Here is a 72,089-nt window from a genome sequence, read left to right on the forward strand (position 1 = left end):
ACGATTTTTTTCCGAAAGAATTAATTTTGATATGTTGAGATGTTTCATTTGCCAAACTATCTATTGCCCAAATATTTGGGGCAAAACTGTTCCCACTGTAGTGGTGCACTTTGTTTTTTTTTCAAAAAGTTTTTTAGGCAATTTTTGTTTTAATTATTGACAAAAATCATTTCAGATCAAAGTTCAAATAACGGAAATCCAATTTACATGAAATTGAACTCCAGTTAACTCGACAAATTTGCGTTTCAGAATGAGCTCAAGGTTTTCAGGGCTTGGGCAATGTTCTTTTTCTTAATTTGAACTGACTTCTTGTCGTTCGCCTGGACTTTTTGTTCTTCCTGTTATCTCATGGCTTAATCGGACTACTTTCAAATATCGAATTCGCTGGTTAAGTTGATACAGGTGCAACGGACCCCGTTTTCAGTTCATATCTAAAAGCCCTTAAACTCGGTATATATTTGTCTTAAAGACATCAGCGAACTTTTGAACTATGAGCATTTTATATACTTCTGTCGACTGGTAGCTTAGTCTCAAAAACAACCGCTCAATTGATCTTCCATGTGAATAAAAATTTCCGATAACGATTTTAATTTCATTTAGTGGTTTTTCGGCTTACGTACTACTACAACGAGTTTCTTAAATACGTCATTCTTGCATGTTTGATTTTCATTTTATTTGCATTTACGACAGGTCCAATTGATTATCACATTAACGACAGGTCCAATTGACGTCTAAAGATTGCGCATTTAAACTTATATATCGCTTTTGGTTAATATCTATTGGTTTTGGCGGCTGCAAAAACATTCTGTTTCAATATTTTTAGAAAATTCATTTTTACTTGTTTGCTATTCTTTTTGTGACTCCAAAAACTTTTTGATACTAAAAGGATTGAAGGACTTTACCACGCCCTTTGTAGAATTCCTAAATAAAACTTCATAGTACTTTACTCAACTACCAAACATTTTAAGTCAAAATACATTAAATTGCCTCTCTAATTTGTGTCATATCTTTAAATTCTAAAGAATGCCATTACCAATTTAGTTGAGTCACCAAAATAACTATTCATCAACCAATATATGTAAACAAGATTGCAGATGGCGTGAACATCTCGCCGGTGTTCACTCCAGAACCAAACCTAACGAGCATTTACCAAATTTGAAAAGAACGCTTAGAAATTGCCACTAAGACTTATTGAGTTATTGCAGAACTTGGAGAGTGTACTTGACTCAACCTTCCATACTACCAGGGTTAAACCACCTTGCAAAGCTTTCTACGAGAAGGCAATTCTTCCCTCAGAAACGTTTCAATTAATTTTCTCCTAGAAGTGGCGCCAGGTATTACTCCAAAGAACCAGATATCTTGATGTTAGCGGTTATCACTGTTTTCGCCTCTCAGTCAACACTATATTGCGGCTCCGACCTATACTAGCCTATTTCTTGTTTTATTGACCAATATTATTAAGTTTTTTAATCTTAGACGTTCCTGATCAAAAATGGTGACAAAAATTATTCTGAGCGCAGTTTGCTCAAGGCTGCCAGAAGCAGAGTTCTGAAAACTGCTATCACTATCGTTTAGAACTCCGAAAGAGAGTTTCATTTCCACTTCCCACAAAAGTCTTCATGAATTTAAAAATTGTCCATTTCCAACTTAACTCGATTTATGCCTGAAAGATTTAATTTTGATATATTGAGATGTTTCGTTTGCCAAACTATCTATTGCGCAAAGATTTGACGCGAAACTGCGCCTACTGTATTGGTGCACTTTTTTTTCAAAGGTTTTTTTGCAATTTTTTGCAATAATTATTGACAAAATTCATTTCACATCAAGGTACAAATGTCGGAAGTCCAACTTACCTTAAATTGAGCTCCAGTTAACATGACACATTTGCGTTTCAGAATGAGCTCATGGTTTTCAAGGCTAGAACAATGTTTTTTTAAAAAAATTTTTAACGGACTTATTGTTTTTGCCCGGACTTTTTGTTCTTCCTGTTATCTCATGGCTTAATCGGACTATTTGTGAAAATCCAATTGGCTTGATAAGTCGATACAAGTGCAACGGACCCCGTTTCTAGTTCATACCTAAAAGCCCTTAAACTCTGTATATACTTTTGGCAATTTTTTGTTTTTATTAAGGACGAAAATCATTTAAGATCAAGGTTCAAACAACGGAAATCCAATTTACTTGAAATTGAACTCCAGTTAACATTACACATTTCCTTTTCAGATTGAGCTCATTGTTTTCAAGGCTTGAACAATGTTTTTTTAAATTTTGAACTGACTTCTTTTCTTTTGCCTGGACTTTTTGTTCTTCCTGTTATCTCATGGCTTAATCTGACTACTTTCAAAAATCCAATTGGCTTGTTAAGTCGATACAAGTTCAACGGACCTCGTTTTCAGTTCATATCTAAAAGCCCTTAAACTCTGTATATAATTGTCTTGCAAAACATCAGCGAACTTTTTAGAACTATGGACTTTTTATATACTTCTGTCGACTGGTAGTTTATTCTAAAAAAAGACAGCTCAATTGTTCTTTCAAGTGAATAAAATTTCCGATAATAGTTTTTATTTCATTTAGTGGTTTCTCGAATTTCGTACTACGAGTTTCCTAAATATGTCATTTTTGCATGTTTGAATTTCATATTTTTTTGCCCGACAAATTATCATTTCAACGACAGATCGAATTGACGTCTAAAGATTGCGCATTTCAACTGTATAACTTTTTGGCTAATATCTATTGGTTTTGGTGGCTGCAAAAACGTTCTGTCGCAAAACTTTTAGAAAATTCATTTTTTACTTGTTTGTCATTCTTTTTGTGACTCCACAAACCTTTTGATACTAAAAAGAATGAAGGACTTTACCAAGCCCTTTGTAGAATTCCTTAGAGAGACTTCATAGTACTTGACACAACTACCAAACATTTTAAGTTAAAAGACATTACAATGCCTCTCTAATTTTAGTCATATCTTTAAATTCTAAAGAATGCTATTAACAATTAAGTTGAATCACCTGAATAATTTTTCATCAACCAATATACGTAATCAAGATTGCAGATGGCGTGAAGAGCTCGCCGGTGTTCACTCCAGAACCCAACCTATCGAGCATTTCCTAAATTTCAAAAGAACGCTTAGAAATTGTCCCTCAGCTATATTGGTTTATTGCAGACCTTGCAGAGTGTACTTGGCTCAACCGACCATACTACCAAGGTTAAGCTACCTTGCAAAGTTTTCTACGAAAAGGCAGTTCTACCCTCAGAAACGATTCATATAATTTTCTCCTACAAGCGCCGTTTTCGCCTCTCATTCAATACTATACTGCGGCTCCGTCCCAACCTAGCCTATTTATTGATTTATTGACCATTAATGTTGATAACCCACTTGAGTGGGAGGGAGGAAGTATATACTAAGACGGGCTTTTTGGTCAGTTAACTTTCGCCGATCGATGTATTCATCGTAGAGAGTTGTGATTGGTATCATTAAAAATTCCGTCCAGCGCAGAATATAGAATTAAAAACATATTTTTTCACTTTCGTTTTCGTTTTCTACGGGGCTTTGTCGAGGTTTAAATTTTTGAAGCAGACGGATTTCCGTTGTTTTTATATATATTTTCCGTAATTTTAACCAGAATTTTTGTTAATTTTGGTACCTTTTGTTAAAATGCTAACTATAGAGTGGTTTCACCTCTCAAGATGAGTGGATTGCTGTTTGGTTTGAACAAAGTTTTTTGCAAAAATGTGCTAAGTTTTTTGAATTTTAGACGTTCCATATCAAAAATTTAGACAAAAACTTTTCTGTGCGCAGTGTGTTCAAGGCTGCCAGAAGCAGAGACCTGAAAACTGCTATCACTATCTTTTAGAACTCCGAAAAGGGCTTTCTCGTTTTCAATTCCGATAAAAGTCTTCGTGAATTCAAAAATTGTCCATTTTTTGCAAACTTAACTCGATTTTTATCTGAAAGAATTATTTTGATATATTGAGATGTTTCGTTTTACAAACTATCTATTGCGCAAAAATTTGAAGCAAAACTGTTCCCACTGTAGTGGTGCACTTTGTTTTATTTCTAAAAGTTTTTTTGGCAATTTTTTGTTTTAATTACTGACGAAAAACAATTCAGATCAAGGTTCAAATAACGGAAATCCAATATACATAAAATTGAACTCCAGTTCACATGACACATTTGCTTTTCAGAATGAGCTCAAAGTTATCAGGGCTTGAACAAAGTTTTTTTAAAAAAATTTTAACGGACTTATTGTTTTTGCCCGGACTTTTTGTTCTTCCTGTTATCTCATGGCTTAATAGGACTACTTTAGAAAATCCAATTGGCTTGTTAAGTCGATACAAGTGCAGCGAACTATGGACTTTTTATATACTTCTGTCGACTGGTAGCTTAGTCTCAAAAAAGACAACTCAATTGTTCTTTCAAGTGAATAAAAATTTTCGATAATAGTTTTTATTTCAATTAGTGGTTTCTCGGCTTTCGTACTACGAGTTTCTTAAATATGTAATTTTATTATGTTTGAATTTCATTTTTTTGCTCGACAAAATATCAAATTAACGACAGATCAAATTGACGTCTAAAGATTGCGCATTTCAACTTATATATTGTTTTTGGTTAATATCTACTGGTCTTGACGGCTGCAAAAACGTTTTGTCGCAAGTTTTTTTTAGAAAATTCATTTTTTACTTGTTTGTCGTTCTTTTTGTGACTCCGCAAACCTTCTGATATTGAAAAGAATGATGGACTTTACCAAGCCATTCATCCCTATATGAGACTTCATAGTACTTTACTCAATTAACAAACATTTTAAGTTAGAATACATTACAATGCCTCCCTAATTTACGTCATATCTTTAAATTCTCAAGACTGCTATTACTAATTAAGTTGAGTCACCTAAAAAATTATTCATCAACCAATATACGTAAACAACGTTGCTGATGGCGTGAAGAGCTTGCCGGTGTTCACTCCAGAACCCAAGATAACGAGCATTTACCAAATTTGAAAAGAAGGCTAAGAAATTGCCCTTCAGCCATATTGCGTTATTGCAGACCTTGGAGAGTGTAATTGGCTCATTCTTCCATACTACCAAGGTTAACCTACCTTGCAAAGCTTTCTAGGAGAAGGCAATTGTTCCCTCAGAAACGTTTCATTTAATTTTCTCCTATAAGTGCCGCCAGGTGATACTGTAAAGAACCAGATATCTTGATGTTAGCCGTTATCACTGTTTTCGCCTCTCAGTCAACACTATACTGCGGCTCCGTCCTAACCTAGCCTATTTATTGATTTATTGACCATTAATGTTGCGAACCCACTTGAGTGAGAGGGAGGAAGTATATACTAAAATGGGGTGCTTATGGTCAGGCAACTTCCGCCATTCGATGTAATAATTGTAGAGAGTTGTGAATGGTATCATTTAAAATCCCGTCCAGCGTAGAATATAGAAAAAGATTGTTGGAATTTAGTTATCTACGGAGATTTATCGAGGTTTAAAAGTTTGAAGCAGACCGATTTCTGTTGTGTTTATACATATTTTCCGTAACTCTAACCCAAAATTTTGTTAATTTTTCTACCTTTTGCTAAATCGCTAACAATATAGTGGTTATACCTCTCAAGATGAGTGGTTTGCTGAATGGTTTGATCCAAGTTATTTTTTGCAAAAAATGCGCTAAATTTTTTGAATGGCAAATTTTCATCAAAGGTGCCAAATTAATTCTTAGCGCCGTTTGTTGAAGTCTTTCAGAAGTAGAGACCTCAAAACTGCTATCAAAATCTTTTTGAACTCCGAAAAAGAGCTTTCTTGTTTCCACTTCCCACAAAAGTCTTCTTGAATTGAAAAGTTGTCCATTTCCAACTTAACTCGATTTATAACTGAAAGATTTAATTTTGATATATCGAGATATTTCATTTGCCAGACTATCAATTGCGCAAAGATTTGGAGCAAAACTGCTCCTACTTTATTGGTGCACGATATTTTTTTCAAAAGGTTTATTTTGCAATTTTTTGCATTAATTATTGACAAAAATCATTTCACATCAGGGTTCAAATAACGGAAGTTCAACTTACCTTAAAATGAGCTCCAGTTAACATAAAACATTTGCGTTTGAGAATTAGCTAATGGTTTTCAAGGCTTGAACAATGTTTTTTTTCAAGTTTTTATTGATTTCTTGTTTTTTGCCTTGGCTTTGTGTTCTTCCTGTTGTCTCATGGCTTATTCTGATTACTTTAAAAAATCCAATTGGCTTGTTAAGTCGATAAAAGTGCTACGGACCCCGTTTTCAGCTCATATCTAAAAGCCCTTAGACTCTGTATATATTTTTCTTAAGAAAATATCACCAAATTTTTGAACTATGCCTATTTTATATCATACTTGTGTCGAATGCTAGCTTAGTCTCAGTAAAGACAGCGCATTTGTTTTTCCATTTCAAAAAAAAATTTCGATAACGATTTTAAATTCAATTAGTAGTTTCTCGGCTTTTGTACTACGAATTTCTTAAATTTTTGCATGTTTGACGTTCATTTTCTTGTTTGAAAAACTTCTACATTAACTACAGGGCCAATTGACATCTTAGGATTGCGCAATTCAACTGATTCATTGATTTTGTTGAATATCTTTTAGTTTTGACGGCTGCGAAAAAGTTCTGTCGCAAATTTTTAGAAAATTCATTTTTTTACTTGTTTGTCGTTCTTTTTTTGGCTCCATAAACATTCTGATATTAAAAAGAATGAAGGACTTTACCAAGCCATTTGTAGAGTCCCTATATGAGACTTCATAGTACTTTACTCAATTAACAAACATTTTAAGTTAGAATACATTACAATGCCTCTCTAATTTACGTCATATCTTTAAATTCTCAAGACTGCTATTACTAATTAAGTTGAGTCACCTAAAAAATTATTCATCAACCAATATACGTAAACAACGTTGCTGATGGCGTGAAGAACTTGCCGGTGTTCACTCCAGAACCCAAGATAACGAGCATTTACCAAATTTCAAAATAACAACTAGAAATCGTCCCTCAGCTACATTGGATAATTGCAGACGTTGGAGAGCGTACTAGGCTCAACCGTCCATAATACCAGGGTTAACCTACCTTGCAAAGCTTTCTACGAGAAGGCAAATCTACCCTCAGAAAAGTTTTATTTTTTTTCCTGGAAGCACCGCCAGGTAATACTCGAAAGATGCACATGTCTTGATGCCAGCGGTTATCACTATTTTCGCCTCCCAGTCGTCACTGTACTGCATCTCAGTCCTAACCTGGGCTATTTATTGATTGGTTGACCGTTAATGTGGCGACCCCACTTTTGAAGCAGGAACTATATACTAAAATGGGTTTTTCTATTCAGTCATACTTCGCCGATCGATGTATTCATCGTGCAGAGTTGTGAGTGGTATCATTAAAAATTCCGTTTAGCGCAGAAAATAGAATTAAAAAGATTTTTTTTTGATTTTTGGTTTCAAGATTGTTGAACCTTCAACTTTTTTGTTCTTGATTAGTCCTCATCTAAATTAGTCTCATTACCAATGAGTGTCATCAAGTTGCTGCTGCACCATATATTTATATTTCTGTTGGTTTTATCTTTCGAATGATGTCTTTATGGCTGAGGCGATTCGTTTTCTTGGGAACTTTTTTGTATTGTTCAATATCTCATGTTTTTTACAAAGAGGACCCATTGATAATAAAATGATACCCAAGTAAAGACATAAAAATTTTTCAGTTCAGCATACTTTTTATTGTTTTCTAAAATCTCTTAATTTAAATGACTTCAATAAAGTTGTTCCGCAAAGTAGTTTTTTAAATTTTGAGATCTGTCCGAGTTTATTATTTTTTGTAGTTTTCTGACTTAGTATCGCTATTAACGAGACCAATTGCAATTCTAAGAAATTGAAAGATATTCTATTTTTGTTTCCGCTTAATGGTTTATGGTTTTTATTTCTTTTGAAATTACTTTGATTAAAATAATTTTGCTTTTTGATATCTCAGCAATTTTGAATATTTGCAAAATTTTCGAGATGAGACTTTGTTTCCTTGCCATAATAACAGTCTAATGAAGAGGTCTCTTTGGCGTTGAAAAATTGCGCAATTGCACGTACTTAACTTTCTCAGTGAAAGGATAATCGAAATAGGGTCTGTGACTACGTTTTTTTCGCTAAATTATTTGATTCTTTAATCAAGTTTTGACATGATTTGGATAGTGATAGGCTGAATTGCTTCCATTATAGTTTTGAATTACCAGTTTCTAATTGCTTCCTCAATTATACATCAAAAGGTATACATAAACCCTCTTAACGAGTTCAGTTGATACCTAAGGATTTTATTCATTCAACAAATAATGGTTTTCAAAATGGCACTTTGCCCTTTCTGCAGTAATTTTTCAAATTTTTAGGGACTCTCAATGAGGACCGATATCATATCTTCATTTTGTTATTTGTTGCACTTTCGATATTTTTTTGTGTTTTCTTCTAAACATAGACATCAAGTTTTGCGTGAAGTCAATGTTTGTTTGTAGTTGACTTTTACATCTGTCATGTCTCGTAGTCTCATTATTGGCTGGGTTTCACTAACCCTGAAAAGCGGCATTACCACATTCATTCATTGGTTTTTTGAACATTAAGTGAATGGCTGAAAATTTTCTATCATTACCTCATTTGGTAGACAATTAAGTCAAAAATGCAGATGAGTGGGGTCAGAAAATTATGTGCAAACGCACATTACCGAACCTCCTTGTTTACATAAAATGTCGATCAGGAAAGTTTAATTCCTTGTTAGGGAGGCTATAGCTTAGTAATACTTTGATACTACATCAATTTAGGGCTAAGTTACCAATTACACATATAAACCTACGTTAGTTACTTTATAGAGTGCAGTATTCTTTCCAAAGTTTCCTTTAAAAAATCAACGCAACCTTCACGCTCTTTGGAAGCAATCAGTTTTTAGTTGCCCTGATACTAAAATGAACTCTAAATTATAAAAATTAAAAGTTCACATCAAAATTTTTGTAAACACAATTTTTAGTAAAAGTTCACCAAAGATTTCCAAGAACAAAAAAAAATTAATTTTATACAATTTTTGTAACAAAAGTCCTTGCAAGATCCATTCACTGAATGGCGTAAACACGCAATTATGAAAGGTAATCAAAATGGTTTGAAAAACTGGCTAAAAGATAGCCGTATCTATAGTATTATTCTATTCAAGTTATCCTATGTGAAAACTATCCTACGTGAAAAGTGCATTTTTGGAGAAAATTAAAGCTAATTCATTCATAGCTTTGATATCATGAGTTCCTAATTTGGACTGATAAGCTTTATATGGATGAGAAGCTAGATCTACAATTGATTTTTTTGAGTTCAGCATGCTTTTTATTGTTTTCTAAAATCTCTTAATTTAAATGACTTCAATAAAGTTGTTCCGCAAAGTAGTTTTTTAAATTCTGAGATCTGTCCGAGTTTATTATTATTTGTAGTTTTCTGACTTAGTATCACTAATAACGAGACCAATTGCACTTCCAAAAAATTGAAAGATATTCTATTTTTGTTTCCGCTTAATGGTTTATGGTTTTTATTACTTTTGATATTACTTTGATTAAAATAATTTTGCTTTTTGATATCTCAGCAATTTTGAATATCTGCAAAATTTTCGAGATTAAACTTTGTTTCCTTGCCATTATAACAGTCTAATGAAGAGGTCTCTTTGGCGTTGAAAAATTGCGCAATTGCACGTACTTAACTTTCTCAGTGAAAGGATAATCGAAATAGGGGCTGTGACAACGTTTTTTTCGCTAAACTGTTTGATTCTATAATCAAGTTTTGCCTGTTTTGTCGATCTTTTTATATTTCCCTGACATGATTTGGATAGTTATAGGTTTAATTGCTTCCATTATAGTTTTGAATTACCAGTTTCTAATTGGCTCCTCAATTATACCTCAAAAGGTATACATAAACCCTTTTAACGAGTTCAGTTGATACCTAATGATTTTAATCATTCAACAAATAATGGTTTTCAAAATGGCACTTTGCCCTTTCTGCAATAATTTTTCAAATTTTTACGGACTCTCATTGAGGACCGATATCATATCTTCATTTTGTTATTTGTTGCACTTTCGATATTTTTTTGTGTTTTCTTCTAAACATAGACATCAAGTTTTGCGTGAAGTCAATGTTTGTTTGTAGTTGACTTTTACATCTGTCATGTCTCGTAGTCTCATTATTGGCTGGGTTTCACTAACCCTGAAAAGCGGCATTACCACATTCATTCATTGGTTTTTTGAACATTAAGTGAATGGCTGAAAATTTTCTATCATTACCTCATTTGGTAGACAATTAAGTCAAAAATGCAGATGAGTGGGGTCAGAAAATTATGTGCAAACGCACATTACCGAACCTCCTTGTTTACATAAAATGTCGATCAGGAAAGTTTAATTCCTTGTTAGGGAGGCTATAGCTTAGTAATACTTTGATACTACATCAATTTAGGGCTAAGTTACCAATTACACATATAAACCTACGTTAGTTACTTTATAGAGTGCAGTATTCTTTCCAAAGTTTCCTTTAAAAAATCAACGCAACCTTCACGCTCTTTGGAAGCAATCAGTTTTTAGTTGCCCTGATACTAAAATGAACTCTAAATTATAAAAATTAAAAGTTCACATCAAAATTTTTGTAAACACAATTTTTAGTAAAAGTTCACCAAAGATTTCCAAGAACAAAAAAAAATTAATTTTATACAATTTTTGTAACAAAAGTCCTTGCAAGATCCATTCACTGAATGGCGTAAACACGCAATTATGAAAGGTAATCAAAATGGTTTGAAAAACTGGCTAAAAGATAGCCGTATCTATAGTATTATTCTATTCAAGTTATCCTATGTGAAAACTATCCTACGTGAAAAGTGCATTTTTGGAGAAAATTAAAGCTAATTCATTCATAGCTTTGATATCATGAGTTCCTAATTTGGACTGATAAGTTTTATATGGATGAGAAGCCAGATCTACAATTGATACTTTATTTGAATCAATATTTACTTATTCGATCTTTCTCCTTAGTTTAAATTACATCGGCATTATTACCTTCGTAGTTTTAAGCTTAGAGATCACATCTCGGCTGGGAAAAATTCACTGTCGGTATCAATTTGGTTCTTTTATTTCTACAACAAAGCTTAAGTTAAACTTTTGGTTTCTGCAGGTGGTTGAAACTTGACCAGTTCCTACGAGTATCACCGTCCAATCTCTTAAAAACGTCAGAACTCATTGTAATAATAAAATAGAGAACTGCTTTGTAAAACAGTGTCCATTTCGAGTAGCTTTACGCTATCGCGTGAACCTTCTGCAACGTAATGACATCAAACGTTAATGGAAATTTTTTTCACAGAAAAATTAATTACGCCTCTTCACAACTCTAATTTTTTAACAGACACTTGACATTGTTTTCTGTTTCTATGGAGCGCTATTATTGCCTTTTTATAAACTCGTTGCGAGTATTTGATGGAAATGGATGCAAATAATTAACTTAGTCTTTGCACTAACTGCAGTTCTTATTGCACTCTTAACATCAAAAATAAAATTTTGCTTTTCAAATTGCTTTTTAACCTTTTGCTCTTTTCATTTGTGAGCATATTCAGTTCATTAACTGAATGAGCTCTACTACTATTCATCGTAGTCCCATATTACTGCAGATTAACTGAAGAAAATGACTACCTTAAGCTTTAAAATTGATCATCAACTTAGTTTTAAATTTCAGGTTTTATTATCGCTCAAACGACAGATTTTAAGAGGCTTCTGAGAAAGACTTTAAAAAAATTCGACTTACGTGAGTGTAAGGAAAACTTGAACGCATGGAGGGTCTCTATCGTTGTTTTGAATCTGGTAAACTAGATACTGTTGCCTAGAAAACTGCGCCGCTCTCACAATTGGTAGTAAAAGCAAAATTGAACTCAATCTTCCATATGCTGTCAAAAATTAGCTAGTAAATATTTATTTTCACGTTCCGCATTTTCTGTCTATAAAAACCAATCTACCAATTAAATACATCACAATACCTACCCTTCGTTTCATAATGAGTATAAACGTACAAACCAATAAAACTATGCGGATCATTGTTTGCACGTGGGTGTGATTTCCTAGTAAAGCAGTTTCAGAGATTAAACAAAGTCAATTGATGGAAAAAGTTTGTCTACCTCTAGCTGTTTTAATAAGTAGGCAACTTAAAAATCTTTTGATTTTGGCGGTACCTTCCTGATGTTTTGATCGCATCTATTTTTTTTTCTCAAATATGATTCAAAGTCTGAAGTTGTAAAGGACGGCGCATCTTATGAATTAATTGCTTTCAATTTTTGCTAAAAGAGAACATTTCCGACAACGTAATATTCTTATTTACAATACATCTTACGTTTGTAGGCATGTTTTCAAATTTTACATAACAGATGACTTCTCACAATTCAGGTATTAAGGGCCGCAAAGCGAATCGGACCAAATCCCTCAGTCAGTGTGATTTTCGACGTCAAAAATTATTTCTGCTCATTTAAGTTGCCAACTGGATCAAAATTTAAATGCTCATGCCATTCGGAAGTCTATGAAATCAAAATAACGGTTTTAAAAAGGCCAAAACTTTTATGTCTGTTTGCTATTTCCCACCAATTTTCTTTCAAGTCGATCTCCTTTTACAGATAGTCAAAACCCCATCGTCAAGGGGCCAAAATTGTCTTCTCTAGGAAAAGATAACACAGTTTTGTGCAGAATAGTAGCGGTCACGGTACTCAATCTACAAGAACAATACAACCGGCGAGCGCTTGCCTTCGGCAGTAACCAGCTGGAGCTTAGGGATGCTAGCTTTAGGGCGCGTGCATGGAGTCGGGGGGGGGGGGGGCTTTCTATGTTTATCCCATTTTTGATTTTGCTTTTTTGACTTTGAAAGTATCCATCACATTGCGTAATTCAATGCGTGAATTTAATATCCATTCAGTTGAAACAGTGAGTAAGGTACATCAGAAGTCAAGCGTGAAAATCGTGACATATGTAAAACGGAAAGTGTGATCAAAAAGTCAAGCTAGTAATAAAAAAGCAGAGCCCCTAAGAAGGAACTTCTTTAAATGCTGAGATGATGTATTTTGATTGGGAACCTTAGCTTATTGCTGCTTCTATTAGCTGCCCTCAAATACCCTACAATTAAAGTGATACGCACTCACTTGACCTTATCTCTTGAATTATAGCAACGAAAAGTCGATTTCAGAGTGAGGAAGTCATTTTCAGAGTGAGTCATTTTCAGGAAGTCAGAGTGAGTTAAAAATGACGTCACGCACGCGAATCGGTGAAAATTGCATGAACGAATGAAACCAAAGCAGATTTGAAGTGATTGTGACATCATATGGTGCTAATAAAAATCTAACTTACCTCTCATTATCCATTTGAGAAATAAGACAACAGATTGAACTGTAAAAACTCGCAAAACTAAATGATAATTAAAACTCGTAAATTTGATAATATTCCTTAGAAACAACAAATGCCAATGTCATAGAAAATATTAGCTTTGAACTGAAACCATTGATCGAAATAAAACAGACCCTATTAGCAATTAAGGGCTTTTCGTAGTGAGAAAACAAAAAACGAACACTCGCGAAACTCAAACTCAAAAACATTTGTAAGAACAAAAAATTTGAAGTCAAGAAACCCACCAGCCAAGACCTCAACACATTAATTAGATGAATTAAAGCAATGGCAGCCAATGAGAATCTGTATAACTTATTGCTGCTTCTATTAGCTGCTGTTAAATTACCTTCAATTAGAGTGATACACACTCACTTGACCTTATCTCTTTAAAAGAAAAGTCAATTTCAGAGTGAGGAAGTCATTTTTTAGATTGAGAATGATCTATGAATTGGTTGGGAAAACCATTTAGAAAAAAATCGGATCCAAAAAAATGAAAAAAAACAGTAAAAACAAAATTGAAATTGCCGCATGTGAACAAAAACCACTAGCGAGAAAGCAAATTTTTGTTCAAATACCGTTTTCTCACTCTATTTAAAAATTAGAGCGAAAAAAATTCACGCCGCAAAACCACTCGCTTTTTCGCTCCATTTCCTGTTTCGGCGTGACCAAAATCACTACTCCAATTTCACTTAAAAAATCATCAAAATGTGTGAACAGATCTTAAAAAAAAGACAACGCCCCAATACAATTCAAATTCTTTGAATTGTAAAAAACCAAGAGAAGGCTAATAATAGCCTCCGCTATAGCTTTGTGTCTTTTAGCTAACGTCAATCGAAAAATTGCCTGTATCACAAACATACCCGGCAGATTGCCGAAAAATAGCCGCCGTTGATTCCAATAAGCATGATTGGGATTGAAATAACAGAAGATATTGAAAAAAAAAAGATTTTTGTACAAAAACATTTTTTTAAGTACGATTTATTTTGATGGCATTTCGTAGTTGAACATACTTCTGTTTCGTAGAGAGAGGCTACAGGGGCTACTATCAATAACAATAAGCATTAGAGAGAGGTAACTAATACTTACAGGAACGACGTTCAAATAGCGGGCATCTAAAATTGGGCTTTATGGGTTTATCCCGTTTCTATTTCTGACTTCAATTTTTTATATGACTCTGTTCATTTTGAATTGCTTTGCTGAGCAACTGATGTTCAAAATCACTTTTAGCAGAATGAGAGAAGAGAGAAACTAGCCTAGAGAAGTCAAAAAGATTTCACGCAAAATGTTGAAAAGGCGGCAAAATGAGGTAAAGCGAAACATTTTTTTATTCGACGAAGTAAAAAAACATAGCAGGACAAGTCCTGACGTACAATTCAAAGATATTTCATTGACTAAACAGAAAACTAGACCTAGAACGGACTATGAATGGATTGGAAAAACCATTTAGAAAAAAAATCCGATCCAAAAAATCGAAAAAACAGCAAAAATCAAAGTGAAATTGCCGCATGTGAACAAAAAACCACTACCGAGAAACCGAATTTTTGTTCAAACATCATTTTCGCACTCTACTTTAAAATTAGAGCGAAAACAATTCACGCCGCAAAACCACTCGCTTTTTCGCTCCATTTCCTGTTTCGGCGTGACCAAAATCACTACTCCAATTTGACTTCAAAAATCATGAAAATGTGTGAACAGATCTTAAAAAAAGACAGCGCCCCAATATAATTCAAATTCTTTGAATTGTAAAAAACCAAGAGAAGGCTAATAATAGCCTCCGCTATAGCTTTGTGTCTTTTAGCTAACGTCAATCGAAAAATTGCCTGTATCACAAACATACCCGGCAGATTGCCGAAAAATAGCCGCCGTTGATTCCAATAAGCATGATTGGGATTGAAATAACAGAAGATATTGAAAAAAAAAGGATTTTTGTACAAAAACATTTTTTTAAGTACGATTTATTTTGATGGCATTTCGTAGTTGAACATACTTCTGTTTCTTAGAGAGAGGCTACAGTGGCTACTATCAATAACAATAAGCATTAGAGACAGGTAACTAATACTTGTAGGACCGACGTTCAAATAGCGGGCATCTAAAATTGGGCTTTATGGGTTTATCCCGTTTCAATTTCTGACTTTGATTTTTTTATACTGACTCTTCATTTTCAATTGCTTTGCTGAGGATTACAATCAATTCTTGGATTGTAAAAAAATAGGAGCGCTATAATAGCCGGCTGAGAAGATGAGGGCGGCTATTAATAAAAGGAAACAAATAGAAATTTCATTTTTCATCAAAATACTCAATTACAATTATTTAACATTAACACCAACAATGTCTTTAACGCTAGCAATATTTTCAGTCTCAAGTTCTTTCACAATTTCTTCATTAATATTCTTCACACATGTCGGTCCCTGATAGACAAACCCAGTGTAAATCTGGACCAGACTAGCTCCACATTTCATCTTTTCAATCACATCTTTACCCGAGAAAACGCCGCCAACTCCAATGATTGGTACTTTACCGTTGGTCAATTTGAAAACTTCTTTGATCATTTCATTTGAAGTTTGGAGCAAAGGTTGACCACTCAGACCTCCAACTTCTTCTGTTAACTCGGGGGGCGATTTCAAATTTTCCCGTTTCACTGTTGTATTGCAAACAATTAAGCCATGAATTTGAAAGCTAACAGCAGATTGACAAATTTGTTTTAACTCTTCAAAACTCAAATCGGGGGCAATTTTAACCAAAATTGGAGGATCATTTTTTAACTTGGCGCGTTCTGTCGTAACTGATTTGAGCAAAGTGTCAAAATGTTTCTTCGACTGCAAAGATCTCAAGCCTGGAGTATTTGGACTTGAAACGTTGATAACTATATAATCAGCTAAGGGTCCAAGTTCTGAAATTCCAATTTGATAATCTTCTAAAGCATTTGGACTGTTTTTATTGACGCCTAAATTAACCCCGACAATGTGTTTACCAGAAAGTTTTCTGTTCTGAAGTTTCCTTTTAGCGCTGTCGATTCCGCAACTATTGAAACCGTATCTGTTAATCACAGCGTTATCTTCCGTGAGACGAAACACTCTTGGCTTTGGGTTCCCAGCCTGCGGCTTGGGCGTAACGGTTCCAACCTCCACGAACCCAAAACCCAGATTAGCCAGGTTGTCAAAACATTCGGCGTCTTTATCAAAACCAGCGGCCAGGCCCAGGGGCGAATCAAAGTCCAATCCAAATAACTGACATTTCAATAGATTCGCATTCAGTTTTGTGCAACGTGGCAAGATACCATATGAAGCCAATTTAATAGCTAATTCATGACTTCTTTCAGCGTCTAAAAGCCTTGCAGCCGGCATGACAAAATTTGAGTAGAATTTGTGGTTGCCGGAATAGAGAGCAATCCCACAGAAAGTCAACGAGCCTCCAAGCAAAATTCTGAACATAATGCGCCCACGTTTCTCTTTCATGCAAACACCTCAAAAATAAGCATAAAACTAACATTTCAAAAACGTACCTGCAAAAGCACGACGTGTTTTTTTTAATTTGAGACAAACTAACTTTATTTCATTTGCTCGCCTCATATCGATAAACGTTAAAACAAGTAGACTTCATTTTAAAAGAGCTGAAAAATGCTTAATATATTGCATCTAGTAACCTTTTCTCTAGCAAGAACATAAGACGACGAACAAAACCGATTAATATAGCCGGACTTAAATAAAGACGTAGATGTAGCCTTACAGACAGTAACGGCAACATGATTGGCCAGAGATAAATAGAGGGAAACAGCTGAACAAAAACAAATACTCACACTGATATCCAAAAAAACGCCCTTTACACAGATAAATGATCTCTTTTCGACAATGTTGCACAAAATCTCTTGCGCACCCAGAAAGCCGAAAAAGAAAAATTCAGAACACATGCCCGAGCTATTTTTAAATAAAAATGACCGTTACACTTAGTTTCCAGACAAGAAAAATCAACTCACACTGCAAAAAAAAAAATCAGGCTACAAATATCGACACAATGTTTTCCACAATTTTGGCAATGTTCAAAAGTTAGGAAAAGGGATAAAAATTTATTTCGATGGTTCCAAAATTGCACGGAAAAACCTAAGTCTCGGAGAAGCTCCAAAACAAATTTGATACAATTGCACGCTGTTATTTATCGCCAAATTGATAATATAATCCTATCTCCAAATTGATAATATCTGAAGAAAATAAGAAACCAATTTTCAATTGATTCTATAAAAATTAACTTTCAACTTATACATAATTCAACTTGATTTCCTTGCAAAATCATTCCGAAATTTACGCCAAGAAGCAAAATGAAAACTATCAAAACATTTATATGATGATTTTTCAGGAAAAAGGTTGTAAATAATTAAGGGCATTTGGCTGAAAACTTCGGACAAATTGCTATTGAAAAACCAGCAGAATACCAACTCAACAGTCAGCCAAACGACAATAAAAGAAGAAACTAAAAGAATGCTTGCTTGAAACTTCATTCGAGAGCAATTACCTCGTCGAAAAATTGTCACGTCAGTACATACTAAGAGCAAATGCTTTGAAAAATTATAGGACAAATTTGCGTCAAAACAAAGAACGACTGAAACCTTTGCAAGCAATGACAAAAAGCTTCTGATAACCACCATGAATTAAAATGCTAAGCATAAAAATTTGAAAGATTTGTCTAATAAAATGCAAAAAATTCGAGCAAAAATGGCTCAATTTGACTAAACTAATCAAAATAGCGAGCTGCTCTATGCTGTCACTAACATCTGAGTCAAAAGTCGACTGCAACCAGCGCATAAAAGCCATAGAATTATAGAATTGATTTAAAATATCCAAACAGCCAATGTTCACAGAATTTTGTGACATCAGATTGTCAAGGTCATAAAGTTGTGTCAAGTATCAAGTATTAGCTGCCCATTGACGAGATCAATGTAAAAACATAGCCGGCAGATTGCCGGAAAATAGCCGCGATAGACGCTGGTGGCCTTCCATAGAATTGAAACAACTAAAGAAATAAGATAGACAGATTGACCACCAGTCCTTTAATAGACCACTAGACTTTTTGGGTTAGCTTCGAACTGCCATTTTTATGAGACACACAAGCTCTGTAAGGAGAAAGCCCTAAATAGGACTTTTCGAAACTAATATTCAAAATCAAAACTCAAGACATACTCAAGAATTAGGGCATAAACGTTTGGCACTACTTAGATACACACTATTGATCTTTAACTAGTGAATGCTCATAAAACTTAAAGTTCAGAAGCCACGAATTCAATGGTCGCAAGAATCATGAAAAAGTCAAAAGTCGCAAGAATTATAGATGGAGACGAAGAATTAAAAAAAACCATGTCCCCAAAAATACCGCTATCGCTTCGCGGCTATGAATTAAATTGCTAAGCATATAAATTTGAAAACTTTTTCTAATAAAACGCGAAAAAAATTCGAGCAAAAAAGAGTCAATTTGACAAAGTAATAAAAATTGATAGCTGCTCTATTCTGTCACTAACTTCTGAGTCAAAAGTCGACTGAACGCAGCGCATGAAAACACATTCAAAAAGTTATTAATACCGCTCAAAGTGAGGTAAAAAAAACTTTCACCGATAACTTAATATGCCTTGTTCAAATTAATATGCCTTGGACTGAGGAGGTGGGTGGTTGACTGAGGGTATCAAAGTTTCGAGATTAAAAACCGACCTTCACATCAGAATTGTCTCCTCAAAATAGTGGTTAGTGAATTGAATACTTGAAGACTAGTAAGGCTTCAGGCTCAAACAGTGCTGCTCAGCCTGATTAATTACCTCCGGGCTACACGTGTTTATCTCGATTGAGAACAGAAAGTCAAAAGGTTCAGCCGAAAAATTGGACGAGCGAAAAATCGCATAAGACCACAGGACAAATTTAACTACGATAAACTTTGTTTGAGAGCAAATAAAAGACAAGCAGAAAAGCAACACTCATCTTGCAGTCACCAAGAAGCACTAGGGTTACCAACAAATTTCCCTAAGTGCTTAACCTACTGCAATCTACCAAAGTTGAAGAAAAACTAAATTCATATTTTTGTAAAAACACGTCGAACAAAACTCAGCATCACAGAATTTCAAGTTTATCAATCGCATGTCATCATCAAAAATTATGTTCTCGAGCAATCTACATTTAGATAGCGTATTACAAAATCATCTTTCATATTTTCCTCCTCATTGCGCCGCTCCAAGCTGCTTCGTCTCTGCGGAAAGTTCACGAACAGCTGACGCTAACATCTTCGCTTTACCGTAACAAGGATCAGAGCGACCCTTAGCTTGGTGGAACTTGGTTAGTTCACGCTCCAAAGCCGACAACGAACGATCAAATTTTGGGTATTTGCACAACTCTATAGGGTCCAGTTTCATCAGAGACGCTTCAAGGACATATAAGCGTAGTTCGACTCGATTGCACGACTGGAGATTGCAACTCAGCTGTTGCAGGAGGGCCAACACATTGGGAATGCTAATTTTGAAAGTGGGCTTTTCCAAGTTGGAGCCAACGGTTTCACACACGTGTAAGACAAGAGGCACATCGGCTGCCGTCAGAGCAATTTCAAATGCCTTGTCAAAGTTCTGTTTTTTCAATTCTTCCTCAACCATGGGACGCACATCAACGTGATTCTGTTGGGTCCCTGAAACACCGTACTTATGAATTAGGGTACGCGAATACTTACTTCTCAATTACCTTAACAACATATCGGTTAAACAATTCGGGCTGTTTCTTATTCACAGCCATCAAGCCAACAGTATCAACATAGCTGGCAGATTGCCGGAAATTAACCACTGACCACCCTGACGTCCATTAGAAGTGAAACATAAAAAAAGATCTTAGTATTTTTTCAAGGTGTAAGCATGCCCAGCAGATTGCTGGGAAATAGCCGCCGTTGATTCCCATAACCCCAATTAGGATCGAAAAAAAGGAAAAATTGATTGTACAAAAACAGTTTGAAAGTGCAATATTTTTATTCCATTTTGTAGACATACTCCTCTTCCTTATCGAGTGGCTAGTATCAATAACATACCCGGCAGATTGCCGGAAAATAGCCGCCGTTGATTCCAATAAGCATGATTGGGATTGAAAGAAAAGATATTGAAAAAAAAAGATTTTTGTAAAAAAACATTTTTAAGTCCGATTTATTTTGATGGCATTTCTTAGTTGAACATAACGTACTCCTGTCTCTCAGTGAGAGGCTACAGGGGCTACTATCAATACCAATAAGCATAAGAGATAGTAACTAAAACTTATGAAAACAAATTTCAAGTACCGGGCATCTAAAAATGGACTTTATGGGTTTATCCCGTTTCTATTTCTGACTTTGATTTTTTATACTGACTCTCTTGATTTTGAATTGCTTTGCTGAGCAGCTGCTGTTTAAAAGGACTTTGAGAAGAATGACAGAAGAGTGAAACTAGCCTAGAGAAGTCAAAAAGATTTCACGCAAAATGTCGAAAAAGCGGCAAAAAGGTAAAGCGAAAAAAAGTTCGACGAAGTAAAAAAAAACAGGAGCGCTATAATAGCCGGCTGAGAAGATGAGGGCGGCTATTAACAAGGAACACACTTTTATTCGACCAAGTAAAAAAAAAGGTAGCATTATTAGTCCTCAATTACAGTTCAAGAAATGAAACCACTGAAGACAACAATATCACCCTCTTTGAAAAAACAGCCTCCTAAAATCACAACTCAAATTTGACTTCTCATTGACAAGGTAGAAAAAAATGTCAGCAGATCTCAAAAAGACAGAGCACCAATACAATTCAAATTCTTCGAATTCACAATCTTCAGAGTTTGTTGAATGAGTTCTAAACAATATTCAGTTGAAACAGTGAGGTAGGTTTGACGTCAAGCGTGAAAAAGAGCGGGATGCACTGTATTGGCCGCCATATAGTCCAGATTAGGACCTAGTTGGAAATTTACTATTTTGAAGCAGTGATTGGGAAAAGTTTTGGGGAAAAATTGAATGAACAGTGGAGTTAATTTTGAACAAAATTCACCCATACATCGCTAGAAACCTGTATGATAACGATGCAAGCCATCTACCCGCGGTTTAAAAAAACAATGGCTTCTAGATGAACTTTAATCAAAAGCAACTTGAACTATCTTCTTGCGGAAAATGTAAATTCTTCTGCGGAAATGTATGGGGGTTAGTTGAAACTGCCGAAGTGAAAGACAAGCACTGAAATGAGTTGTGAGAGTCGATTTACTAAAGAGACCAATAAGACTTGTGCATTTCTACAACGCTTCATTTTTTGCCCAAGGAGACTTTATTTTGGCGCAAGTTTTTTTACAGATCAGAACAGGGTTAAAATCTCCAGCAAAGGGATTACTCGAGTTTCTGAAATGAATTAAAAATTCTCAAAAGCAATAAAATTGAGTTCGGACGAGTAATCATTTATTGGTATAATATGCACAGTTGGATGCAAATTATTAAATGTCCGAACTAATAATTCTAACAGGAACAGCAATTTCTCCCAAGAAAAAGAGTGGAATGCACTGCATTGACCGGCATAAAGTCCGGCATAAAATTTGACCGGCATAAAGTCCGGCATAAAATTTACGATTCTGAAGCAGTGATTGTGAACATAACCGATTAAACGTCGGAAGAATTGCTCTTGAACGACTAGTGGAAGCTCTAATCAATTGCAGCCTGCTTCAGTGGGGGGGGGGGGCTAAATGGGACTAAGACGTTCTATAGTGGGCTTCAAATAACCACATTAGTTGTTAACATATACCACTATTAAGATTTAAAATAACAAATGACACCAGTTTCGGCGCACTTGTCATTTGACTTTTAGTATTAAATTGCCGCCAATTGAGTTCAGCTGCTTGAAATTGTGATTGAGAGGGAATTTTATATCACGCGAAATGCAAAAAGTCAAGGGCGTAAAAGTCACTCGAAAAGTCAAAATTGTCGAGCGAAAATTCTGCATAAAAAAGACACACACGTTTACAATAATTGCTATGAACTACGTTCAAGAGCAATTAAAAACGATTTTTTTTTTTAGAAAACTTGAGTGAAGAGTGGCGGTAATTTTGAATAAAATTAATCCATACGTCGCTAGAAACCTGTATGAAAACGATGCAAGCCACCTGCTAGCCGTTTAAAAAAACTAACGGCCTCTAGAAGAACTTTAATCAAAAGCAACTTCGACTATCTTTTAGCGGAAGAATGTTAATACTTCTGCGAAATGTATGGGCGTTAGTTGAAAGAGCCGAAGGAACAGACAAGCAGTGAAATGAGTTGTGAGAGAGTGGATTTTCGGCAGGCGAATAGTACTCTCAATTAGGAGTTATAGTAGTGGTTAGTAGTAGTGTTAGTGGTTAAGTACTCACTGCTCTTACCCTCAGGGAGGGGAGTGGCAGCTGCCACCTGTCTCTGCATCATCTTCAGCTGTCCCTGGAGAGTGTTGTGCAACTGTCTGTTGTGCTCAGCCAATACAGTCTGCACCTCTGCCCCTATCTGCTTACCCATCCCACTCACACTCTGCTGCAATTCCACACGCACACCTGCAACACCCACATACATTAGCAATTAATATCAATCACATCCTGTCTTGTTTAACTCTATTTTATATGATTTATAAAACGCAGGTATAGACTAGGTAGAAACGCAGTTTGAGCACTAATGACCAAATCAAAATGCTTATATTATAATGTAATGTACAGAATTAACCATCATTTTGGTTATGAAAATATTTGGTAGACATCAATTTTTTTGCTTTAATTGCACTGTCTGCTTCAATTTTTTTTAAAGTTTAGGCTAAAATGCAGTTATCAGAATGGAATTAAATCCAATTTTATAAGACTGAAAAGAGGAGTTACACAGATTGCAATTGCTTACTATAGTATCACTCAATTTTTCACTTGTTAGTACGATAAGACATCTCTTTTTACATCAAACGATCAGGAAAACTTGAAAACATATATAATTCTCCAAAGAATCACAGTTATTAGTGAACGAAAACTAAAATACAGATTTCAGTGCGAAAAAACAACTCCATATATCAACAATGCAAAAATTACAAATTGTTTACGTTAAATATCTTGGCGTAATATTCAATAACAAGCTGGAGTTCGACTCGATGAAGAGTGAAGAATGGTTTCTGGGGTAAAAGTTTTGTTAAACGCAATTGAATCGCATATTAAACACCAATCAGCACATATTGTTAGGATTACAATATTTATTACAAACTGAAAAAAGGATCACGCCCAATTTAAGTAGAAAATTGACTTCTCAACAAATCTCAAATCAACAAATCTCACTCAACAAATCTCAAATAAAAATCAACATAGCTCGCAGATTGCCAGAAAGTAGCTACGTTAGTTACGAAATTAAGTCAAAATTGAATGAATGAATGAATGAATGAATGAATGAACATAGCCGACAAACTGCCGGAATAGCTGCTAAACACACTTGCGTGCCATAAAAAAAAACAGATAGAAACAGACACAGAAATGAGTTGAAAAAAGGTTATCGCGGCCACCAAAAAGCTAACTCAAAGCTCTAATTCTATCATTGAGAACCGTTTGGGTGCAAAAACTATTAACAACCCAGATGTTAGAACCCCAATCCCCGGCGTAAGGATCAGAAGCATTAACAACTCGGCTACAAGTCCCCTTGTTCAACTTCATCTAACATTCGATTTTGTTTTTGCAACAAACAATAGTTATGAATGCACGCAAAGAGCAAAAATCAAGCTTGAAAAAGTGACCGAAAACATTAACCAGAATTTTCTAGAACAAATGTAAAACCAAAAAGGGAGACAGACGACGAAACAAAAAGCCAAGAGGACCGCAATATAGCTCCGCTCAGATTACAGCTTCGCAGCTATGAAAAGCAGATTTGAAGTGAGCGCGCAGTAAAATCTTTCCGGTAACTTATCAAATCCTAGCGGAGATTTTCAGTTAGGCTGAAAAACCTGAATAATGGCAAAAATGTCAAAAAAATTAGAAAAAATGCAAGTTTTGCAAAAAAAAATGCTAAAATTTGTGGTGTTGAAATCTTGAAAAAACATTCGATTACATTTAGAGGCTATGTAACCTGTTGTCAAACCCTAGAGGAGGTTCCTCGGCTCTTGAGGCTGGAGAAATCTGAAATCTGATAAGAACTTTCAAAAAATGCAAGTTTTAACAAAAAAATTTGTCATATTAAAAAATTGAAAGCTATTCCATGGCAAATAAAATTTTTTCAGTTTATTATTATCAAACCCCTCGGGACATTTTCTGGCACCTGCAGTTGGAAAGACGTGAATAATGAAAAAAGTCAAAATATTAAAAAATTTGAAAATTGCACGTTTTGTCAAAAATTCTAAAAATTGTGATGTTAAAATGTTTAAACAATTCCACTACCACTAGAAACCATCCAGTAACATATTATAAAACACCAGAGGAGGTTCCTTGACTTCTAGGGCTGAAAAACTCAAGAAATGACAAAAACTTTCAAAAAGCTTGAAAAAAATTGTGAAAATTAGTATAAAATTGCGAGTTTTTTTTGGCGATCGGTTGTTCGTCAGTAGCTAGTAGCTACGGGGGGGGGGGGGGGGGGGTTGCACTGCGGGGCTGATGAGGAGGAAGGGGGTGGGCAACAGTGGGGTGGGGGGCCAACAGCGTGGTGGGGGGATGTGGGGTCAATAGTGGGGGGGGGGGGTGGGTCAACAGTAGGGGTGTCTTCAACCTCTAAGAACCGCCCTTCACACCATAAGTATAAGTCTCTAAAACAGTTCGAGCTAACATATAGCTGAAAGGCTCTAAGACCACTTAATACCCGCTGGGCGCTACCTGTTTATCCCGTTTTTGAGGACAAAAGTCAAATGGACTCTAAGCTCCAAAAACTCAAAAATAATAACTTGAAAAAAATGTAAAAACCAGAATCATTTTGCACGTTTAAGTGTACGGTACCAAAACATATAGCTCAAAAATGACACAAAAAATAATTATTTTACTCAAAAGACCTCTATCAACTTTGGCAAAAATCAATCTAAGACTTATCAAACAAAAAATCCAAAAAAATGACAAACTTTTTTTAAAAAATGAACCATTTTGGGCGCAAAAATTCCCAAAAATAAACATTTTTACCTTGAATTTAGGTCATTCCCAGCAGCTGCAAGAATATAAGCACTTGGAGGACTCTAAGGCCCGCCATGTTCCTCTAATGAAACTTATTGGCCACTGGGTGTTACCTGTTGATCTCATTTTGAAAGATACAGAGCACCAATACAATCCATGGATTGTAAAAAAAAGGAACATCGCAGTGCAAATCCTTTTGTTGTTTAATTTTGGGGGTGGGGTAGATAAGGTGGAGAAGGAAGGTCAAGCTCTAAGAACAGCCCTTCACATCATGAATTTAAATCTCCAAAAGTTTCGGTGAATCGCATATTTAGTGTCTAGTAAGCCGAAAGGCTCTAAGAGTAATTAATGCCCTCCTGGCGCTACCTATTTATCCCGTTTTTGAGTAAAAAAGTCAAACAAAAAATCACTCCAGCGAAAAATTGTATAAAAAGGCATCAACTCCGTTTGAGAGCAATTTAAAAAAGACAGCGCGCCATTACAACCCAAATCCTTTGGATCGCAAAACAAGGCAGTGCCCCAATACAGTTCAAATTCATTTAATTGTAAAAACCATGAGAAGACCAATAATAGCTACGCTCAGCTATCGCTATCGGAGCTATTCATACAGCTTTATAAAATGCCAATATAAAACCTTCAACCTTGGTTACAAACTATTAAATGCATATTACCTCTATACCAGATGTTTTCTTATCATTACGTGTAACTGAGGAAATCAGCGATGTTTATGAAATAGCGGTTATTTCACAGCTCAATTGATGCAAGCAATTTTTTGGTAACAAATGCTTGTAAATACTGCCGGACAAAATAAATCTGAGTGAACAAAACTCAGGACTAACTACTTAATTCCGCTTTGACAGTCTCCTTCACAATCCTCTGAATCTCGCCCTGATTGCTACCCATCTGCTTCTGAACCGCATTCACGTGTGAATCCAAGTGCTTCTGGCTATGGTCCGATTGCTGTTTCCCGTGGGCCTCCAATGCTCGCAGGTACTCACTTGTACCTGATTGAAATACGTGACCAACTTGCTTAACACTTTCCTCAATCGCACGGTTGAATCTGAAATGGAAACATAACTGACTACCTTCGGGCGAATTGCTCGCAAACGACTGTCGCTCGGTTGGCTTTGTCAGAAGCTAGCTACGGTTTAGGGAGGCTAGATTTAGCTTTATTGAGGGGGGGGGGGGGTGGTCGAGCGCGCTTAGCTATGGGAGGAACGTTGAGGTGTTTGGGGATTGGGTGTGGGCGGGGACTGGGGGGGGGGGGGGGGGGAGGGCGTCCTGTTAAATAGGTCTTTGAGGACGAAGTCAAAAGCGCCAGACGAAGAGTAGTCAAGCAAAAAAATCGCAAAAGACCGCAAGACTAATATAATTGCTACAAACTTTGCTTGAGAGCAATTAATCAGAACACAATCCAATTCAAGGATTGCAACTATTGTGGTCAAGTGGTACTTATTACAACCAGAACTCAGCACTCAGCAGAAGAAATCAGCTTATGCGACCAGTACGCTTCGTTCACAAGCTCAAATTCCGAACTCTTATTTAATTTTTTGCATCAATTTCTCGCCATTTATTTACTACAATAACAGTCCCCAATCCTTCAAAACTAAACGTAGTTCAACAAAAAATAAATATGAAAGCTAGCAAGAACGTTTCAAATACAAGATAGTACATACTGAGGTGCCAGTTTTTGTTCGAACAGCTCTCGACACTTGTTTGAGACAGCTGTCTCCACACAAGTTGCTGCCTGTTTCCCAATTTGGTCTGAAATCTGCTTACTGCTCACTATCTTCTTCACTTGCTCCTAATACAAAGAACTTCACGTAATCATAATTTGGTAAACAACTGATACAAATAATTTCATAAACAACGACCAGCCAAACATGAAAACATTAATTATCCTTATAATTTTACAAATCATACTAAGTGCTTTCAATTATATAGATTCAAATGTAAATGTTTGACCTTTGGCTATATTTGTGAAATGTGCATATTTGAATTGAGAAAAAAAATAAACATAAACCAACTAACGGCGGACGAGTTGCTCTCGAACGCCTGGCGAGGTAATCAATTGTTTCAAAGACACACGTTAATAATAATTGTTTCGAACGTCGTTGGAGAGCAATTATTAAGCTCATAAAGGTGTGGCAAATAATGATGTTATTATTGGTTATTATATACCTCTCTTAAGACTTTAAAAAATGTTGACATTTTTCATTGCAAGTAAAATGCCGCAAATTGACTACAGCTGCGTTAGATTGTTAATGAGAGCAATTTAGATAACGCTACGAGCACATAGTCAAGGACGTCAAAATCAGTCCAAAACTCCAAAACGTTCTACGAAAATTGCATTAAAAACAGCCTAAAGACTTATTAATATACTTTCAGAAGCCGGAATTTTCAGAAGCCGGAAGTTCAGAAACGAAGACTTCTATCTTTAAAAATAATTGTTAACATAAACCGAAAACGTCGAAAAAATTGCTATCGAACGACCGATTGGGCAATTTAATTCAGAAGAGACTGTAGCCTAGATAATTTTGTACGGTCGCAGAAATTCCGGCCATGAAGGGGCTCAAACTGTGATTCAAGACAATTGAATTACCTTTCATCCTTTCTATACATTTTCGTTTCATTTTATGGTTTCAACTCGCACACTTTTTTGTATTAAACATGTTTTTTTTTCAAAACATTACAGTCATTGGAATACATTACACATATGCTATTGTGATCATGTGCAAACCCTGTTCAATTTAGAGCTATAATTTGCAAATTTACAGGAAACATCATGCAAGAACTGGCTAAACGTTTGTCTTGCAAGAAAACAAGTTTATCTTTTAAGATCTTGTACGATTTTGCAATAAAATCTTGCAAGATAATGCATCATCTAGAACGTCTAGCATGATTCTGACAAAATCTTACAAAAATCTTTTAACACGAGTTTTGAAACTGATTAGGACTAGCATACAATCAGTATTGTTTTTCAACAATTTCTGAATAAGAGCACTTTAGGTCACTCAAAAACTAACAAGCCAAGCACCAAAAAGACAACTGAGTACTGAAATCTAAATAATGTTCCCGATAAATGACCTAACAAAAGTTTGCATAATACGTTTACCAAAATTGCTTTACTTCGTTCGAGAGCAATTAAAATAATTGACAACCGTCTGACGACTGATGAGTGCCGGATTCTATTGCAACCTGCTTCCACCTGGGGGTGAGTGCTAGTTGGTGTAGAAACGGGGCATAAAATTTTATTAAGGGGCTTCTAATGTTATGATGTTACCAGCGATTATAAAGGCGACTAGAAACATTTGAGGTGAGAAAGTAACAAATCTTGGCGAGCTATTCATTTAACTTTAAGTATTAAAATGCCGCCAACTGAGTAGAGCTGCTAAGAACTGTGAAAGAGAGCAATTTAGATCACAAAAAATTCCAGAACTCAAACGTATTAACAGTCTCAAAAGACGGTCACGCAAAAAGTTTGCTTATACTACTGCCAGTAAAAACATAGCTGACAAATTGCCAGAAAATAACCACCCTTGACTTCATTCAGTTGAAACAGTGAATGTGGTAAGTCACGAAAAAAACGTGACTTATTTAAAAAAAAACGCGATCAAAATGTAAACTGAATAGAAAAAACAGCAGGACAAGTCCTGACACAATTCAAAGCATTTTCGCTGACTAAACAAAACAAACTAGACATAGCATCTACGATGGATAAATTGGGGAAACCATTTACAATAAATCAGATTAAAAAATTGCAAAAGCAGCAAAAATTATGTCCAATTCGGCATGTGAACAAAAAACCACTAGCGAGAAAGCGAACTTTTGTTCAAACACCTTATTCTCACTAATTAAAAATTGGAGCACAAAAAATTCACGCCGCGAAATCACTTGCTTTAACGCTCCACTTCCTAATTCGGCGTGACCATAATCATCAATTCAATTTGACTTCAAAAATCACAAATGTATGAACAGATATCGAAAAAAGACAGCGCACCAAAACAATTCAAATTCTTTGAATTGTTAAAGGAGAGCGCCTCATTTGTAGCCGGTGAGGCTGACGGTCGCTATTAAATAGCCGTTAAGACGTCTTAGTTGTATAGGACTATTCTATAGACGTTGAAAATGTTTAGAGTTAGCTTAAGTCACATTAATAATGGTGTTAAAGGTGTTAGAGAGGGAGCTAAGCCAGTTATGATAAAAACTCATTGCATAATTCAGCTAAAACTCAAGCTAAAATATATCTTGGCTCAGCTTTGCACCTATAAAAAAACAACCATTTGAATACCGCTGGAAGGACTCGAAGGGATCAACTTAGTAAACGTCACTTTTGAGCAGTGGGATTGAAAGATTGGGCCAGACGTGAAATTTGTTCTGCTCTCCAGACAAATACACTAGAGGGCCTTCAAATGACGTCATTAGAGATGATTATATAGCACAATACTCTATATAGCACTATAGTAGTGAATTGCCGCCACTTGAGTTCAGCTGCTTAAAATTTTAATGAGGGAAATTTAGATTGCTCAAAACGCGAAAAATGAAGGGCACAAAAGTCACTCGGAAAATCAAAGCAAAACGTTCAAGCAAAAATATTACATACAAAAGACCAACACGTTTACAATAATTGCTTCAAACTTCGTTCGAGAGCAATTAAGAACGATTTGATTACCCAATCAGTTATGTTTGTTTGCTATTTCACTGCGAATTTCTTTCAAGTCGGTCTTCTTTTTCTGACATTCAAAACCCCAGCGTTCGGGGACAATTTTCCCCCAGCGTTTGGGGTTTCTAGGAAAAAATAATCGAAAAACACTATTGAAGCACAATAGTAGCAGTCACCGTACGCAATCTACATTAAAAACAGAGCGAACTAACGTACCGAAATTTAGATCACGCAAAACAAAAAAAAAGTCAAGGGTGTAAAAGTCAATCCAAAAGTCAAAATGGCCGAGAGAAAAATTACCAAGAAAATCCAAGAAAAACAAAATCACCCTGAGAATGAAATAGCAATCGGGCATTAGCGCTCCATACAGCTTCTTGACGTTGGCTGCTTTATTGCTCGTTAGGGGATTCATTGTTGCAACTAATTTGAACTAATTTGAACTCCATCATCTAGTAAGACATAGTGAGTTAAAACAGAAGCCAAAAATCAAGAGGCATAAAACGAACAAAGGAAAAGAAACTTTCAAGGAAAGTTAACCACTACATTTTTCTATTTCAAAGAATGTAGCCGGCAAATTGTCAAAAAATAGCCACAGTCAGCCCTTGATGTCAATGGTTTCTAAATTGGAAAAAACTGAAGATACAGAATGACAGCTCTTTTCTGAAAGAATTCAAATTTAGTGTGCATTTTTCGTTTAGATTACACGAAAAAACTAAACTCCGTTCATAAACTGACGAACATACAGCTTAATGACAGTGCCATTTAAAATTCGATCTAAGTATCTGCTAAGCTTATTTATTAACTTGAATTATTAATTATTATTGTTTGCATTTACGAACTATTCTTAAACAACAGTGCTGAAGAATCAGAATAAACACGTTTTGAGTTTGAATCTAAAGTCAAGTTGAGATATTACTAATTTAAACCCGAAGGGAAACTTATTCAAATATATCTAAATTTCCGTATGAGAAAATTGTAAACACATTAAGTTCGCGTAACAATGCAGTTGCGAAGAAAAAGTTAACCCGGACATATAACCCGGAACTCTCGGAAGATAGTGAACACAACAAAAGACCAAACATAACCGACTAACGTCGGGCGAATTGCTCTCAAACGACCGGCGAGCGGTTGGCTTCGTCAGTAGCTAGCCACGGGGGGGGGGACGCACCGGGGGCTGATGGGGGCAACACTGGGTTGGGGGCAACAGCGCGGTTGGGGTGGAGGCAATAGTGGGGGTGTGGGGTCAACAGGGGGGTGTATCAACCTCTAAGAACCACCCTTCACACCATAAGTATAGGTCTCCAAAACAGTTTGAGCTGAAACAGCTGAAAGGCCCTAAGAGCACTTAATGCCCGCTGGGCGCTACCTGTTTATCACGTTTTTGAGGACGAAAAGTCAAAAGCGTCAGACGAAAAATCGGTCAAGCGAAAAATCGCATTAAAAAAAGACCGACAGGACTAATATAATTGCTACAAACTCGTTTGAGACCAATTAAAAGCAAAATTCGGTAAATAAAAACATTCTATTTCTATCATTACTCATTAATGGTTCCTCAGAACATTCAAGGCTCAACTATTGGTCATAAAAATCAGAATAGCTCTAGATTGAATAAACATATACGGCAGACTGTCGCAAAAAAGCCGCTGATTTCCATAGCCTCAATTGGGATAGCCACGAAGAAAAGAAAAATGATTTTTGTACAAAAACATTTCCAAGGTGCGAAATCTTTCCATTCATTTCGTTTAGACATACTTCTGTTGAGAGGATACTTATTAATGAGAGGATACAGGGGCAAGTATCAATGCCAATAAGCATTAGAGATGGTAGCTAAAACATAAGCATAAAGTTTAGGTAGCGGGCACCTCAAAATGGGCTTTATGGGTTCAACCCTTTTCTATTTTCGATTTCGTTTTTATGTTGCTTTAAGCTCTGATTACTTATTTTAACACGCAATAATGAGCTTAAAGAGTGAATAAAAAAGTAGTCAAAAAAACTATCAGTAGAAAAAAACTGCACTAAGGATGACTGACAGCACTGAAATAATAGCTGCATTTTTCGGTTGAGAACAATTAAACAGACACCAGTAAAAGGCGTCTAAAACTTCGAAATAACAAAACTCAAAAGTGCATCTCAAAGTCCCATAAAAACTTAATGGTTGAAAAGGCTCCAGACGCACAATTACTTACTAGCATGTGTGAAAAAACCTACTTTGGCCAAAAAAACGAGCCTAAAAACTTTTTGAAAACTTCAAAAAACGGCGTTGGAAATGCCTCGTGTAAAAAAAAATTGCTCATGTGACGAACTTTTTTCACAACTACTAATTTCGCTCTTTCGCCCTCAGTAACCCATCTCCAAGACTTAAAAAGTTTCGTTGGCCAGTAATGGTCGGTAAACTCAGAAAAGGACAAAAAAAATATTTAAAAATTTTGGAAACAATGGCAAATTTTAACAAAACCTTGCTAAAATTCAAGATATTAATATCCTAAGAACCATTTCATTGTCTCAGAGACAATCCAGTATCCCTGTTTCACGCCTGAAATAGTTTCACTGGCTCATAAAGATCCATACACTTGGAACATGATAAAAATTTTCCGGAAATTTGAAAATTTTAAATTTTATCCAAAAATTACTAAAACCGGAGTTATAAAAAATATTGAACATTCTATTAACTCTAGAAACTATGCAGCAACCTCTAAGAGCCGCCCATTACAATATAAGTATAAGTCTCCAAAACAGTTTGAGCTGGAAACAGAGCTGAAAGGCTCTAAGACCACTTAATGCCCGCGGGGCGCTACCTGTTTATCCCGTTTTTTGAGGACGAAAAAACAAAAGCGCCAGACGAAAAATCGGCCAAGCGAAAAATCGCATAAAAAAGACAGACAGGACTAATATAATTGCTACAAACTTCGTTCGAGAGCAATTAATCACTGAAAATTGAATAATAGCTGTTTTCTTACTGGACACCAGAGAAGTTTCCTCAGATAGTTGGCCGTCGTGTCATTTTGCGAAAAGTAGAATATTAATCGTACACAAGATTTAAAGACGCGTGGTAGCTTCCCAAACAAGAAATTAGGAAGTCAATAAAAGAGAATTATTGTAGTCAACTCTACATAGCACTGAGATCGATCGATGAAAATTTTACGCATGTAAAAGTATGAATTTGAACATGTCGACCTGATATGCCTCATAAAACTTCGCAAGTTGAGGTAGATCTAAACTACAAGTTGCGGTTCGCCATGTTTGCTGACATCGAGAAACTCAGTTCTGTGTTTTCTTCATTGAGTTTCAATTTGGCTACCGAGAACATTCATTCTACAATTCAGAAAAAATTGAAATTAGTTTGCAAAACCGAATAGGCAAATGCAGTATCATGAGCATAAAAATGATACCTCAAATCCGGTTGTGAAAATTTATCATGTGAAGGCAGAAGATAACAAGAAAGTGGCCCGGAAACTGATCTCTGCGTAAATTCTGTCCACATTTCTGCTCTATTAGAAAAAACTCTATTGATGACAACTTTTTGAGAGCAATTGATCAAATAAAATTTTAGGTCTAATACAGTTGATTCTATTCCTAGACGGTTGGACAGAACAGAACCAATCGTTGAAATTAATTATAACAAAAGCAGATGACAAATGGAGTCCTATGTAAATAACTGACTTAGTGTTGTCTTAAAAAAATAAGATCAAGTGAGAAGAGCTGTTACGATAGAAAAAATTCCTATAGGCATTATGTTATTTACTGAAGAAAAAACGTTTATTATGAAGAAAAAACGCTATTGTTAGTTGCAAAGTTGCAGGACGACAATATATTGATATCTCAAGAAATCAAAATTTTGTAAAAGAGTAGGCAGGCAGTTATTATACATAAGTAAATATATCACCGAAAAAAATCAGGTCATGTTTGTTCTTTGTGGACGGTAATTTACTGGACGTTAATTTCCACAATTTCATTCGCACATCGCAAATGAAGTCCAATGCAAATAACTGACTTATAGTTGTCAAAAAAGTTAAGATCATTTGAGACTCTCAGAAGAGCTGTTACGATAGAAAACAATTAAAATTCAAACATAGTGGCGATAACAACCGTGTGGTAATATTCATTATATGCCCGTAGCTCAGCTGTCTTTTTACCAACAATTAGAAGTTTAGCCGCATTAGTTTTATTGTGTAAACCATAGTTCAAAGAAGCAGACAGTTTCATTACAGATGCTTCCCGCTTCAAAAATCACTCCAAAAAATTGATTTAAAAAAGGACTTCTCCAATACTCCTCTTCGAGTCCTAAAACATAGCCGGCAGATTGCCGGAATAGCTGCCAAAGAATAGACCTGCGTGCCTTATAATAGAGATAGAAACAGATAGAGATCTAAATTGAAAAAAAAAACGACGCCGCTCAAAAAACTAGGTAAAAAACGTTCAGCGATAAATTAAAAGGTTGTTAAAATTCATTCCGCATAAACCTCTTACTAGGGTCCTTTACTGCACAAATGAGTTCCTTTGACCTTAAACAAATTTAAACTAAACTTAAGTTTTAAAGTGCAAAAGTCATTTTATTGAGTGAGGTAAGTCACGTATGATCAAAATCTAATCACGCAAATAACTTAAAAACTTTTGCTAAAGCGAGTGAGAAATGACGTCACGCGCGCAAATGCCGTTAGTGAGAGGAAGAAGTCATTCAGAAAATTTGACCTTTTCAGCTTTGCTGTGTGAACAAATGTAATACGAAAAAAGAACGTCAGACGACGAAACAAAAAACATAGCAGGACAAGTCCTGACGTACAATTCAAAGAATTTTCATTGACTAAACAGAAAAACTAGACTTAGAATGGACTATGAGTGAATTGAGAAAACCATTTTAAAAAAATCAGAACAAAAAAAATAAGAAATAAACAGAAAATCAATGTCAAAATGCCGCTTGTGAACAAAAAAACCACTAGCGAGAAATGAAAATTTAATTCAAACAAAAAACTAGGCCTAGAATGAGCTGTGAATGGATTGGGAAAACCATTAAGAGAAAAACCCGATCCAAAAAATCGAAAAAACAGTAAAAATCAGAGTGAAATTGCCGCATGTGAACAAAAAAACCACTAGCCAGAAAGCGAATTTTTGTTCAAACACCGTTTTCTCACTCTACTTTAAATTTAGAGCGAAAAAATTTCACGCCGCAAAACCACTCGCTTTTTCGCTCCACTTCCTGTTTCGGCGTGACCAAAATCACTACTCCAATTTGACTTCAAAAATCATGAAAATGTGTGAACAGATCTTAAAAAACATAGCCGGCAGATTGCCGGAATAGCTGCGAAAGAATAGACCTGCGTGCCGTATAATAGAGATAGAAACAGATACAGATCTAAATTGAAAATCGACGCCACTCAAAAAGCTAGGTAAAAAACATTCAGCGATAAATTAATAACGCTTGTTACAATTCATTCCACAGAAGCCTCTTATTAGGGACTTTTACTGCACATAAGAGTTCCTTTGACCTTAAACAAATTCAAATTAAACTTGAGTTTTAAAGTGCAAAAGTCATTTTATTGAGTGAGGTAAGTCACGTATGATCAAAATCTAATCACGCAAATAACTTAAAAACTTTTGCTAAAGCGAGTGAGAAATGACGTCACGCACGCAAATGCCGTTAGTGAGAGGAAGAAGTCATTCAGAAAATTTGACCTTTTCAGCTTTGCTGTGTGAACAAATGTAATACAAAAAAAGAACGTCAGACAACGAAACAAAAAACATAGCAGGACAAGTCCAGACGTACAATTCAAAGAATTTTCATTGACTAAACAGAAAACGGACTATGAATGGATTGGTTCAACCATTTAGAAAAAAAACCGATCCAAAAAAACGAAAAAACAGTAAAAATCAAAGTCAAACTGCCGCATGTGAACAAAAAACCACTAGCGAGAAAGCGAATTTTTGTTCAAACACCGTTTTCTCACTCTACTTTAAATTTGGAGCGTAAAAAATTCACGCCGCAAAACCACTCGCTTTTTCGCTCCACTTCCTGTTTCGGCGTGACCAAAATCACTACTCCAATTTGACTTCAAAAATCATGAAAATGTGTGAACAGATCTTAAAAAAAAGACAGCGGCCCAATACAATTCAAATTCTTTGAATTGTAAAAAACCAAGAGCACCGCAATATAGCTTCGCTCAGCTTACAGCTTCGCAGCTATAAAAAGACAGCGCCCCAATACAATTCAAATTCTTTGAATTGTAAAAAAAACAAGAGCACCGCAATATATCTTCGCTCAGCTTACAGCTATAATAAATAATCCGATTCAAAATAATGTGCCAACTGTTCAAGCAGCTTTTTCAAGTATTTAGGAAATAAAACACAGGTTGGCTGGAGGTCGGTAGTTTGAGAATCACTGAATGAAAATTTAATTTTCCCCGAAAATGTCCTGAAAATTCCTTCTAAGATCTCCAGGAAAATAATCAGATATGAGAGCGAAATTAACAATTGGATGAAGAAGGAAACTTTATGCTTCATCGACACCTTGTAAAACAAGACACGACATCATTACAATTCCTCATTGATATCTTGGACATCGATTTAATGACATCGTTTTCTGATAGCTCAATGAAAGACGCCATTTCCGTGACACTTGAAGGAAAAATATTTGCAGTAAAACCAAAGATCACAGCTTTAAGAGCCGAATAAATCTATTAGACAAAAATTATATTTTACTTATTAAACTTAACGAGGTTAGCTGCACAGCCTCTTTTTGGGAGCTTCTCATTGTCGCCTCCTAAAACGTTCTTTGGCATTGAATGCTTTTTCGATAGTTTTGTGGACAATTTTGGCAACAGTTGGCAACTTTCTCTACAGTTGGCAACTTTCTAAGAGCAATTTTCTGTAGTGCTTTACATATGGGTAAACGACATCATTTAGAGGCACATTTTTCGAGGCCAACATTGCATTTTCAAGAGTTTCTTTGATCAAATAATTTCCAAAAGCTTTAATATCGGGAGTTACTAGTATCGACATTCAATTTTTTGAATGGCTTTCCATTCCGAAACTTGGATATTGAGCAACTGAGACCACCATGATCAGATTCCGTAAAATTCTAGAAATTAAGGTGGTCCCTTGGTTGTAATTACATGAACCAATATACAGCCAGATTTCTGGGCAGAAAAATTAACATGCTGCACTAGGCCCCACTCATCAAGAAAAAAACGCTAATTGTAAGTTGCATAGTTGAAGACGACAATACATTGATATCTCCAGAAAATTTTGTCAAAGAGTAGGCAGGCAGTTATTATATTAACATAACCGACTGACGTAGGAAGAATTTCTCTCGAACGGCTAGTGGGAGCTCTAATCAATTGCAGCCTGCTTCATGTGGGGGGGGGGGCTAAATGGGACTCAGAAGTTCAATAGTGGGCTTCAGATAACAACATTAGAGGTTAATGTATACCACTATTGATATTTAAAGTGAAAAATGACTCCAGTTTCGGCGCACTTCTCCTTTGACTTTTAGTATTAAATTGCCGCCAATTGAGTTCAGCTGCTTGAAAGTGTGAATGAGAGAGAATTTTAGATCATGCAAAACGCAGGAATTCAAGGGCGTTAAAAAAGTCGCTCGAAAAGTCAACGATCAAGCAAAAATTTCGCATAAGACACGTTTTCAATAACTGCTTCTTTTCGAGGGCAATTACAAGTTGTTATCATTGAAAAATTCAAATTATGTTTGTTCTTTTTGGGCTATAAATGACAAACATACCCGGCAGATTGCCGGAAAATAGCCGCCGTTGATTCCAATAAGCATGATTGGGATTGAACGAATAGAATATATTGAAAAAAAAAAGATTTTTGTACAAAAATATTTTTTAAGTCCGATTTAATTTGATGGCATTTTGTAGTTGAACATACTTCTGTTTCTTAGAGAGAGGCTACAGGGGCTACTATCAACACCAATAAGCATTAGAGGTGGTAACTAAGACTGATAGGAACGACGTTCAAATAGCGGGCATCTAAAATTGGGCTTTATGGGTTTATCCCGTTTCCATTTCTGACTTCAATTTTTTATACCTACTCTGTTCATTTTGAATTGCTTTGCTTAGCAACTGATGTTCAAATTCACTTTTAGCAGAATGAGAGAAGAGAGAAACTAGCCTAGAGAAGTCAAAAAGATTTCACGCAAAATGTCGAAAAAGCGGCAAAATGGTAAAGCAAAAAAAAGTTTGACGAAGTAAAAAAACATAGCAGGACAAGTCCTGACGTACAATTCGAAGAATTTTCATTGACTAAACAGACAAACTAGACCTAGAATGGACGATGAGTGAATTGAAAAAACCATTTTAAAAAAATCAGATCAAAAAATATTTAAAAAAAAACAGAAAATCAATGTCAAAATGCCGCATGTGAACAAAAAAAACCACTAGCGAGAAATGAAAATTTAATTCAAACAAAAAACTAGGCCTAGAATGAGATGTGAATGGATTTGGAAAACCATTTAGAAAAAAATCCAATCCAAAAAATCGAAAAAAAAAGTAAAAATCAGAGTCAAATTGCCGCATGTGAACAAAAAACCACTACTAGAAACCGAATTTTTGTTCAAACACCATTTTCTCACTCTAGTTTAAAATTAGAGCAAAAAAATGCACGCCGCGAAACCACTCGCTTTTTCGCTCCATTTCCAGTGTCGGCGTGACCAAAATCACTACTGCAATTTGACTTCAAAAATCATGAAAATGTGTGAACAGATCTTAAACAGATCTTAAATAGCTGCGAAAGAATAGACCTGCGTGTCGTATAATAGAGATAGAAACAGATACAGATCTAAATTGAAAAAAAAATCGACGCCGCTCAAAAAACTTGGTAAAAAACATTCAGCGATAAATTAATAACGCTTGTTATAATTCATTCCACAGAAGCCTCTTATTAGGGACCTTTACTGCACATATGAGTTCCTTTGACCTTAAACAAATTCAAATTAAACTTAAGTTTTAAATTGCAAAAGTCATTTTATTGAGTGAGGTAAGTCACGTATGATCAAAATCTAATCACGCAAATTACCTAAAAACTTTCGCTAAAGCGAGTGAGAAATGACGTCACGCGCGCAAATGCCGTTAGTGAGAGGAAGAAGTCATTCAGAAAATTTGACTTTTTCAGCTTTGCTGTGTGAACAAATGTAAAACGAAAAAAGAGCGTCAGACGACGAAACAAAAAAAACCAAGAGCACCGCAATATAGCTTCGCTCAGCTTACAGCTTCGCAGCTATAAAAAAAAAGACAGCGCCCCAATACAATTCAAATTCTTTGAATTGTAAAAAATACGAGCGCAATAATAGCCGGCTATTAATAAGATACTTTATGTCAAATACGACAACAGCGAGAACCTCCACAGACTTCAACTTCTGTTTGTATGTTTTGAAGGTGACTATTTCTGACAAAAAATCAAACAAAGCCAATCAGTCTCTAATCCTTCCTCGTGGAGCACTTAGATAAAATAGTCTGTTGGCCAGCAATTTTTAACAAAAAAATATCAACTCTACTGCTTTTGATCCAGGTTTCCTTCAAAACAACTAGTTGCCAATATAAAGATTCAATCATGGCTAAAACATTGTTCGTTTTGTTCTTAATTGATCGAGCACTATCAGTGTAAATTTTAAAAATAGATAATCAATAGAGGACTCAACAAATAATCACTGATTTTCGCCGAGAATTTAAAGAATCTCTGACCTTAGCGTCTAGCTAAAACTTAGAGAACATTTTCAGGCCAGAATTCAGGCTCTTCAACAATTGCAACGACAAAATTAAAGACGTGGAATGAATTCATACGAGACTCATCCATAGAGACTATTGAATATGTAGAAGACAAACATTTTAAGCCTTGCAAGTGTTCAAGACCAGGCTGTGTGACGGACACACTTATCCTGCCATTACATAGATGCCGCCTTTTGACCAAAGTTTTAACTGCAACAAAGGGTGCCTGCATGTTTTGATTCGTCCCACTTTTGAATTATTTTCGTCTCGTGGTGGCGGTCCTTTCAATTGCTGACGACTTTTCATCTTCTGCCCGACGCTTATTGGAATTTCAATCACTTGCAGTACTTTTTTCCAGCTTCTGACAGCAGGTTCAAAAATTCTCGACATCTTTATCTTTCTCCGCCCCTTATGGTATAATAACGCTCATTGGGGGGGGGGGGGTCTATACATTGTTATTTGACCACTAAGCTGGACGTACGTTAATTTCCACTTTCATTCGCACATCCATCACAGCTAATGTATCATAGCAACTACGCGCTATCTGATATCTTATACCTGATATTAAATAAACAAAGTCGAAACAAAAAGGAGCCAGTAAAAATTATAGAAAACTAATAAATTTCTTCGGATCGTAGAAATGACATGCTCTTAATAGTAGCTCTGGCTTTTTCTAAGCGGCCATTAAAAAAATCATCAACTCACCTTCATAACTGCGTCCGTTGAGGTCAATTTCTGAGACACCATATTATTCATATCGTTGATAATGGGATGTACAACTTTCTTCACCATCGGCACCACTTGCTGTTGTATTTCTAGCTTCACATGTGCTGCAATAGCATCTTTTGTGACTGTTTTTGCTTCTTTTTGGTTCGCTGTTACAGAGGCTGTCAACTTATCCAACCGCTTTTCCAGCTGAGCTTGGTTCTCTTGGATTGTTTTAAGAGCGGTCAAAACTTCTGTCAAATCAATTTGCGGTACCGTCGAATTTTCTTGAGGGGCAGAACCGGTAATATTGATCAATGGCTGAGTATCGCCCGCACTTACCGGGTTAACAACCTGGTTGCTGCTCAATAACGAATTACTTTGAGCACTTTTCTTGCTGGTTTCGGCAGTAGTAGAGGGTCCAACCAAGCCGATCAGAGCCTTCAAAGCATCAGCATCTGCATCGTTTTTGGACTGTTGACGCTCTGAAGGCCGAGGTGTTGTCGACTGGAATAACTTCATCACGCTGTCATTTATTTCCAAGTTATTACTGTTCGGTTGCGGTGTGCTGGGGTCGATACTGGCGCTGTTTGTGAACCCGGGCATCAATGTAGGGCTTCGAGTGACGTTGGTCAAGGAACTGGTTGGATCATCGTCCCAGGAGTCAAAACCAGCATAGTTGAGCGAGCTGTTGGTTGCCGGTGTTTTAGAACTCGCAGCTACGGGTTCTAAAAGCATTAATGAAGTATGCTTGTTTACTTGAACCAATTCTTAAAGAAATTGACATCAGGGGTTACTACAGCGAAACACAATGAGAAATTTAAGCATTGCATTATTATTAAACATGCTACACAAAACTTGCGACAGTTTTTGTTAAAGATTTTAAAACGATGGTTTGTATAGCGTTCGCCTATCCAATAGGAGTTTAACTAGCCGCTAAAATTAATGCATGTTACTCATAGCATTCTATGCCAGGTAGGTCATAGAACTTTCATTTACAACGCAACGAACTTTTATCTGTGACGGCTGGCACAACATGAGGTTTCTCGGGCGCCGCTCCAAAAGAGTTAGGTCCCAGGAGCATGTCAGAATCGTCATTATCATCTTCATCGTCCACGTCATTATCTTCATCCTCCTCAATTTCTACGCACTCGACTTCAAGGTCCAATGTTGTCGGCTCCTCGTCCGTTGCAAGGACAGGAAGTTTAGTCAACTAAACCAAAAAACGGTGATCCTCTTAACAGAAAACTACACTCACGTTCTATTATGCGATCAGAGACAAAACTGCTGTCTGACTCTCACAATTTACAAAGTAAGATACAAAAGATTGAGTAATTGGGAAACTTGCACAAAAAATTAAAAAAAAAATAGCTGACAGATTGCCAGAAAATAGCCGCAATAGCTTCGTAGATCTGCAGTCTCAAAAACAGAAAGACCAAAAAAATTCGTCTTTTCATTCAAGGCTGATATTTCATATTTTGACTAAAAATCTGTAAGATTTTGCTGCCTCTATTAGGTGCTCTCAAATAAAAATCATTTAGAGTGACACATAACCATTTAACCTTATCTCTTTGAATTAAAGTAAATAAAAGCCAATTTCAAAGTGAGGAAGTCACTTTTGAGAGTGAGGTAAGTCAAATGTGACCAGAAACTTAATCACGCGAATGAACAAAAAACTCGCTTCACTAGGAGCGAAAAATGACGTCACGCACGCAATTCAGTTGAAATTGCATGAACGAATGAACAAAAAGCAGATTTGAAGTGGTTGTGACGTCATTTGGTCGTAACAAAAAGCGCGACGACGAAATAAAACATAGCCGAAAGACTTCCGGAACCGACTCGAAGCGTCAGAACTTCACAAACAAAACCGTAACATTAGCTTGGACTAATTTCGCCACGTTTCCGTCAACATGCACATTAATAAATTGATTTGGAAAATCCATATAACGTTGAAAAAATTAAAAAATTTTTTGCATTATAAAATGAAGGGTTCCTATCACAGATCTAAAGGCAGGCATTGCTCATACTGTTTCTCATTCAAGCTGAGATAAACAAAATCAAAAATCAATAACTAAACATAGACGGTTTCATATTAAAAATGAAACAACTTTAACTGGAAACGTTTACAAAAGTAACTAGGTGTTCGTAAAAAAGATCGTTTAAACCCTTTCTAAAAATTTTAAAAAGAAACGACTAAAGCTGAAAAAAGAAAAGTTTTTCAGTTCACACATTACGTAAGAGATTTTAGCTCCAATTGGGAATTAAAGAAATCCATTATTAACCAAAGCAAGCAAATTGAACGATGTTTCCGCCGAACTGACAAAAATCGGTAAAAAGTTGTATATAATTTTATTTCTCAAATAATTTTTCACTGTTTCATGCAAAAGATTTTAACATTCAGAAGTCGATACAAAAATACAAAGCATATAGATTCTTTGAATTCGCATTAAAAGCCGAAATTATGCTGAAAACGACCAAAACGATCAAAATTAAGAAATGTCGCATCTCTTCAGAAACTAATAAAAACTTCTTTTCAGTTCAACTATAGTATCACATCATTTTAGAGTTGTACACCAAAAGTTGATCACAGATGCCCTCCAACAAAGTAAAAAGTTGGCTCTAGAAAAAATAAAGGCCAACGAAGAGTGGTCAAATTTTTAAGCAACAAACATAGCTGGCAGATTGCCAGAAAAAGGCCGCAATAGCTTCGTCGATCTGAAGTTTCAAAAAGACAGCACAAAGAAAGCCCAAAACATAAACATCTTTTTTAATGCTGAGATGTTTCACTTTGATTGAGAATCTGTATTACTTATTGCTGCTTCCATTTGCTGCCCTCAAATCTCCTTTAATTAAAAAGACACGCACTCACTTGAATTTATCTCCTTGAATTAAAGTAAAGAAAAATCAATTTCAGAGTGAGGAAGTCATTTGATTTTTGAGGGTGAGGTAAGTCACATGTGAACAAAAACAGCTCTCTTCATATCACGAATGGACCAACTTTTACTGAAAACGTTTACAAAAGTAACTAGGTGTTGGTGAAAATGATTGTTTGAACTCTTGTGTTACAAAAAATTTTGTAAACAAGAAACGCCCACAGCTGAAAAAGGGAAAGTTTTTCAGTTTAACCGTTACGTCAATGAAATTTTAGTTCTTTTGGGCAATTAAGTGAATCTGTTTAAAACCAAAGTCAGCAATCTGAACGATGTTTCCGCAGACCTGACACAAATCGGTAAAAAGTTTTATATACTTTTATTTCTCAAATAATTTTTTGCTGTTTCATTCAAATGATTTTAACACGCAGAAGTCGGTAAAAAACAAAAACGAATAACGACTATGAACCCGCATTAAATAGCCGGAATTATGCTGAAAACGACCAAAACGTTGAAAATGAAGAAAATGTCACATCTCCAGAAACTAACAAAAATCCTGTTGACGAAATAAAAATCATAGCAGGACAAATCCTGACGTACAATTCAAAGAATTTTCATTGACTAAACAGTAAACTAGACCTAGAACGGACTATGAATGGATTGGGAAAACCATTTAGAAAAAAATCCGATAAAAAAACAAATCAAAGTGAAATAACCGCATGTGAACAAAAACCACTAGCGAGAAAGCGAATTTTTGCTCACAAACACCGTTTTCGCGCCGCTTCCTGTTTCGGCGTGACCAAAATAACTACTCCAATTTGACTTCAAAAATCATGAAAATGTGTGAACAGATCTTAAAAAAAAGACAGTGTCCCAATACAATTCAAATTCTTTGAATTGTAAAAAACAAGCGAAGGTCAATGATAGCCTCAGCTATTGTTTTGAAGCTATTAATACACACTCTAAGTTCAGTAAAAAAGCCGCAATTTGATGAAAAATCGACAAAAATGCTGTATATATGTAGAAAGTGGCTATATATGGGACAACATATCAATATGTTTTCAATGTCAGCATGCGAACTTAAACGGTTTTTATTTGAACCGTTGAAAAATATTTCCAAATTTTCAACAAAATTTTTGAAATTGATTTGATTCATATCGCGGCTATTATATTTTGTCTTCTAGTAATCTTCGAAAATTTTGATGAGAATATTCTAAATTATATTATATTATCGTTTTTCTATTCTGTTGCTATTTTTGTCGCGCAAAAATTTTCCAACTGTGCTTTTTGCTTTTATCGGGGACAATAGTGAAAGAACTTCTAGCGTACACTGGAGCCCAAATACTTGCTACAAATCTATCGCTATGCCGAGTTTTGTAACTATCAATCTCTATACAATTTCTAAAACTGCTGAGCAGTAATCCTACCTTGGATGCCGAATTGAGCTCCTCATTGATCGAGTCGGCATCGCTGAAGGCAGCATCGTTCTCTTCGTCTTCATCCTCCTCCACAGTGGCTCCAGCCATGTTTCCGTTCACAGAAGAATCAACTGTGCCCGATGTTGACTGCTCTTTGGTGGGAACGGGAAGAATCTGCACACAATAACTGTGTAAATACACATATATCGAAGTTATGATGATTAATTATTTTTAGGCTGTGAATTGATAATTACATCTAACAGATTTGTATTAAAACTCATTATATAATTTGAGAAGGGAATTTTAAACCGCATGCAGCTCGTCAAGAGATCACCGAATGTAAATCAACTCGTTTTTACTCCAATTAACAAATCGTCCAGATTTCATTAATTTTATCCTATGGCAAATCACGTTTCCAGAAAAGTGCGAGAACTTCCAATTCGAGACACCCTTGCAATGGTCAGGTGTGGTGACCAACCTGGGGTTTGATAGGTATGGCAGCCGCAAGTCCCTTTGGAGTGAGATGTTTCTGAGGGTTGAACACATCGGACGATACTCTCACCTCTAATTCCTGCATCGTCTTCGTATTGATCGAGGTCATTTTAATCACCACCTAATATACCACAATACATGGAACCTAGAACTCAAAGAATTAACTTGAAAAAATACCGGATTTTCAAAAACAAAATTCTATGTAAATTTTTACGGCAGGTCCTTGTCTCATTTGAAAGCAATCAGAATAATCCGCAGTGAGTGTTTCCTTTAAAAAACCGCATGGCCTCGGCAACTAAAGACGTGAAAAATTTGACAGCGAAAGAGCCGATGAGAGATTTGAGAAGCGTACCTCGTTCAAACTAGCACCTCTTTCATGTTCATCCTCCTCTTCCTCGTCAGTTTGGATCTGCCAGATAGAAAAAGACAATACTGGACTCGACAGCACATACTCAGTGCACACGAAGAAGACCGCATATCCCGATTTGTCTTTATTCTGGTGCTTTTTCAAGGTCAGAATGTACATAATCTCGCGCATGACGTCAGTCAAGACTACATAGCGACCTGTAGGATCCATGGCCGCCTTCAACATCGGCTGAGGATCCCGATCGAAAGTTATCGTCTGGAGTAACTTCCACGTAGAGGCGCACCATAGTTTAATTTCGCGGTTGAAGTCAGCGCCAGTTACAAAGAACCTCCAGAACGATTCCGAAACGTATGGATCTCGATGATTATCGCAAAATAGCAGAGAAGACAACTTGCTGTGTTTGGCATGCGGTTGGAAATTTTGCAGACATTTGCTTGTTGGGGGAGTTTTGTCAAAGAGAAGCTGGAAACACTTCATGCAGCCGTCCTCGGATACAGTGGCTAGGATCTGTGCGTCTGGTGAGACGTCACAGTCAGTGACAACACCTCCGTGGTCTTTGATGCTGATATACGAATCACTAAAATAGAAGGCGTTATTGACATTTATATCTATCCTAATTAAGCCGCAACAGACGAGTCACAGAGTTCTTACATACACATCCCTCACTTCTTTTATGGCCCCCAATTGGCATTTAGATGTTTTCGGTTTGTACCCTTAGTAGTTCTAAATCATTAATACAATGATTCGCCATATACAAGGAGTAAAAAACGGTAGGGATTCTGCAATAAATGAGTTGATATAAAGCACGTCAGTAGGTGATAAAAAGAAGTACGCGCACAGGTGCAAGTTGTCGGAATAGGTCCAAATTTTTCTCAGAGATGCCCTCTTGGTTTTTCGTTTCAAAATATGATTGCTCAGCGACTTAACAGAAACAATGTGTAGTTTTAAATAACGATCAGTATATCTGGTCAAAATATTTTCCTGAAAGTATATGCACATGATGAGCATATAAATGTTATATCCCGAATCAGAGTAGGTTGACTGCATACATGTGAATTATTTTTAAAGATGCCTCGCGGCTCTTGATTCTTAGTTTCAGGTTTTTTTGAGCGATTTCCAATGAAATCTTTACAATTTGCGTTTTCAACCCATAAACCCAAATGTTTTCTAATCAGTCTTTTCGATTAACCAATGCCATTTTACCCAACCTGTCATTTTAGGCAATGCTATTTTACCCAATACCAACTTACCCAATGCTCTTTGATCTTTTAGTTAATTATACGATGTTCGGTTGTGATAGTTTCATATCAAGTTGCAAGAGCCATTTAATTATATAGTCAGCAAAATAGTCGTTCTGGTAATTTTAAAAATAGGGTAAATTAAAGTTGGCATTGGGTATAATGGCATTGGGTACATTGTCCTGACACCGTGTTTTCAAATGAACATAAGATAATCCATAGCAGCTTTTTCTATTCATCATAATAACACCGGAATAAACCTCCTGTCGCCTACCTGATATCCTTGAGATTAAGTTCTCTTTGTTCTTCAAATTTATTTGAAAGCATGTCGAGGTCAAAGACGTTTACAGTCTTGTCACTTGTGACCACAAAAAGGGGAGGTGGTTCCTGCATCTCTTTGTCAGTGTAGTCTCCCTCGCAACTAGGAGGACCCATTGTAGGCTGCCACTTCAACCTACAAAAAAAACCACACTACAATCAACATGACATGGAACAAAACCGAACTAATAATAATCAGGAGGCTCGATGGAATCTGTGCGCGGTAGAGAATGTTCCAATATATCGCTTTCAACCACTAAAATGACAAAAAAAAAACTTCCGAAATGAAAACAACGTAAATGTCAGGTTTTAAAAATTAAATCAAAGCCCCTATATTTTTTCTTAGTATCCAAAAACAATGCATAATATTGCTACAAAAAACTAAGATGTGTCGGTAACGACATTGTTTTGATAGCCACGCAAAAGTGCAAAACAAGAAGTATTAAATAGAAGCCTACTTTAAATGGAAAAACACAATGACTTTTCTCTAATTTCGTGCTTTTGAGTTTGATTTTTTTGATAAAAAACTTAATCATAAAGCTTTTTAATTAATTCAACAGTTTAATTCAAAAATGCCCCCAAAAGAAAGCAATCAAAGACGTTGCAGCATCCTGCCTCTAAGACCCACACAGGTATATCTTCTCAAAGAAAATTTGGAAAACCGTAATTGAATTCAATAGAAAAACTACAACCGCAATTCCGCTGGAAAAGCTTTGAGCTCAAATCAGAAACCACGCAATAAAAAAAGCAATGAAATAACAATATTACAATGCCGAACGATTATCGCATTAGTTATTTATCAACTTAACAATGTAATCACAAAAACAACATAGCCGGCAGATTGCCGGAAAACAGCCGCCGTTGACGCGTTTGCTGCACATCAGGATTGAAACAGAAGAAGAGATAAATTGAACAAATTTTTTTCTGTTTTTTTTTTCAGTGTCAAAAAGTGTTCTAATTTGGCGTGCAGTTTGACTTGCATTTTAAAGCTATACTTAATTCAGCTTCTAAACTGAAAGATAATGAGCTTAACACCAGTGTCAGCTAGCAAAGACTCTAATGAACTTTGATAACCTTATTCTCAATGACTTATTGACCGGGTTTTATCGGTAAATCCCGTCTTCTGATTTCGATTTCTTGACTTTGACAGTATTCACCAAATTGCGTAATTTAACGCGTGAAAGAACTTAAAATGCATTCAGTTGAAAAAGTGAGTGAAGTAAGTCAGAACTCAAACGTGAAAATGGTGACTTATGTAAAACGAAAAACGTGATCAAAATGTAAAGCGAAATAAAAAAAGGAGAGCGCCGAAATAATAGCCGTTGAGAGGCTGACGGCGACCATTAATCATGTAATAATTTTACAGCAACCTAAGTTTAAATTTTGAAACAGATGACAATTTAACGGAATTATCAATATAACATTTTTTCTCAGTTATACTAAATGCACGCAAGCTCCGTCGTTAGAGAGGTGAAATAACAAAACCTAACTTATAACCTGTCAAAACCTGTCTTAACAACAAAACAACAACTTACAGAAATAAACAACTTACATAAATAAATAAAGTGATCAAAAGGTACAGCAAAATAAAAAGAGAACGCCTCAATAAAAGCCGTTGCGATGCTGACGGCGGTTCTTGACAATGTAAAAAATTGACAGCAACCTAACTGTAAATTTTGAAACAGATGATAATTTAACGGAATTATCAACATAACATTTTTTTGTCAGTTATACTAAATGCACGCAAGCTCCAACGTTAGAAAGGTAAAATAACAAAACCTATTTAAACAAAAATAAAGTGCTGTGGACAAAAATCTGTCAAAACCCGTCTAAACAAAAAGTGCTGTGTACTTCGATTAAAATTCTCCCAGCTAAAATTTACTTTAACAATCTACACAGAATAACCAGGCCAGAAAGAAAAAGGAAATGTCAAAAAACTTTGTTCAAAAACTCATTGTCAAAGGAACCCATAGTCAAAAACTTATTGTCAAAGGAACTTATAGTCAAAAATCTAACTCAAGAAACAACTTATATGAACTGCTGAATTCAACCGCTTTATAGCTAACGCTGACACTCCAAAACAATGCAATTTCTCAAAGCATAAACCTAGGACAGCAAACTAATGAACAAACCAACAAAAACTTCACTCCGACAAATTTGCAGTGCATTCAAGAAAATTTACATAAAACATACAAAAGAAATGTTTTAAATTAGATCAACTTCGGCATCTGGAACCAAAATATTCTATTCACCAAGTAAAAAAAATAATCGCATCTTAAGTAAAAACATAGCCGGCAGATTGCCGGAAAATAGCCGCCATTGATGCGCTTGATGCTCATTGGGATTGAAACAGAAAAAAAGAGAAAAATTGACCTAAATTTTTTTTTTCAGTGTCAAAAAGTGTTCTAAATTGGCGTGCAGTTTCAATCGGATTAAAGCTATAACTAAAACTATACTTAATTCAGCTTTAAACTGAAAGCTAATGAGCTTAATACCAATGCTAGCTAGGATACACTGCTGAACTTTGATAACCTAATTCTCAATGACTCAATGACTTGGCTTTATCGGTTTATCCCGTCTCTTGTGATCTTTTGACTATGAAAGTACTCACCAAATTGCGCAATTGAATGCGTGAACGAATTTAAAATCCATTCAGTTGAAACATAGAGTGAAGTACGTCAGAAATCAAACGTGAAAATAGATCAAAAAATACCGAAAAAACATAAAAACATACCCGGCAGATTGCCGGAAAATAGCCGCCGTTGATTCCAATAAGCATGATTGGGATTGAAAGAATAGATATCGAAAAAAAAGATTTTTGTACGAAAACATTTTTTAAGTCCGATTTATTTTGATGGCATTTCGTAGTTGAACTTACTTCTGTTTCTTAGAGAGAGGCTAGAGGGGCTACTATCAATACCAATGAGCATAAGATATGGTAACTAAGACTTATAGGAACGGCGTTCAAACAGCGGGCATCTAAAATTGGGCTTTATGGGTTTATCCCGTTTCTATTTCTGACTTCAGTTTTTTAGATTGACTCTGTTCATTTTGAATTGCTTTGCTGAGCAACTGATGTTTAAATTCACTTTTAGCAGAATGAGAGAAGAGAGAAACTAGCCTTGAGAAGTCAAAAAGATTTCACGCAAAATGCTGAAAAAGCGGCAAAATGGTAAAGCGAAAAAAGTTCGAAGTAAAAAAAAATAGGAGCGCTATAATAGCCGGCTGAGAAGATGAGGGCGGCTATTAAAAACAACCTGCGAGTAAAAATTAGAGTGAAAAATTTCACGCCGCAAAACTACTCGCTTTTTTGCTCCATTTCCTGTTTCGGCGTGACCAAAATCACTACTCCAATTTGACTTCAAAAATCATGAAAATGTGTGAACAGATCTTAAAAAAAGACAGCGCCCCAATACAATTCAAATTCTTTGAATTGTAAAAATGGAGAGCGACTAAATAATAGCGGTTGGTCACTAAGTTATTCAGTGGGCATAGCCTGTCAAAATTACCAGTGTCATTTAAATCATTCACCAAATAGGCAGTACACGTTTTGCGACATGAGGGAGGATCTAAAAGATGTATACTCTACGTAGTGATCCCATGTTTTTGTTTAAAGGCAAATAAAGTGTAACTAACACATTCAGCCCCAATAACAATAAATGAAAAAACTTAAGTCGCTTTAATAAATGACAAAAAGTGCGTCCTGGTGATATGCTTCCTGGTGATAGTTGAAAACAGTACAGTTATTCCTTCAGATATTACATGTAGCACCAGAGAGGACATATTAGGGCAACTCGTCCGTATCAAGTGCCTCTTGTAATGGAAGAGAAATTCTCAAGATTGTTATCTTAGCTACGATCAATTAGCTTTAGAGACTAAAATAATATTTTAGCATAAACAAAAGTATGCTAAACAATATCAAGTCAGATTATACATTAGTATGATCAAAATCATTGTGGTTCTTTTCCAATAAAAAATTAGTCAAACCTAACAAGAACCGAAAATTTGATGTTCATTGGTAATGACTAGGCACGTTCATTATCGCAATTTAAATGAAAAGTCTCCATTCCGCCAGGAAATATTTTATCTAATATATTGTTTTCTTGTCTGATGCATTTTAGGATCAAATTGAATACTTCACAACAATGCAGCTCTCGTGCTATATAAATTTTGTATTTTGAAGCTAACTGCCTCCTGAACAAAATAGCTCGCGTCCTGATTGTGGGCTGAAATAGGACTTGAATGTTTTTACCCTGTATTCAAAGTTTAGTATTTATTTGCCAGCGATTCTTGTTTCACTTTATGCATTGCTTTGACAGAAGTTGTCTTTGCAAAAATTGTGGAGGAAGACATACAGAGTAGCTTAAAAATCAATCAATCCAAGATGTGGGATAATGAAGATGTTTAAATTGCGATAATCCAAGATGTTTAAATTGCGATAATGAACGTGCCTAGTCATTACCAATGAACATCAAATTTTCGGTTCTTGTTAGGTTTGACTAATTTTTTATTGGAAAAGAACCACAATGATTTTGATCATACTAATGTATAATCTGACTTGATATTGTTTAGCAAATTTTTGTTTATGCTAAAATATTATTTTAGTCTCTAAAGCTAATACTGAAGCGACCTCAAATTGTGTTAATGCATTTCTTTCTCTAACATGATTTTACCGCCTTTTGCACGTTGATTTCTTTTCCAAAAAAAGTGGTAATGTTAAAGTTACGCTGACTATGAAAAGTAGTAAAACTGGAAGAATCCCAACAAGAAAGATGATCACAGCCAAGCTGAGGATCGCTCAGTGCGTAAAACTATTGAATCTTGTTTCAGTAAAACACACCAGATGTCTTAGACACAATCGTCAGCCAACCCGAGTGTTTAGTCAATATTGTCCACTCACCCACGTGAGAAGCAACAACGAAAACAATCCTCTAACGCCAAACCACTTCTAGCTCGACATGTCCTCTGTAACGTTCCCTGAGCGCTCTTTACTGAGACACACACATGGAGTACTTTGGCGTTGGTGCACGTCAAGCAGAGACTTTAGCATATTTGGAAGAGGCTGCTCAACGAGTATGTTCCTTCGCTGACCGAACGACCAAAGTTGACATCTCTGACTCAACTTTGGAAGTGGATGACGTTGTCAGGCTGTGGATCTGGTCGCTGGGACGAGTCATATCGACTTTCACCAGCCCCGATAATATTGCTAGGTCATGACTCGGAGTTAAACTCATGCATGTTTACCCCAAACCCTCTGAAAGGTTAGGGTTAGGTTTTTCGGGCCCCGAGGATGTTAATGCAAATCATTAACTTCTTTCCCCACTGTGATTTTAACACATTTTTTGTAAGTTGATTCTTTTCCCATTGCCGGAAAATAGCCCCAGTTGCCGCATTTGATGCACATCGGGATTGAAACATAACGAAAAAAAGATGAAAGAGATAAATTGACCGATTTTTTTCTGTTTTTTTTTCAGTGCCAAAAAGTTTTCTAATTTCGTGCGAGTTTCATTTGGATTCTAAAACTACACTTGATTCAACTTTTAAACTGAAAGCTAATAAGCTTAATATCGATGTCAGCTAGCAAGCAAACAATCTAATGAACTTTGAGAACCTAATTCACAATGACTTAATGACCGGGCTTTATCGGTTTATCCCGTTTCTTTTGATTTTGATCTTTTGACTTTGACAGTATTCACCACATTGCGTAATTGAGTAACTGACTAGAATTTAAAATCCATTCAGTTGAAACAGTAAGTGAAATAAGTCAAAGTCAAACGTGAATCGTAACTTATGTAAAACGAAAAACGTGCTCAAAAAAGTATTTCCACACTAAACAAAAGACCGGACCTATGACTGAATTAGGAAAACCATTTCCAAAAAAAAATCAGAAAAAAGTTTTAAAATAAACAAAATCAAAGTTAAAATGCCGCATGTGAACGAAAAACCAGTAGCGAGAAATGAAAATTTGGTTCAAACAAAAAACGCGGCCTAGAATGAACTCTGAATGGATTGAGAAAACCATTAAGAAAAAAATCCGATCCAAAAACTTGGATCCGAAAATTAAAAATCAAAGTGAAATTGCCGCACGTGAACAAAAAATCACTAGCAAGACAGCGAATTGTTGTTCAAACAACGTTTTCTCACTCTTTAAAATTGGAGTAAAAAAATTTCACGACGCAAAACCACTCGCTTTCCCGCTCGACTTCCTGTTTCGGCGTGACCAAAATCACTACTCCAATTTGAATTCAAAAATCATGAAAATGTGTGAACAGATCTTTAAAAAAGTCAGCACTCCAATACAATTCAAATTCTTTGAATTGTAAAAATGGAGAGCGACTAAATAATAGCCGTTGGGAGGCTGACGGTGGCTATTAATCATTCGATTTAATGAAAAAATGTTAAGAAAAATCTTTCAAGTTATTCAGTGGGCATAACCTGTCAAAATAATCAGTGTCATTTAAATCATTCACCAAATAGGCAGTACACGTTTTACGACATGAGGGAGAATCTAAAAGATGTATACTCTACGTACGAAATATTGAAAAACTGGAAATGTTTATTGATGTTAGACGTAAACTACGAAAGTGAAACCAAACAATTTGAGACTTTACAATTGAGAGACAATTGACCATTCCCAGTGGATAAGGAGCAGAGTCATCGTTATATTGTTTGCCAGGTTTCAATACATATGGTTCCTCGGAAAAATAAATTGTCTGTTTTTGCTCAAATACGTGCACATATGAGGGTCTTCATTTAAATTAATCGACTTTTAAGCAAATTCCAGTTGCCCACAGCACGGCGACCAGTTTGAATTTAAGCACTGAAGAGAGCTTCTTGTCGCTACACCATGTGCCAAAATTCACATTTATATGGGCATCGGCAAAAATATTTGATGACGGATAAATTTGTCCTCATCATTTGATGACAAACGTTCTCAGACGCTATAATAATGTTCAGATTATTTGTTGCTCTATATGGTTTTATAACGAGTACAGTATAACGCTTCCTAAAGAATTTCTTCTATCTGAAGCCATAATGTTTTGCCTGTATCTTATAGCTGAGCTTTGAGTTTAAAAAAGGAAATGATTCTCAAGAATCAATGATAAAAGCGATAGAATGGAGATAGGCCTGTAATTCTCAACATAATTCCTCGCGTTTTTATTAACGTAAAATACGTTAGAAAGATGAAGAAAAATGGCAGATATATATTCATTCAACGCTAAAAAACGTACCTGTGATTATCTGAAGAAACTGTTTCGCCACTTTTTACACTCCACAGAATTGTGAAATCTAGAGTCGAACCACCTTTACTCTTCAGCTCCCAGATGCTGAAATTGCCCATGACATCCACAGCTCCAAGCACTACATTGGAATGCGATGCGAACGCCAGGTCGCATATGTTATGAACGAAATTTTTTATCAATGTTTTGCTCCCTGTGCTTCTATTCATGATCCGAATGCAGAAATTAGTTTGTAGACCTGTATCAAAGAAAAACATTAAAAACTAATCAGCAATATTTCACTCAATTGATCAGAAGGGACTATCACCTCTCAAGGCATAAGCAAAAAATTCCGAATTGGAAGTCACCAGGTTTCCGTTGTGGTATTTTTGCTCCCAGTCGTATCTGGTCAAATCGCGGGCAAAAATCTTCCGAGAAGCCTGTGAACCCGGCACTGTAGTCGAGTATATAACGACATTCTCTGCAAGGACCTGTTCATTAGTAGCATCATTTCCTGATGTGAAGTTTACCTTCAGCTCCTTCAGAGGCAGATTATGTGTTAATAATTTCACATCCATAATCAAACCTTAAATTTTATTCTCAAAGTTAGATTTATAACAGACAAGATTGATTTTGATAGCTCCGCATATCAATGTTATGTTTTATGATGAACAGTTCACAAATAGATGAGTAAACTAACAGCCTCCTTTTTCCAACAACAGCTCCCATTGAAGCCATAATTAGGCCCTGCCTAAGTGTCCTAGATGAGTCATGTTTGTGATGATTCAAAACCTGTAAGGAGGGCCTCCAATAAGCGGCAAATTTTTTCGCGTACTCCCAGGCGCGGAATCTGGAGGCGGTGAACTTCATCAACTTGTCGCTACCCGGAGCGTATTATTCAACACGCCTACAACTTCATCCTGGCCGAAAGTACCTTCGAAGTAAAAGTCATTTTCATCGGTGGTAACGACCTCTTCAACGGGTTCAAACCATCCACCAAATCCACCCAGAAAGTTGCCCAAGACCTTATTGAGCTAGCTGACTTAGTTTGCAAGAGAACAAAGAGCAGCGATAAGAAAATAGATTGAGAGCGAAAGAAGTCAACATCTTTTGAGCGAAAGCAGAGAAAATCGCCGAAGGTCAACCCAATAGTCGAGCGGAAATAGTCGAGCGATGGTAGTTTTTTTTGAAACATGTAAAATACTCAGACTATAACCCTAAGGTTAGATATCTACATGCTCTAAAATGTTAAATAATTTAATCAGCGTTGTTATTAATATAATAATCTTCAAATTGTACTTTCTTGCGTTAATCGAGCAAAAACTCGGTTAAAACATTTTTACAGCGAGTTTTACTGTTAAAAGTTCTCATTGAAGAGGGCAATTTGTTCCATTTTTGAACGCTTTTCAAGATTAAAGATTTGTTACTCCACTTCGTTTTCAATTTCATTTTTACAATAATTTGATTTGTTCTCTTGTTGTTTACCGTTATGGTGACTAATAAACATTTCAAAATTTTCGGACGTTTCCCATTGTCTTATATCTTTCTTTAGCTTCATTAGGCTAACTTTTGAGATAAACAATTTGGCTGGCAAGATACGATACTGAATGAGAAGATCAATGGAGTGGTCAAAATTTTGACGGAAATAACAAACTTTTAATTCCCAGTCAATTTTATCCCCTGTTTATGCGGTTTATGTTTTGCACTGTAAGAGTTTGAAGGAATACTCCACTGAAAGAAAGATCAAAGAGTACATCTGACTTGAAAACATCAATTCTTACTTTCGAACGTATTTGATTTTTTACAAGATACAAAGAACGAATTGCATTAGCCATTTTGGCGACTAGTAAACATTTCAAAATGTTGCTTAAAATTGAGTTCAGGTGATTTTCAAAGGTTAGTTCGGAATGAATTTGTACTCCCAGATAACGGCATGCATGAGCTGTTTTGATACTTTCGCCCTGAAAACTCTGGATCCGAATTAGTGTGATTTGTAAAGTATAACTTCTCTGTTTTATAGGCATTTAAAGTGAGTTGATTCTCACTTTCCCATGTACTTGTCTGTTTATTCTAATACTTTTCCAATTTTTTGGGGAATATTTTCATTACTTTCAAATTTGCATATTATACTAATGTCATCCGCAAATTGAACAACATCATTTTCACCTTCCAGCTTTTCAGAAAAATCGTTGACATATAACAGAAAAATAAGAGGTCCCAGCTCAGTTCTTTGTGGAACACCATGATAAATAGTTATTTTAACTGCTAAGCCAATACCCAGTTTTACGAGTTTCGAGAAAAGAATTGAGAAGGTTGTTGATTGAGAGATGTTGAAATTTTCAGCTTTCTTGAGAAAGATGTCATGTGAAAATGAATTGAAAGCTTTTGCAAGATCTAAGAACATAGCACCTGTGTCGGTATATTCCTTATTTCCTATTATTTTTTCAATAAAATAAAGCACAACATCAGTAGACGACTTTCGAGATTGGAAACCTAAGTATTTTTTGTTCAAGAGCGCAAGTTTTTCAAGATATTGCACTAACTGATTAAGTAAAAGCCTTTCAAAAACTTTTGCAAAAGTTGGTGTTACAGAAATTGGGCAATAATTAGCTACAACAGAAACATCTCCTTTCTTGAAAATTGGTGTGATGTGTGCATCCTTATGAATTGTTGGAAAAACTTTCTCTTGAATACAATCGTTAAATATAATCCCAAGATGCGTCCAAATACCACATTTTCCGGATTTCAATGCCCAAGCATTGATATATCCCGGCCCTGGTGCTTTGTTGTTGTCTAGATAATCAATAAATTTATAGATTTCCCTCAAAATAAAAGGTCTAAAACTAAACTCTTGAAAACTTCGCTCTATTTTTTTGACATTCAATGGAACAGTCTGCCCTCTCTAGATGCCCATTTCGGTAAAAACTCTGTTAAAAGCGTTACATATTGATTTTTTGTCTTTCGTTTTTACCATTATATTCAAATTCCAGTGATGTTTGGACTGTTGTTTTTCCTTCAAATTTTTTTCTGAATGAATTTCCATTTCGTTTTTAAGGTTTCAATCCTCTTAAAAAAATCCTCTAAAAATTGACTTTGTGCTTCTTTAACTTTCGATTTACAAGGTTGCGATACCTTTTAAATGACACAAATGATTCAGCACTTTGTGTCAATTTGTAGTCATTGAAGTAACGACGTTTCTCAGCAACTAAAGGTTGAATTTCTTTTGTCACTCAAGGTTTTTCTGAAGTAGTCTTTATATTAGAAACTATTATCTTCTCTGTTGGTGCGTTTTTCTCGAGTATTGTCAAAAAATTCTGTTAAACTCTGCAAACATTTCATCACAAGTTTCTTTATTGATAAACTTTTCTCCAATCTGCAAGAGCCAGATCTCTATTAAATTTTTCATCAACAAAGTTTTTTATATCTCCTTCAATAAATTACTTTTGTTTTTCATCTAACGAAAAAGTTTGCTCTGAAAAAATGGAAATGATTCTCAAGAATCAATGATAAAAGCAAAAGAATGGAGATAGGCCTGTAATTCTTAACATAATTCTTCGCGTTTTTATTAATGTAAAATACGTTAGAAAAATGAAAAAAAAATGGTTGATATATATTCATTCAACGCTAAAAAAACGCACCTGTGATTATCTGAAGAAACTGTTTCGCCACTTTACAATCCACAAAATTGTGAAATCTAGAGTCGAACCACTTTTACTCTTCAGCTCCCAGATGCTGAAAGTGCCCATGACATCCACAGCTCCAAGCACTACATTGGAATGCGATGCGAACGCCAGGTCGCATATGTTATGAACGAAATTTTTTATCAAAATTTTGCTCCCTTTGCTTCTATTCATGATCCGAATGCAGAAATTAGTTTGTAGACCTGTATCAAAGAAAAACATTAAAAACTAATCAGCAATATTTCACTCAATTGATCAGAAGGGACTATCACCTCTCAAGGCATAAGCAAAAAATTCCGAATTGGAAGTCACCAGGTTTCCGTTGTGGTATTTTTGCTCCCAGTCGTATCTGGTCAAATCGCGGGCAAAAATCTTCCGAGAAGTCTGTGAACCCGGCACTGTAGTCGAGTATATAACGACATTCTCTGCAAGGAGCTGTTCATTAGTAGCATCATTTCCTGATGTGAAGTTTACCTTCAGCTCCTTCAGAGGCAGATTATGTGTTAATAATTTCACATCCATAATCAAACCTTAATTTTTATTCTCAAAATTCGATTTATAACAGACAAGATTGATTTTGATAGCTCCGCATATCAATTATATGTTTTATGACGAACAGTTCACAAAAGACACAAACAACAGCTGAAAAAAACAGACAGCTCTTGAAAACAAATTAATAGGGAAAATAGATGAGTCAATAGGGAATACCTGAATGATAAGAAAATAGATTGAGAGCGAAAGAAGTCAACATCTTTTGAACGAAAGCAGAGAAAATCGCCGAAGGTCAACCCAATAGTCGAGCGGAAATAGTCGAGCTACGGCAGTTTTTTTTTTGAAACATGTAAAATACTCAGACTATAACCCTAAGGTTAGATATCTACATGCTCTAAAATGTTAAATAAATTATTCAGCGTTGTTATTAATATAATAATCTTCAAATTGTACTTTCTTGCGTTAATCGAGCAAAAACTCGGTTAAAACATTTTTACAGCAAGTTTTACTGTTAAAAGTTCTCATTGAAGATGGCAATTTGTTCCATTTTTGAACGCTTTTCAAGATTAAAGATTTGTTACTCCAATTCGTTTTCGATTTCATTTTTACAATAATTTGATTTGTTCTCTTGTTCTGTCTACCGTTATGGCGACTAATAAACATTTCAAAATTTCCGGACGTTTCCCATTGTCTTATATCTTTCTTTAGCTTCATTAGGCTAACTTTTGAGATAAACAATTTGGCTGGCAAGATACGATACTGAATGAGAAGATCAATGGAGTGGTCAAAATTTTGACGGAAATAACAAACTTTTAATTCCCAGTCAATTTTATCCCCTGTTTATGCGGTTTATGTTTTGCACTGTAAGAGTTTGAAGGAATACTCCACTGAAAGAAAGATCAAAGAGTACATCTGACTTGAAAACATCAATTCTTACTTTCGAACGTATTTGATTTTTTACAAGATACAAAGAACGGATTGCATTAGCCATTTTGGCGACTAGTAAACATTTCAAAATGTTGCTTAAAATTGAGTTCAGGTGATTTTCAAAGGTTAGTTCGGAATGAATCTGTACTCCCAGATAACGGCATGCATGAGCTGTTTTGATACTTTCGCCCTGAAAACTCTGGATCCGAATTAAGGTGATTTGTAAAGTATAACTTCTCTGTTTTATAGGCATTTAAAGTGAGTTGATTCTCACTTTCCCATGTACTTGTCTGTTTATTCTAATACTTTTCCAATTTTTTGGGGAATATTTTCATTACTTTCAAATTTGCATATAATACTAATGTCATCCGCAAATTGAACAACATCATTTTCACCTTCCAGCTTTTCAGAAAAATCGTTGACATATAACAGAAAAATAAGAGGTCCCAGCTCAGTTCTTTGTGGAACACCATGATAAATAGTTATTTTATCTGCTAAGCCAATACCCAGTTTTACGAGTTTCGAGAAAAGAATTGAGAAGGTTGTTGATTGAGAGATGTTGAAATTTTCAGCTTTCTTGAGAAAGATGTCATGTGAAAATGAATTGAAAGCTTTTGCAAGATCTAAGAACATAGCACCTGTGTCGGTATATTCCTTATTTCCTATTATTTTTTCAATAAAATAAAGCACAACATCAGTAGACGACTTTCGAGATTGGAAACCTAAGTATTTTTTGTTCAAGAGCGCAAGTTTTTCAAGATATTGCACTAACTGATTAAGTAAAAGCCTTTCAAAAACTTTTGCAAAAGTTGGTGTTACAGAAATTGGGCAATAATTAGCTACAACAGAAACATCTCCTTTCTTGAAAATTGGTGTGATGTGTGCATCCTTATGAATTGTTGGAAAAACTTTCTCTTGAATACAATCGTTAAATATAATCCCAAGATGTGTCCAAATAGCATATTTTCCGGATTTCAATGCCCAAGCATTGATATATCCCGGCCCTGGTGCTTTGTTGTTGTCTAGATAATCAATAAATTTACAGATTTCCCTCAAAATAAAAGGTCTAAAATTAAACTCTTGAAAACTTCGCTCTATTTTTTTGACATTCAATGGAACAGTCTGCCCTCTCTAGATGCCCATTTCGGTAAAAACTATGTTAAAAGCGTTACATATTGATTTTTTGTCTTTCGTTTTTACCATTATATTCAAATTCCAGTGATTTTTGGACTGTTGTTTTTCCTTCAAATTGTTTTCTGAATGAATTTCCATTTCGTTTTTAAGGTTTCAGTCCTCTTAAAAAAATCCTCTAAAAATTGACTTTGTGCTTCTTTAACTTTCGATTTACAAGGTTGCGATACTTTTTAAATGACACAAATGATTCAGCACTTTGTGTCAATTTGTAGTCATTGAAGTAACGACGTTTCTCAGCAACTAAAGGTTGAATTTATTTTGTCACCCAAGGTTTTTCTGAAGTAGTCTTTATAATAGAAACTATTATCTTCTCTGTTGGTGCGTTTTTCTCGAGTATTGTCAAAAAATTCTGTTAAACTCTGCAAACATTTCATCACAAGTTTCTTTATTGATAAACTTTTCTCTAATCTGCAAGAGCCAGATCTCTATTAAATTTTTCATCAACAAAGTTTTTTATATCTCCTTCAATAAATTACTTTTGTTTTTCTTCTAACAAAAAAGTTTGCTCTGAAAAAATGGAAATGATTCTCAAGAATCAATGATAAAAGCAAAAGAATGGAGATAGGCCTGTAATTCTTAACATATTTCTTCGCGTTTTTATTAATGTAAAATACGTTAGAAAAATGAAAAAAAAATGGTTGATATATATTCATTCAACGCTAAAAAAACGCACCTGTGATTATCTGAAGAAACTGTTTCACCACTTTACAATCCACAGAATTGTGAAATCTAGAGTCGAACCACTTTTACTCTTCAGCTCCCAGATGCTGAAATTGCCCATGACATCCACAGCTCCAAGCACTACATTGGAATGCGATGCGAACGCCAGGTCGCATATGTTATGAACGAAATTTTTTATCAAAGTTTTGCTCCCTGTGCTTCTATTCATGATCCGAATGCAGAAATTAGTTTGTAGACCTGTATCAAAGAAAAACATTAAAACTAATCAGCAATATTTCACTCAATTGATCAGAAGGGACTATCACCTCTCAAGGCATAAGCAAAAAATTCAGAATTGGAAGTCACCAGGTTTCCGTTGTGGTATTTTTGCTCCAAGTCGTATCTGGTCAAATCGCGGGCAGAAATTTTCCGAGAAGCCTGTGAAACCGGCACTGAAATCGAGTATATAACGATATTCTCTGCAAGGACCTGTTCATTAGTAGCATCATTTCCTGATGTGAAGTTTACCTTCAGCTACTTCAGAGGCAGATTATGTGTTAATAATTTCACATCCATAATCAAACCTTAAATTTTATTCTCAAAGTTAGATTTATAACAGACAAGATTGATTTTGATAGCTCCGCATATCAATGTTATGTTTTATGACGAACAGTTCACAATAGACACAAACAACAGCTGAAAAAAACAGACAGCTCTTGAAAACAAATTAATAGGGAAAATAGATGAGTCAAACTAACAGCCTCTTTTTTTCAACAACAGCTCCCATTGAAGCCATAATTAGGCCCTGCCTAAGTGTCCTAGATGAGTCATGTTTGTGATGATTCAAAACCTGTAAGGAGGGCCTCCAATAAGCGGCAAATTTTTTCGCGTACTCCCAGGCGCGGAATCTGGAGGCAGTGAACTTCATCAACTTGTCGCTACCCGGAGCGTATTATTCAACACGCCTACAACTTCATCCTGGCCGAAAGTACCTTCGAAGTAATAGTCATTTTCATCGGTGGTAACGACCTCTTCAACGGGTTCAAACCATCCACCAAATCCACCCAGAAAGTTGCCCAAGACCTTATTGAGCTAGCTGACTTAGTTTGCAAGAGAACAAAGAGCAGCGATAAGAAAATAGATTGAGAGCGAAAGAAGTCAACATCTTTTGAGCGAAAGCAGAGAAAATCGCCGAAGGTCAACCCAATAGTCGAGCGGAAATAGTCGAGCGATGGTAGTTTTTTTTGAAACATGTAAAATACTCAGACTATAACCCTAAGGTTAGATATCTACATGCTCTAAAATGTTAAATAATTTAATCAGCGTTGTTATTAATATAATAATCTTCAAATTGTACTTTCTTGCGTTAATCGAGCAAAAACTCGGTTAAAACATTTTTACAGCGAGTTTTACTGTTAAAAGTTCTCATTGAAGAGGGCAATTTGTTCCATTTTTGAACGCTTTTCAAGATTAAAGATTTGTTACTCCACTTCGTTTTCAATTTCATTTTTACAATAATTTGATTTGTTCTCTTGTTCTGTTTACCGTTATGGTGACTAATAAACATTTCAAAATTTTCGGACGTTTCCCATTGTCTTATATCTTTCTGTAGCTTCATTAGGCTAACTTTTGAGATAAACAATTTGGCTGGCAAGATACGATACTGAATGAGAAGATCAATGGAGTGGTCAAAATTTTGACGGAAATAACAAACTTTTACTTCCCAGTCAATTTTATCCCCTGTTTATGCGGTTTATGTTTTTCACTGTAAGAGTTTGAAGGAATACTCCACTGAAAGAAAGATCAGAGAGTACATCTGACTTGAAAACATCAATTCTAACTTTCGAACGTATTTGATTTTTTACAAGATACAAAGAACGAATTGCATTAGCCATTTTGGCGACTAGTAAACATTTCAAAATGTTGCTTAAAATTGAGTTCAGGTGATTTTTAAAGGTAAGTTCGGAATGAATTTGTACTCACAGATAACGGCATGCATGAGCTGTTTTGATACTTTCGCCCTGAAAACTCTGGATCCGATCTGGTTGATTCTCACTTTCCCATGTACTTGTCTGTTTATTCTAATACTTTTCCAATTTTTTGGGGAATGGTGCTTTGTTGTTGTCTAGATTATCAATAAATTTATAGATTTCCCTCAAAATAAAAGGTCTATAATTAAACTCTTGAAAACTTCGCTCTATTTTTTTGACATTCAATGGAACAATCTGCCCTCCCTAGATGCCCATTTCGGTAAAAACACTGTTAAAAGCGTTACATATTGATTTTTTGTCTTTCGTTTTTACCATTATATTCAAATTCCAGTGATGTTTGGACTGTTGTTTTTCCTTCAAATTTTTTTCTGAATGAATTTCCATTTCGTTTTTGAGGTTTCAATTCTCTTAAAAAAATCCTCTAAAAATTGACTTTGTGCTTCTTTAACTTTCGATTTACAAGGTTGCGATACTCTTTAAATGACACAAATGATTCAGCACTTTGTGTCAATTTGTAGTCATTGAAGTAACGATGTTTCTCAGCAACTAAAGGATGAATTTCTTTTGTCAACCAAGGTTTTTCTCAAGTAGTCTTTATATTAGAAACTATTATCTTCTCTGTTGGTGCGTTTTTCTCAAGCATTGTCAAAAAATTCTGTTAAACTCTGCAAAGATTTCATCACAATTTCTTTATTGATAAACTTTTCTCCAATCTGCAAGAGCCAGATCTCTATTAAATTTTTCATCAACAAAGTTTTTTATATCTCCTTCAATAAATTACTTTTGTTTTTCTTCTAACAAAAAAGTTTGCTCTGAAAAAATGGAAATGATTCTCAAGAATCAATGATAAAAGCAATAGAATGGAGATAGGCCTGTAATTCTTAACATAATTCTTCGCGTTTTTATTAATGTAAAATACGTTAGAAAAATGAAAAAAAACGGCAGGTATATATTCATTCAACGCTAAAAAACGTACCTGTGATTATCTGAAGAAACTGTTTCGCCACTTTTTACAATCCACAGAATTGTGAAATCTAGAGTCGAACCACTTTTACTCTTCAGCTCCCAGATGCTGAAATTGCCCATGACATCCACAGCTCCAAGCACTACATTGGAATGCGATGCGAACGCCAGGTCACAAATGTTATGAACGAAATTTTTTATCAAAGTTTTGCTCCCTGTGCTTCTATTCATGATCCAAATGCAGAAATTAGTTTGTAGACCTGTATCAAAGAAAAACATTAAAAACTAATCAGCAATATTTCACTCAATTGATCAGAAGGGACTATCATCTCCCAAGGCATAAGCAAAAAATTCCGAATTGGAAGTCACCAGGTTTCCGTTGTGGTATTTTTGCTCCCAGTTGTATCTGTTCAAATCGCGGGCAAAAATTTTCCGAGAAGCCTGTGAACCCGGCACTGTAGTCGAGTATATAACGACATTCTCTGCAAGGACCTGTTCATTAGTAGCATCATTTCCTGATGTGAAGTTTACCTTCAGCTCCTTCAGAGGCAGATTATGTGTTAATAATTTCACATCCATAATCAAACCCTAATTTTTATTCTCAAAGTTAGATTTATAACAGACAAGATTGATTTTGATAGCTCCGCATATCAATTATATGTTTTATGATGAACAGTTCACAATAGACACAAGCAACAGCTGAAAAAAACAGACAGCTCTTGAAAACAAAATAATAGGGAAAATTGATGAGTCAAACTTGTTATGGCTTATTCAAAACGTATAGTTCAAGTCTTTAATTTCTCTGTTTTACCGAGGGATTCGGTTGCTTTTCAATGTCAAGTTTAACAGATTCAGTTCAGTTTTTTACAGTTTAAAGTTAACAGAAATAAGTTGGTCAGACAGTACCTGCCAGTACCTGCTGAATAAGTTCACATGCGGATTGCTATACAAAGTCAAGTAATATAGTTCACAGTGATGCAATGAAATGAACGAAAAGAAGTTTAAATGTAAGTTCATAAATAGTTTGTAGTGATGGTTGGGTTACTTCTGTACTCCGTCCCTAGGGAATTGTGCCACCCGCACCACACACCCCCGCCGATAGGAATTTTAAGGCACTTAAAATTCGTCTTGATTATAAAAATCGCTCATATGTATGCTCGATATCGAGCTTTTCGCTGGGGACGTTGCCGGTGTTTTGTGTTCCTCCTCGTGGATTGGATGTTCTTCTTGTGTATCTTTGGATGAGTCGTCCATAGGTAGCTCATTGTTGCTAATTGGGGGAATGTTTTCAGACAGTTCGACCCTTGGTACTTCCGGATGGTTCGCGGTAGTGTCTTCGGATATGTCCAACACAGGAACGTCTGCGTTGTCGGATGTAGTTGAATCCAGGTAGACCACTTCAGTTTGGCGTATTGGTGGTTGTATTGGGAAGTCGTCCGTGGAGCTAATGTCGAGGGTTGTACGTTCATGGTTTGGTTGGTTCCAAATTTTGTTTACAATCTTGTCTAGTTTCGGCGTAGATTTCATTATTCCCTGGGGGCGTTTCTGTACTGGGGGAGAGTACGAACATGATGGTTGATTAGATTGAGTGGATTCGTTGTTGTCATTCATGAAGTCATTGGGGTCGGAAGAAGTGACAATCTCGATTGGTGGGGTCCCCGGGGATTCGGGTTCGATACTGTGGATCTTGACAGTTGGCGAGAATGAGTTTTGCCGTGTTGACCGACGTAAAGCTCTTGCTGTCGGATGAGCTGGAGTATCTAAGCTTACGCTCGTCCTGCAGTTTTGATTCTTTTGAGTCTTGCAGTGCGGCGGCTTTCGACTTCTGATCAAATGCGCTCAAACTGGAGGGCTTAGTGAGGCGTGCTTTAGCGTTTTTGATCCACTGGGGTCTCTTGGGGCTCCGTGGGGACTTCTGCGTCATTGGTTGTGGGCGAACTTGTCTATGTGATGGTTTGCTTATCGTTTTCTTTGCGGCACGCTGTCGCTTGTGTGCCTGTTGGTTTCGTTTAGCCATTGCCACTAGTTCAGAGTGTCCCAGGGGTTGATTGTTGATGACGCTTTGGCTTGGTCCTGGTTGGTTTTAGGGTATTGGAAATGATTGTAATGGGATTGCTTGTGTTCGTTTCGCTTTAGCTTCTTGTTGTTTAGCTAGGGCTGCCTTTTCTTCTAAACAAAACTTTCTTATTTTTTCTTGGTTACGTTTATATTCACCGACGGTTTTACATGCTACCACGTGTATAAGCCGAGGTTTTGGTTCAGGTTCGGGGTCGCGGGGTTTTGTTTCTGTAACGATCGCTAGATCGTTTTTTCTTATGAGCGTTTTTTTCGGTTATCAGTATCTCGTTTTATTGTGTGGGGTGAATAGATTGTTATTGTTCCATCTGGGATTATATTCCATTGGGGTTTTAAAGTTCCCCGGGGTTCCGGTACTTTACGGGCTAATGTTTTCCGCGCTATATTTTTTCTATTGTAAATTACGGTAGATGTTTTATCGCCAAAAGTAATTTCTAGTCTGTCAGGTATGATCTTACCAGGAACGCGCTTGTGGTTAAGCAGCGGCGCGTTCTCTGAGTCATCTGTATCATTTGTGGTTGGGTTTGGTTGCGATTGGGTTTTATACTGGATGTCGAGTTCTGATTCGCTATCGTGGTCCCAATCCCAAATGATTTCCCTGGGGAGTGCTGGGTGTCGTAGCGTCGCTTGATCTGAAGCATATTTGTTTATTTGTTTGTATGAGAGGTTTTTGTTTGATGGTTTCGTAATCATGTTAGAAAGTTCTGTGTTTGGTGGTCTGCCGAAATGGGCTACAAAAGGTTTTATTTTGGTTGTTGCGTTTGGAATAAGTCTTATTGATTCTATGATTTTAGCTACTATTGTTGCTAGATCGGCGGAGGACCACAAAGGATCATGTTCCATTACGGCGATTCTCCTTTTTAATGTCTGGATTAGTCTTTCTACCATTCCTGTTGCCCTATGATCTCCCGCGGGAGCTAGTATTAGTTTGATATTTTTGTTTTTGCAGAATAGTTCAAATTCTCGTGCTTTAAAGGCTTGGGCTTGATCACATCTTAATGAGCGTGTTATGCCGTGAAATCGGCAGTATGAATCACAGTCCTTAAATACCTCAGCGTGAGGGTATCTTGTTAATCGATCTACCGAGACTAAAATATAATAGTTTTGTTTGTGTTCTCTAAATGGTATTGGTCCCGCAAAATCTAATTGTACTTTTTCATTTGGTTCGCTTAGCTTAGGTAATATCCCCAGGGAGTTTTTTGGAGCCATCGGTTTAAGGTTTTTACCTTTCCTACTGCAGTCCCCGCATGATTGAGCCTTTGCGGTTACTTCCCTGTAGATTATAGGGAACCAAACCAGGTCGGCTAGTCGTGAAATTCCTGACTGGCCCGGATGTGTCTGGTGAAGGGAGTTTATTACGAGTTGCTTAAGCGAATTAGGAACCAATAATCTGTTATCGTATAACACGCAGCCAGATGCTGTTATGGATAGGTCTGTTTTCAAAGAATAAAAGTATGGGCTGACTTTTTTGAGGGTTTCCCAGTTCTTATCTCTGATTAGTTTTATAATAGGTGCCATTTGTAGATCCCTTTGGGTTGCTTCGGTGACAAATTCTTCGCCGAAAACTTGACTTAAATTTTTTCTGTATTGCGGCATATTGGCGGTGTTGGCTAAGGGGTAAATTGGATTTTGGGGGTCTGGTCTTATGGCCGCCCTTCTTAATCCTTTATGGGGTTTTTCGTCCGTCTGGGTACCGATGGTAGTTTTGTTGTTGTTCATTTTGTTTGGGGCGCGTTGTCTCTTTGTTATTTTCTGATCGAATGTATTTAATTTGGGTCTATTCCTAGTGGTAACGTGAATAGTTTGATGTCCCTGGGGAATCTGTTTTGGATTTTTCTGTATTAAAGAATTAATCGATGTAACTTTTGGGGATAATCCCTGGGGCTTTGTATTTAAGTTAGAATAAAGTGAAATTTTGTTTTGAATGAATTGATTTGAAATTTGAGAATTTGAATGATGCAGAGAAAGCGGCTGAAAGTTGGAATGATTAAGGCAAAAAGCGTCCTCGTAATAATTCGCATGCGTGTATTATTGTATGCGTGTACTTGATTTGTCTAGTGTTTGTCTGAATTTGTGCGAGTAGCCGAAGTGTAATTAATCGAATTTTGTGTGAGAATGAATTTAAAGTCATTTATTAGGTTAACTATGAATTGTGTGTCGTCTGCTGATTCTTGGTTATGTTTTTGTTCAATGCATGCCCCAAGTCCTTTCGCGCTTGCGTCGCATTTTACTTGTGTTTGTTTTGAAGTATCGAAGTGTTTATTTTCGATTATCTGATGTATTTTTGTTTTTGAATGCTGAGCTGTGTTCTTCTCTCCAATCAAGTTTATTGTTTTTAGATTCGGGGTTTTTTTAACAGTGATCGGAGTGGTTCTGAGAGCTTAGCGAGATTCGGAATAAATTTGGTGAGGTGACGGACGCTCCCAAGGAAAGATCTTAATTGTTTTAATGTTTTCGCGTTGTCGAGTTTTGTAATTGCTTCTGTTTTTGTAACCAGGAGAGTTATTCCACTCGGTCTTATAAAAAAACCTAGCCATTCGATAATGTTTTTTGCGAATTCGCATTTTTGTAAGTTGATAGCAAGTCCTTCGTTGTCGAGTCTCTTGAGGATTTTATCCAATTCTTTTTCATGATCCCGAATGGATCCCTTGGTGATAACTAGAATATCATCAAGAAATGCTAATTTAGAATGTATTCTTCTAGTGTTTTGTCGATTGTTTTTTGAAAGGTTGCTGGCATGTCGGTTAGACCATAGAAGCCATTTATAAATCTATATGTTCCGGTTGCTTTTCCCCCGAGTATAGTGAAAATGCAGTGCTTAGCTATTGAATTGTCTAATGGGATTTGACTGTAGGCGTATTTTAGGTCTATTTTTGAGAACAAAAACGTCCCTGGGGAATCTTGTCTTTGAGCAATATATAATGCGACTGCGTCTAATAGGTGGTCGATGCTTTGCATTTGATACTTGCTTTTGTGTATCGCTTTGTTTAATTTTTTTGAGTCTAGTGCTATTTTTACTGACTTGTCCTTTTTCACAGTTATTACAACTGGGCTAACGAATAGGTCGTCGGGACATTTTTCGAGTTTGGAGATTTGTTTGTCTTGTATTAATGTGTCTAGTTCTCGTTCGACTTTTTTCAGTAAATGTAGAGGTATTCGGCGCCCTTTTTGTTGTATTGGGATATGGTTTTGTTTGAATATTTATTTGGCTATGTGATTTTTTGATTTTCCTAGTCTAGTACAGAGGTGTGGATACTTATTATAAATCCATTTGATGATATTTCTCTCCGTTTTGATTGGGGAAATGGAATAATTTTGGTTACCTGGGGATTTATTGGGTTTCTGCTGTAGGTAGATTCCTAGCTTCTGTAGGACATCTCTTCCCATTAAGTTGTGCGTTTTGTGTCCCACCACTAATATTCTGCAGTTTTTGGCTGTCCAGGATCCGGAACGGAGGGTGATGTTAATCTCTCCTTCTATTTTAATGTTGTTATTTTTGAAACATTTGTATTTTGTTTGGCTGGTGTATTTTTGGAGTTTCACCTCGGGGTTATGTTCCAAAATTTTTGTTGGCTTGCTCTTTTGTGATGAAACTCCTGGGGGATCCTGTGTCCACTAGCCAATGTACTTTCAATTTGTTTGCAGTAGTTTCCACCCAGATTTCTTTTGGCATAGTCGTGTTTAATTGTACGTTTTGTACTTCTGTAAATGACTCTGGTACAAATCTTTTATGTACAGTGCGGATTCTGGGTCGACCGATTCTATCTGTTCTTCTTCTTCTTCAACCTCTTCTTCGATGAGTTGTTCCTGAATTTGTCTAACTTTAAGTTGGTTGCTCTGTCCCTGGGGACGTTGTGATGGGCCTCTTTGATTTTGTCTCCGTGTTGGTAAAGGGGGAATTTTGGATCGGCACATCTTAGCAAAATGTCCAGTTTTCTTGCAGATGTTGCATACGGCTTGTTTTGCCGTACACTGGTTCATATGTCCTGCAGTGAAGCTGCCTCCACATCTCCAGCATTGTTCGTTTGGTTTGTTTACTTGCTGGGTGCTTTGTTGTTGAGTTCGCGGTGTTGGGCGTACATTCTTGTTCATTATAGTACTTACTTGACTATTCCAATTTGACGCTGATGAACGGAGGATTTTTTTCTGGTTCTCCTGTCCTCTCTCTCTTGACAGTGCGAAGTTTAATACTTGTGCGGCAGTGCACACCTCGGACAGTAATTCCATCTGTATTGTGGTGTTGTTCATCTTCGCGATGAAAAAGTCTTTAATGAGGTCTTCTTCTACGTTCCTCAGGGCTGCTTTTGAGCCCAGTTCTCTAAGCCTGCTGAAGAATGTCTCCAGGCCTTTGTTTGGATTCTGTTGTACAGTATTTAATTGGAACCTATCGAAGGTTAGATTTCTAGGTCGGGTGAAGGTCAGGCCTAGCTCATATACGAGTTCGTTTGTGGAGCAGCGATCGATTACGGTGTGGGGGTTTCTCTGATGGAAAATTCTTGTCGCCTCTGTCCCTAGGGACAGGTATGTCAGGCTTTTCACCTTCAAATCAGCTTCATCCCACGTGTATCTGTCGATCATCGGTCCCCTGCTCCTGATTTGCTTGCATTCATTCTCCCAGTCGACTTTTCGTCGCTCGTTTCGGATTTCTCGTTTCCTATTCTCTTCTTCGCTTTTGTTTTCGATTCTTTCTTCGTATGGGATAGAAGAGATCATTTGCTGTTGGTTTTATTCTGAAGAGTAGATCCACGTGCATATTTTCTTTGGCCATCACTGCCATTTTAAATGTGCAAAACCATGTTTGCCATTCGTTTGCTGGATTGGCCCCGCTTTCCCAGAATAGGGGTACACCAATTGGTGATTTCATTGTTGACTGCGCCACGTTATGGTTTATTCAAAACGCATAGTTCAAGTCTTTAATTTCTCTTTTGTACCGAGGGTTTCGGTTGCTTTTCAATATCAAGTTTAACAGATTCAGTTCAGTTTTTTACAATTTAAAGTTAACAGAAATAAGTTGGTCAGACAGTACCTGCCAGTACCTGCTGAATAAGTTCACATACGGATTGCTATACAGAGTCAAGTAATATAGTTCACAGTGATGCAATGAAATGAACGAAAAGAAGTTTAAATGTAAGTTCATAAATAGTATGTAGTGATGGTTGAGTTACTTCTGTACTCCGTCCTTAGGGAATTGTGCCACTCGCACCACAAAAATAACAGCCTCCCTTGTTCAACAACAGCTCCCATTGAAGCCATAATTAGGCTCTGCGAAATCTGGAGGCGGTGAACTTCATCAACTTGTCACTACCCGGAGCGTATTATTCAACACGCCTACAACTTCATCCTGGCCGAAAGTACCTTCGAAGTAATAGTCATTTTCATCGGTGATAACGACCTCTTCAACGGGTTCAAACCATCTACCAAATCCACCCAGAAAGTTGCCCAAGACCTTATTGAGCCAGCTGATTTAGTTCGCAAGAGAACAAAGAGCAGCTTTTTTGTACTGGGAATACCTGAACGATAAGAAAATAGATTGAGAGCGAAAGAAGTCAACATCTTTTGAGCGAAAGCAAAGAAAATCGCCGAAGGTCAACCCAATAGTCGAGCGGAA

The 72,089-nt window shown here is 36.1% G+C and overlaps 2 protein-coding genes across 3 annotated transcripts; both read right to left on the minus strand.

The window, feature by feature from the left end:
• Nucleotides 1-15,676: 15,676 nt before the first annotated feature.
• Nucleotides 15,677-16,925, minus strand: LOC142338274 (dihydroorotate dehydrogenase (quinone), mitochondrial-like). Its single transcript, XM_075387952.1, has one exon. It carries the CDS (start codon nucleotides 16,864-16,866, stop codon nucleotides 15,718-15,720), a length of 1,149 nt encoding a protein of 382 aa, XP_075244067.1. The 5' UTR covers nucleotides 16,867-16,925; the 3' UTR covers nucleotides 15,677-15,717.
• Nucleotides 16,926-19,442: 2,517 nt separating this feature from the next.
• LOC142337471 (enhancer of mRNA-decapping protein 4-like) lies at nucleotides 19,443-55,105 on the minus strand. 2 transcript variants are annotated; one of them, XM_075386716.1, is made up of 12 exons: nucleotides 54,827-55,105; nucleotides 54,511-54,757; nucleotides 47,235-47,414; nucleotides 45,708-46,299; nucleotides 45,342-45,476; nucleotides 44,873-45,037; nucleotides 41,587-41,788; nucleotides 40,576-41,303; nucleotides 27,171-27,298; nucleotides 26,334-26,554; nucleotides 22,771-22,935; nucleotides 19,443-20,062 (listed from the first exon to the last, which is right to left on the minus strand). In XM_075386716.1, exons 1-12 carry the CDS (start codon nucleotides 55,074-55,076, stop codon nucleotides 19,605-19,607), a joined length of 3,471 nt encoding a protein of 1,156 aa, XP_075242831.1. In that variant the 5' UTR covers nucleotides 55,077-55,105; the 3' UTR covers nucleotides 19,443-19,604. The 2 variants fall into 2 exon arrangements, with proteins under 2 accessions (XP_075242831.1, XP_075242828.1); XM_075386713.1 differs by having other exon boundaries at nucleotides 22,762-22,935.
• Nucleotides 55,106-72,089: the final 16,984 nt, after the last annotated feature.

This window comes from Convolutriloba macropyga, chromosome 4 (assembly GCF_964194025.1).
Source record: "Convolutriloba macropyga chromosome 4, txConMacr16.3, whole genome shotgun sequence".
NCBI classification, from domain to species: domain Eukaryota; kingdom Metazoa; phylum Xenacoelomorpha; order Acoela; family Convolutidae; genus Convolutriloba; species Convolutriloba macropyga.

Coding starts and splice junctions, on each gene's coding strand:
- LOC142338274 (XM_075387952.1), bottom strand. CDS start 16,866: ATGAAAGAGAAACGTGGGCGCATTATGTTCAGAATTTTGCTTGGAGGC.
- LOC142337471 (XM_075386713.1), bottom strand. CDS start 55,076: ATGGATGTGAAATTATTAACACATAATCTGCCTCTGAAGGAGCTGAAG. Junction 54,758..54,826: donor TTTTGCTTATGCCTTGAGAG/GTGATAGTCCCT, acceptor TCTTTGATACAG/GTCTACAAACTAATTTCTGC. Junction 41,304..41,586: donor GCCAGCCGTCACAGATAAAA/GTTCGTTGCGTT, acceptor TAATGCTTTTAG/AACCCGTAGCTGCGAGTTCT.